We start from the raw sequence: 70,230 nt of genomic DNA, 5'->3' as shown, positions 1-70,230 counted from the left end.
ATAGGTGCACCTCTGGATAGTCCCACACCATGCTCTGTCCGTCAAAGACAAGACTTTATTGTCCATAAGGGCTGCCGTTCTGTGGACAGAGTTGTCATGTCTGAATGTGAAGGAACATGTGGAACCTTCTCGCTGTAAGTAAACTGATCAGACAATGAGATTTGAATTCTGCTGGCACTGAGCTTGTTTATACAAAAGGAACAATAAATACTACAGAATAGTAGAAGACCTGAACATATCAGCTCCCCAAATCATGGGCACAAAATCATGAAATCTGTGACTGAACTGTTGATTTGTCTTAATACAAAGCAGAAAAGTGTATTAAATTGCCTTGGGATTCAGACAGCTATGATAAGGTCTATTCATCCATTAAGAGCTGGCTTGTCTGTCACTTGTGTCAGACCACCTTGGCTAGAAAACATCATAAAAGAACATGGACTATTTCTTGTAATGGGAATGAGCTCAGAGAGCATCCAGACCTGATGAACATAAGCTGAAAAGCTGCTTCTCAATAATGAATACCTAAAATGAAATACACATACATCTTTTAAAGGAAGATTCAAATGTGCAATTTTTATACAGAAACAAATGCTTTAGGGGTGGTGTTAGTGGAGTAGTTTCACTGTATATTCTCTGAAATGAGAGCGTCTACAAGAAAGTGGCTATAAGAAAGTGGCTAGTAGGACACCTGGTACTGAGCTATTAAAACACTGTAAAAACCTAATTCTGACTCCCCAAAGAAACTGTCATTTGTTGCCTATCACTGAATATGCCACAGGGCACCTTATATGGGAGAAAACTGGTCTTTAGACTCAGTCTGAACCCCAATTAGCCAGTGGGTTTATTAGTATTTTGAAATACCTTATCATGTTAGAGTCTTGCTGCGGTTACCTCTGCACACAAACACAAGAAAAAGAAGGCTCTTGACACAGTTTATAGTCTGATATTGACAGATTTTGCAGGTTAGGAATGGTGCTTGGGAAGCTGATGAACACAAGGCTGCAAAAAATACTTTGCTGTGAGATAGGAACAGAAAGAACTGCTGCTTCCCCTTCCCGTTAACACTGTCTGGTTTGGGATATGCACTTTGATTCACGCCATGCAATTGTAGACCTTTTAGCCAACTGATTGATGTGATGGCATTGTAGCCACTTGTCTATGCAGTTTTCTTATTCAGGTCAGGGCTTTGTCTACCATTAATTGTTGTTCTGGTGTTTTTAACATCCATCTAAGGAAGCTGAGCTCCTAGAACTCACTGGGTTTTTTTACTAGGACTTTGATATTAATTGTTTTACCAGAAAAAAAATTCTCAGCAAATGCAATGAATTTTAAAAGCATATTGTTACAACCACTGCTCTGGCAGATGAACTTGGCACTTTCATTAGCCACATCTGTGGCTCTTCTACATATTATTCCAAACTTCTCACAGGAGTTTACCTAATTTCGCCCTTTCCTCTGTACACTGGCTTCTGGCACAGAGTAATGTTGCCATTTTCCGTTTTAACAGATACTCTGCTGAGGCCAATTCTATGGAGCACACCTGTTCCTGCTGCAGGGAATCGAGCACTACTGTGAGGGAAGTGGAACTGAAATGCCCCGCTGGGCATTCCATTTCACATAAGTATATATATGTGGAAAGCTGTAGCTGTCAAGACAGTGAATGCAGCAATTCACAATCCAAAGAGTTGCAGATCATAGAAGAAAATGACAAGGTGAGCACTCTGAACCGTATCAAGAGGGCCATCAGCTTAACATCAAAATGAAGGAGAAAAAACCTAGCAACATTCAACTAAAAAGGACTACGTACGATTCTCATGTTCCTTGACTACTTTTGAACTTTGCTTTTCCCAGTTACTGTATACCATTTATTCTCTAATTATTTTTAACAGTGCTGTATTTATTAGTGCACAAAATAAGAACACAAATTTGTGTTCTTCCAAGTGCACAGCCTTTTGGATCCTTTTATAATCAGCTTATTTTCTCTGACTAATTAAAAGCACAATTCAAAAAACATGAGTTTTGTACTTATTCATTCACATCCTGTCCTGATGAGTCTGTTTTAAAAGAGAACAGAAGTTCTTTCTCAAGTTATAGGAAGTCAACTGACATATTTCCTAAATTTTGGGGTTATCTTTTTCTGGCTCCTTAAAAACTGAAATATCAGAAGGTACTGTTGGAGGACCCAATATAAGGTGGGACAGAGGTAGATGCTCTCTGCCAAAACAAAGCCTAAGATTAGTAACTCATCATGAAGTGATTCAGATGACTTGGAGAAACTTCTAGTTCAGCACCAGATCTCATTTTGGCAGGACTGTGTGTGTTAAAACTGTCTCAATTCATCACAATTTATGTATTTTCACTAAGAAAGTATTCCCTCGGCTGTAAGAATATGAAGTTCGTTCACAGTGTTTGAGGGGTGTATAGTTAGTGCTATAGTAAGACGTCTCCAAATTCCAACATTTGCAGAAGAGATGCCCTTCTCTGAGGTAGTAAACCTAGGCCTTCTCTACAGGAAATGGAGAGAAACAGCCATTTTCAACGTTAATTTGTCTCGCAACAAAGGACATATCCAAAGGAGGTTAGCTGAATTGCATTCTGAAGTGCCTGTTTATCTGATCTTACTGTAACAGGAGCTGAAAGAGATTAGCTTAGAGATGGACATGTCTCTTGAAATCATCTGAAGGGTAATCCACACCTTCTGTTGTGTGAAGAATGCTTTTGGTATTATTTTGTCTCTTACTGAACACTAATTGTGCTTTACCCTTCTGAGAACTTAAAGTAACTGCTTGAGTCACAGCCAATCTGAATACAAGCATCTTTGCTGCCTAAAGAATTGGTGGCACCATTTTGCGCTACTATTAGCCCTGCCAAACATGTTGCAGCTTAGAATGCAGACACTGGTAAGAATGCACAGAAAATGAAACTCCAGAACTTTTGCATCTTTAGAGTACTATGATTACTGAGATAATTTCTGTGGAGGGGAAGAAGTAGCTGATCTAAGAAGAAGTAGTTTCATCAGTTTACAAAGCAAGCTCCAGAACTAATGAAGCTTGGTTTCTGCTTTAGTATGGGTTTCTAAGGATTTACCTCTCTAGGTTCATTGCGGGATGTGACCAAGAATTTTCTCCTGGGGCATTTACAAGGACACTCTCCTCTGTGGACTCTTTGTTGTCTAACAATTTCTGTTCTGATACTACAGCCAAATTTTTCTTGAGTCATTTGCAAACACCACTTTTCTCAAAATCTGTTGAGATTTAGCTGTCTTTGAAATATTCATTTTTGCAGTTAAATTTGTCTGAAGTCAGCAAATAGTCTCTGGAGACAACCAGATACAAGGTGTCATCAAATCTGCCTTGTTTCCTATGAAGAAGAGATAAAATATTCCAAGTCAGTAGTGGCATTTTGCTGCATGCTATATTTACACTGAAGACTAAAATCTCCCTTGCTTCATTTTTTTCATTTGTTCTGTAGTTTGCATCGGGTCTTTCTGTCCCTACTAGTGACCACCAAACTACTTCTAAAGAAGGAAGTTAAAAGATACTGTATAAATCAGCAAGGCTGCAGCTTTTGGCTTCACCACTGCAGGGCAGTCTACGGCTAAGAACGTAAAATAACTTTGGACACAAAAAAGCAAGCTTCCTCCAAAAGGGAGTCTGTACTTCATCAGGTAGAGGGTTTTACCTCTGAGTAGAATGAATGCTGGTATTTCCACACAGACACTTCTGTGCTCTTAGTAAGCACTGAAAAAAAAATTATTCTGATAGGAATTCACATGCCTTCACACGATGGTGTTCCTTACAGTGCTCTGGAATAGCAGCCCCTTCAGTTTTGGTGCTGGGTCAGTGATGCCCGTAAGCAGGCTCCCAAGCAGGCGCTGTCAGAGAATTCTTACTTAAAAGTGCTTGGCAGTTCCAGGTCAAACTGTACATGTCAAACCTCCACTTCTTTCTGCACTCTTAGTCACCTTAGAACTTTGCAGTTCAGTTCACACCTGTATTTCCATTGGAACTGGATGACAAAATTGAACAGATTAAACTTTTCCAGCAGAAAAATCCACAGAAAGTCTTTTGGAGAGAAAGGAAAGAAAGAAGCATTAACTGCATATGCCTACAAAGAGAGTAATAGTGGCAGCGAGCAGCACTTTTGCTCTTTCCACAATCCTTTTGGAAGTAAATAGAGACCTGCTCTACCTGATCCCATGGAGCATTTTGTTTCTTAAGCAAGAGCTGTTGGGTCTGCAGGTCACAAGCAGAGATTTGTCTGGAAAACCCAGAGGACAAATTGAAGATATCTCTCACAAGGCAATGTCAGCTCTTCAAGGGCTTAGAGGAGATGGTAGAACCTTCTGATCCCATTGTCTCCCAGGCAGGACCTACTGCAAGGGGCACTGACAGCTTCATAAAAAGCAGTGATACTGGAAGGGAATGGGCTTGACTTCCTCTATCCTCCAAGAATTACTCCATTCACCAGGAATTTCCTTGTCTTCTGGAGCCTAGCAAAAGAAGGAAGGAGTAGCAAGAGCCCCAGCAGAGTTTGGCTGGGTGGCAGAGTGGCTAAAACAGTCATGTCTCCACGTCCAAGTCTTGTGTTTAGCCTCCCACTTCCATCGGTGGTAAAAGGGTTTCTTTTTGGGTTGTTTTTATTTATTTCCAGTTACCTAGTATTTTTTTACTTTGCCTTGAAAAATGAGGAAGTCTTTCTGGGAGGCAAGTGGGTCTTCTAGCCACACAACCTTTGAAGGCACCAAAAGCCAGGGTCCTAGCTCTTGCTCTCTGAGAGATTTTTGATTTGGCCTTACTTTGTCACATTGTCCATAAACAAGAGATGAGTAGAGTTCCTCTAAGCATGGGGTTTGAAGATGTCCCTGAGGCCCTCAAAGAAGTGCTTGAACCTGCTTGGACATTCTGGTGAACAAAACAAAATAAAATCATGGCCTTACTGCTGCTTTCCCTAAGGGAAGGAAGGGCAGATAAGGGCAGGATGAAATTCCCAAGTACGGGCTGGAGCTGGGATTTACCTGTAGCATGATTATTGCTTTGAATGCCAGAGATTGTGGTTTTGAGTCCTTGCCTCAGCTGCAGGCTCCTCCAAGGCAGCTGGAAGCTCAAGGAAATCCTTCCAAGGCAGCTGCAGTCTTACAGGAAGCCCCTCACAGCATGGAGTAGCTGTAGGAGACCACTGTCAAATGCTGGAGCAAAAGGGAGGGTGCTGTTGCCACACGAGTTAAGAGCACTGCAGCTGAGGGCTTCCAGTGCAGCTCTTGACACACTTGGCCACTCTAATAAGCAAAAAGAAAAGGCATTGTGGGCCATTTGGGGGGATACACACAAGTATTCCCTTAGATGCCCCCTGAGCCTTCGTTAGGGTAAGTTACATGCTTCCCTGGAAGCAAGGCGATTGTGGTATGCACCTTCTCTGTGGAAGTATATGGGCTTTGTTCCCAGTTGTAGTCTTCTCCAAGGTACTTTGAAGCTCAGATTTTTTTTTTCCTAATTAGCTGGGGATGCACTGGAAACTCAATGTTGTTCATGTGACTCTACAGTACAGTGAGAACTTTCATCTGGAGTTAAGAAGATTTGCTGATAAAGTGAGCACAGTTGTTTTATGAACCGTTACTGGACGAGTGTTTTGAGAACACCAGGAAAATGCTTGTTAGCAATATGGAAAAATCACTGCTGCTGTCTGAGGTGAGGCAGGTGGGATTCAGAAGGTGGGAAAAAAGCCACGTGCAACTCAAGAAGAACCCTCCCCAAAATAATACAAGGTAGGGACTTCTGATCTATTAACTACCTTGTTTAGTGATGTAACTGTGTATTGTAACATTATCGTTTTGTGCTGTAGGAGAGCAAGGGTAATAAGATAAAATTTTCAGTATGTTTACTGTTGGACTGTACTTTGGGAAACCACACTTCACTGAACTAAGCACGTACAACTCTGCACATAAGCCCCAATGAAAGGACTTCAGCAAAGGCAAAGCCTTAAGTAAATAATCATGTAGTTACTGTGCTTGTTATACACTGTTTGAACTTGTGTAGCAAAGCAAACTCAGATACTGGGAAAAGAGGCAGAAATAGACTTACAAATGCTAAGATCATAGGAAAGAAAATTCTTGTGAACTTTAGGTCCCATAAAACTGAAATACATTTAAATAACTGTAACATTGATATACAAGTTCTGAAATATCATCTCCCAGCAGAAGCTTTGAGGGGTAGGGGTATTTTAAGGCAGAACAAGTTCTTCAAGTTAAGCAGCCCTCTTCCTAGGCCAAATTTCCTAAATTAACTCAGTCTTTTTAGTTTAGCACAAACAACTGTATTCTTAACTGGCAACCTCCCAGACTGACTTCCAACCAGCCTATGTAAGCCGTATTCTACCACTAATGTAGAAAATCCTGTAAGTTCCTTTTCATCATCGCCCTTCTAAAACCCAAAATGTTCAAACTGGACTACCTTTAATGGTCCAGTTTTTCAGCATCCATATGTCAAATTCTTGATTTTTTTTTTTTTTCACAAAGTTGTCTAGAACAGTGAAAAAAAATTGTAATTTTTTTTTCCTTATTCCAAGACTTTGAGAAAACTCACCATAGTAGAACTCATAATGTATTTTTGATACTGCTTCTGTGCAAGAACTTCCCTATCAGAATGTCTTTCTGTTGCAGAGTGGCTTAAAGATGGAAGACACTTTATGTCACCTTTTGCTATGCTTCTGGCTAGCCTCCTTTCCACGTTTGACAAAGAAATGCGTTCTCCCAACTGCCACTGAACTTCCTTAGTTCCAGGAAATCACAGATATTCCAGTGATAAGCAATTACTCTTACAAAGAGTAGCTTGTAAGAATCATTCTGGAAATTTGTTCAGGTTATATTATATGGTATATTTGACAGGTGAAAACCTTCTCATTTGCTTTGAAGGCTAAACAGAAGGACTAGTCATGAGAGCCTAATTCAGTTAGTCACAAAAACACTAATCTTCCCACATAGAAGTTACCATCTGACCATACCAAGGCCATTAATCTCAGTTTGACCTAATGATAAGAGAAACATCACGGATTTTCAAACCATGCAAATTTAGCATGTATGTGAGGAGCAAGGTGGAGAAGAAACCTCAGATACTAAGTGAGGCACATACATAGAATGACCCTATTTGGCAGAAATCAAGTAGAGAGAAAGTATGGCAGAGCTGGGGTTAAGAAGGAGCACCTTTGCTTCATGCATCTCTCTTTTAAGCAGTAACAGAAGGCACCTTCCCTTCTTAAAGACACAGGGAGCCTGAGCTAAACATAGCACACTAAGGGCAACTAGCTAGTGAGTAGCTAATTCTAATTTCCACAACGCGCTAAGTAGAGGCCTGGGGAAACTGTGGTCCCATTTGTCTTGTTTTTCCTCTCTCGGGATAGTCATTTGAATTTAAAATAAAATTGGTATTCGTCCACCACTTGTTTTAGTGGCCATAGTGTTCAAGGCAAGGCAAGGCGAGTTTTGAAACTTGGATGACAAAGAAAAGTTAGCTGCTTACTGCGAAATATCACAGTTCATGTTGGAAGGATCACAATCTCATGAGTCCAGTAGAAATGCTCTGACAGAATTTTAGATCAGGTCCTTAATAGGGACATAGTGTAAGTCCAATTTAGGAAAAAAAACAGGCCAAGGTTGCTTAGCTTCTCCCCTCAACCTGTTCTGCCCCATCTCTCTGCCTTTCTTTTGGCTTGCAGTAACTTTCAGTCATGGTGAACATGGTTAATGGGTATGTAATTTCAGGGTTATACAGACTTCAGTATTAAGTATGCAGTGGCCTTTTCTGAATTTTTTTGACATCCATGAAATAAATTGCTTTTAAAAAAAAGGGGTGGGATCTGCTCTAGCCTGAAACCTATAAAGCTCCAATTCTTAAAGCAGAATGTTCATATCCTTCCCCTGGGTTCCCTTTGTTCTGCTACTCCATGTTTTTCACCAAGAAGGTTGTTTAAAGAAAAATCTTTCAAGTAGAAAAAGCTCAAGGGCCCAACTTCCTGATGAGATGGCTTTCTATGCAGGGAGTCTTTCTTACGTGAGGAAGTGCCAGTAGGTCAATGAGACCTGTGTGCACAAACACTGATCAGCCGTGTCATTACTCCTTGTATGTTGGTTTTTGAAAGATCTACACCTCAAGAAAAACCTCAAAAGAGAGCAGCTGAACTGATTCCTTGCAGACAGGAGTAACTAACGCCCTTGATTAGTTCAGGAAAAGTCAAGGAACCCTATGGCAAAATGAGAAGTTAAGGAGCTTTGTGTTCATTCTAAGGCAAAATGTAAGAAAACGTCCAACCATCTCCTATCAGAATTAAAATACTGAAGGCATTCTTTATGTATGTTAATCGACAATTAATGGCAGAGATCCATTCCCTGATTTTCCTCTGCCTGTAATAGGTCACCTTATACTTACTGCCAGCTGTTTCAAACTGTGTGCTGGATGCAAACCTGATGAATCAAATCTTTGATGTGAATTTCGTAAAATCTATGGGATTATACCAAGGATAAAAATATAATCCCTGGTGTTCTTGAATTCTTTTGGCAATTTAGAATGTGTAAAATAGTTTTGTAACCATCAATTATGTAAAGTATTTTGCCAAATTCATTTCAGATGTTTTTATCATGTGGATTATTGGCACAAGAGGGCTTGACAGCAAACCCAAATTAATTGTTTTCCTGGCTAACATTACCTTGTTAATGAAGTACACAGCATTTTTCTAGAGTTATTATCGAGGCAGTGCTTTTAAAACAGCATTTGATAGTGGATTCACATTTTAGGAAGTGGTACCACCTCTGCCTGAAATGAACTGGAGTATTAGAGGATTTCTAGGCTGAACCCCACCAGTGCTTGGTCTGACCCAGGATGGTGTGTTACAGAAGTCTTGGTAGCCTTAACACTTTACAGTACATATGGGATCACCTTTTGACAGAAGGGTATGATGCAAATGCAACTGTCAGGCTTCAGTATGGTGACTGGCTATGAATGGCATTAATCCACCAGATTCCCCCAGTTTGAGTGCCTCTTCACCAAGTTTGTATTAAAAAATACGAGATGTGAGTCACTGGTGTATGACATTAGCTTCATGATGGTTTATCTCCAGTGAGTCAGAGGCATTAAAGAAGCTGAGTTAATATTTACCTATTGTATTTACTAAAATCACATACCCTTTAGTGGCAAATGATCCATGAAATGGACTGTAAAGGGGCCAAGAGGAATTGTTCTTTTTGCTAGTACAGTTGCAGCAGAGTGAAGGCCTCTTATGCTGCAGGGCCCAATAAAGGGAAGAGTTATTAATCCCAGTATGCCACTGCGGGGGGAATAGTTGTAACTTGCGTGCCTGCAATAGCAGTTTCAGTAGTAAGAGATAAACATATTCATAAGCTCCCTATCAGTCTGAATTTCCTTCTGAAAAGCTACCATGTATTTCTTCTGAAAGCCTCAGTATTGCCACACTTGAAAATAAAAACTTCATTGAATGCAAATATCCTTCCCCTCTCAGTAGGCCTGAAATCATTGCAGGGGATTGAAGCACCCTGTGATTTCTGAGGAGTGTAGCCATGACTCTCTGCGGAGAAGCCAGAAGCAGCATCTCTGGTTAGTCACTGACAGGAACTCTGCTCCCCAAGAAATGGCAAAGGAATGGCAAAAATGACAGCGCAGACAAGCAGAGGTAAGGAAATGGCTAGGTATGGAGCAAGAGAACTGGGTTTCCTGTTTCTCTGAGTAGCAAGAGATGTGCTCTTCTTTTCAGGGGAGGATCCCCGATGACTGCTATTACTAGATGGGGCTCTGAGCAACCTGATTGAGTTAAAGATGTCCCTGCTCACTGCAGGGGGGTTGGGCTAGATGACGTCTAAAGGTCCCTTCCAACCCAAAGTGTTCTGTGATTCTATGTTTCTACTTTCTCTGCTGAGTGGAGCATAAGTGGATTCAATGACTTACTTGTTTTATTCTATCTGTTCCTTGGACACAGTTTTAACATGTGCTGTTCATGTTCTTCTCAGGCCCTAAGTGCTAATTGGGGCTTGCAGGGGGAAATCATGCCTTAGGTCATCCCTCCTGCCCACCCTGGCATGCCCCTGAACCACCTCACATGTAGAAGACAAGGGGCTGGGAGTTGCAGTGGTCAGCCTCACCATGTCTTTGTCATATAAGGACTAGTCCAACCTGAAGGGTATCTTTGGCAGATAGGTCATATGTGGTTCCTGCTGCTTTTGTGCTGCCTGCTGGGGATAAAGGGATTTTTTCCTAGGGTCAGGAATCATACTCCTAGAGTCCTATTCTTCTTTCTGCTCTCATACCAATATGAATGGAATGGGTGCTTTGATTGCCCAGGAATGGGAAAGGAAGAGGACCATGATTAAAAAAAATGGACTCTATCTCAGCAGAGTTCTGCATTTGGATTTTGACACTAGCTTTGATTTGGGAAAATAGGTTTCAGCCTTCCATCTTTTTTCTCAACTAAGCTCTCTTTGTCAGTGTCTGTGGTCTACTGACCTATGTGCTTTTTCTCCTGGGCTTCACGGCCCTTCCCCACACACTGTTCTGTGGCCTGAATAAGAACTCAGTTTGAAAGTTGCCATGGGAATCTGCTGAATTTGAGTGTTACTATTGCAATGTATTCGATTTCAGATCATCGTCCTCTCTACAATGTCATATTCTCATGGTTCCATTTAGCTACTAGATACTCTGCTGGTTTACTTTGGAACTATTTGGATGGAGGTCAGCAGGGAAAATGTGTTGTGATTAAAAGGAAAAGCAGCAGAAGCCTATTACTTCCATCACTGGTGCCGTAAAGTCTGTTGGTTCTGTATTCCAGCCAAATGGCAGGGCTTCAAGAACAGACTTTACCTTCCAGTAGCGCCCTGCCTCAAGTGCGACTGACAATGGAATTAATGGGGCACGGACAGTGGGAAAGGGGTAACATGAACTCATGTTTCATGTACTGCACAATGCTCTCACCTGTTAATGCAGGATTTTCTTAAGAGCAACAGAAGCAGCAAATCTTCATCTGGTAGACATTTGCACCTGCAGTTCTGTAAGCCACTTACTAACTGACTCATAACTGTGTAGGGATAACAGCTGAAAGAAGCAGTGGTCCAGCTTTAGGACACTTAATTTTGTAAATGCCAGAAAGCTTGGTAAAGCAGTAAGCAAGATGTAATTGTCGAGGACCAGCTTACTGTCTGCCAAGCAGATAAAAAGGCATGTGTATTCCCCAGTGAGTGCATGGACAGATGCAACCTGAGGACTTGCAACAAGGGTGAATCCTAAGTCCACTTTGAACTGTATTTGTGCCCACTTACTACTGGCAATCATTCTGGCATTAGTGTATTCCCAAAGGGGCGTGGAGCAGTTGAAAGTGTGGGAATGTCTGATACCCATGTTTGACTTGCTGGGACTAGGTGAGAGGCTTCCTCTGTGTCAGAGGCAGTTCCCCTGTGGCAGGGATAAGGTGAAGAAATGCTAGGTCATCTTGTGCCAACAGAGCAAGTAAATCTGTAAAAGAGACCCTAAAATTACTGACATCAAACATCTGCGACAGGGTATCTAAGAACTGACCTACCATGGAATGTAGATCGGCTCACAGCTGAGCCTGCTGGATTCTTTATGGGTATGTGACAGGGTATTGAAGCACTCTGATAGCACCAGGGGACCCTTTTGCTGCAGCATAATTTAGGAGGTGAAGGAATGAATCGTGATCTATGTTTCTCCCTTATGCTGTTTGGAGAAACCACCACCTCTGTGTGCATAAATTAACTTCCCATCTCTAACTGGTGCAATTAAATCCTATTTGTGAAGTAGAGACAAGAAGTTTGCACTTTGTGGACTGATGTTATTCCTGCTCTGTTGAAGCAGTAAACCTTTGGCTTTTTTTGTAACATATTTTGGATACAATTCTTACAATTCTGCCCTCCTGCCAGAAATTTTGCTCTAAATAATCCATACGTTATGCCTGACCTTACAATATTTTTTTTTCTAACATTCAGAAGTTGCCATTAAACTAGCAGAGACAACAGACACTTTTTTTTCTGAGCTGGGGGATTGTACTGATGTGCAAGCCAGAGAAAAGCTCTGAAAGAGAGCAATGATTGCTTATTACTAATCAGAAGTCATGAAAAAGAAAAACTATTGTTGTCAAAGTAAAAGCAACAACGTAGGGGTGGGAGGGAGGGGGGCTGATGTTAAAGAAAGGAAGTAAGAGAAGGACAGCTCTGTCTCCACATAGAGCATGAGAGAACTGGATACCTGTCTTGTCTGAAAGACAGGAGATTGCTGGGTATTAAGCATGAACCACTGAAAGAAAACTGAATGAAGCTCCACCTTTCAGGGACCCTGCCATCAGTGTTTTGTTCTCACGCCAAATTCCTGGACTATAAAAATCTGTCTATAAGCCAAGAAAAAAACAGTTCCCTGGAAGGATTTTCAAGTTCTCGCTTCATGGCAAGATGGAAATAAAAAAAGGGAGGTCATTTTGGATCTTCTGCCTACTTTGGAGTTGTTGCAAGGGCAAAGAACCAGTTCAGATAGGTAAGAAAAAAAATCTAATTCTCAGATTATTTGCTCACATATTGCTCTCCATAGGTGACAAATAGAGTTGTCAAATGAAAATGTGTAACATATTAATGTAAGAGATGTAGGCATACCAGATACTGTTTAACATTGTACATTTTCATCCTTAATGTCAACCGTGTAATTATTTTACTTTTTTTCTTTCACTACTAGGTAGTTTGTCAACTGTTTTATGACCTAAGTGACAAATCTTAAAGAGGAGACTCTCTGGATGCAGTTTGCATCATAAAAAAAATGTTGACGCCCTTTTCAATAGATTTCACATATTTTCTTTATAGAAGTATGTTACCATAATGCCTGCTAGGCTTGATTGACCAGTATGAAAGACTGCATTAGGAGTAATCAAATTTTTTGTGGTCTGCTGCACTGTTACCTCCTGGTTTGGTTTTGAATGTCTTACACTTTTCCCAGTTGCTTAATACACAAACAATTGACGTGACAGTTATTGCTGTCTTAGTAATTCTAGCAACTCCACTTCCAAGAACAGCCAAACTTTCTCACTTCCCCTCATTATATTGTAGAAAAGTGCTAAATTACCCTACTCCACTTCAGTGCTGCAAACACCTATGGCAAATTACAGTCCCTTTAAAAAGCTGTTTCTGTAAGGACTTCTTGGCACTTGAGTTTATGTTGCACATTTCTGACATCAAGATCTGAATTTTTCAGTGTTCCCCTGCTAGTTCTTAGGTAGGAATATTTGATAATATTTTAGAGTTCACTGATTACATTAATAACCGTTTCTGATTTTATCTATGATGGATGCTGCTATGTTGATTTTCCTAAATGTGCTACATAAACAACATAAAGAAATTTGCCCATATTCATTTGTCATTCTTTCAGATAGGCCTAGAAAAACTGCTAAAAGCATTTTGTAGCAAGCATATCTTATTTAATTCAAGGTGGTTCGTATTGGCTTTGTGCAGCTCGGTGGTATGAAAAGTACTTTCTGAAGTGATGCCTTATATGCACTTGAAGTATGTATCAATACCTTTGACAGAGGTACAACTCAGAGGTCCAAGACATGAATTTTGGTTGAGTTGAAAAACAAGTAGCTCTGAGTTGACTGCTGAAGCTGGTGGGAGCCCCAACTGCTGAGACCAGCAGCTGCCATTTTGCGCAAGAGTCATGCCGCCTGCGGTATCTCCTGGAAGGGACTCAATTCAAGACTTTGGACCAAAGTCTTGCCTGTGTTAAGAAGCAGGATTTCAAAAGTAGAAATGAGATTTAGGCAGCCAGGATGGGCTTCCCCTCACTTCACTTTAGATATCTACAGTGTAAATGTATCTACAGTGTAAATGCTTAGGGGTGCCATCTATATTAGCACCCCTCAGCAACCTTTATAGACAATGGTAAGGAAGATGTAAGCTAGGGAAGCTGAACCTCTTCTGCTTCTCACCGTTAACTTCAAAGAAGCTCATCTGCTCACATTGGAGGTATCTCTGGCATGGACTTACAAAGTTCAGTGAGATGAGGCTCCTTCCCACAAGCTAGTATCTTTCTTCCAGGAGTTAACGTTTTTGCCTTTGAAAACCTCTCCTTTAATTTTTTTTCAACAAAAAAAGCGCACAGCACCTCATGTGGGGTGAATTTCTAAGCTCCCCTCCTATGACTCTTTCTTTAGTCCAGGTCTCTACTGTCAGTAGGAGCGAATGTGCCACCTGGGGCAATTTCCACTTTCATACATTTGACCATGTTAAGTTCACTTTTCCTGGAACCTGCACATATGTCTTCGCTTCGCACTGCAATGACAGCTACCAGGACTTTAACATCCAAATCAGGCGCAGTGACAAGAATAGCTTCCTGATCTACTTCACTGTCACCATTGATGGAGTGATCTTGGAGGTGAAGGAGACGGGCATCACAGTGAATGGGAACAAGTGAGTAAAGGCCATACTGTTGTTTTCTCATGCAGCAGTTTTATCACTGTGTATTAGCAACAGGCGGTCTGTCTAGAAATTGGTCCTACACTGCAGAGGTGCAAATGGCTGTGTATGATATGTTCATAGCACTTCAAACAGGGTATTGCGAAGAGTCCACCCCATAGTGATGGAGGAGGCAAAAAGCATGTAAACTGCATTGCCCAGGGATCAACTCCAACATGTTAAGCAAAAGGCGATGTGTATGTTACAAAAACAGAAGGTGTAGGTTTCCTTAATACTGCTTGATTCAGGAGGGAGGGTTGGAGGGAAGGAGATAAAATCATCATTTTATTTATAGAAAGTTTTGATTTTGTAGAAACTTTGTATTTTTTTCTCAAATCATTATTTCTGTGGTACTAACCCTACTGTTGTATGTTGCAGTTCAGGAACAGATGGTCCTTTTAGAAAAAGTTTTCAGTTTCCAGATAGATTAGTCTAGAAAATTGCACTGCTTTGCAGATCACAGCTTGCCTTGGGATCTTCTTACACAAAAGACAGAAGTTTCAGAAATCAAAATTCACACCTTTAATTCCAATCTGAAATGAACCAGAAAGCAAACTGCAAACAGAAGGTTAAAAATACTCCATAAGTAAAAAGTCATGTGCAACAGTAGCTGAAAGTTGGGCGCAATTTTAAGGGTAACGTTCATGAGAAGTGCAGTGATCTGCTCCCAGCATATAGGTATGAAGGGCCAAGGCAAGCTCTGACTCTCAGAAAAACCCTCACGATCTTGTTGGAGAGAAAACTGCAAACATATGGGCTGTCTTCTTTTGACAGCCTTCTAGAAACACCCAAATATAGAATAGCATCACTCAGTTGTAATTACAGCAGCAAAGCCCAGATGTGTCTTCTAAATCAAAGGGGCAAGAAATATCTTGCCTTTTAACAATTTTTTGATTTTATAAATTTTTTGGGCTCTGGGAAAATGAACGGAAATTGTCTTGGTGAGATGAAAAAATAATGTGGGTCTGAGTCACATCAGTATATGAGTAACAGAACAGATCTGTTTTCACACCTCTGTGAATCCCAAATTTCAAGGAAAACCTGGAGTGATGATGAGAACCTGCAGTATCCTCACATGGAGGGCCATTTTCCCAGTATTGTGATCTTGCTCCTTATAACCTTTTGGGTTAGTTCCTCAGGATATGTAAAAAAGCAGAGATGCATTGGTATCAGTCGGGTGGCTAATGCAGTATTGACATACTCATGACCAAAATACACCATGCTGTGGATTAAGGTTGGTAGAAGGTCACAGGGGACAAGGTTCTCATACTTAAATTGAATGCATTGTGTGGATGAAGGTTGACCTTGAAAAGAATGTCCCTGTGGCTTATTTAGCTCCTTTTGACTCTAGTTTTTCTTCCTATATCTCTGAGAGAATTTCATCAGTCTTTCTTTCAATGTAATCTTTTTTGTTCCCTCCGATTTCCAGGATCCCCATGCCCTTCAGCTTGAAGAGCATCCTGATTGAGGACACTTGTGCTTACTTCCAAGTCACTTCCAAGCTGGGCCTGACACTCAAGTGGAACTGGGCTGACACTCTCCTCGTACGAACAGCCAGTTAGCTGTTTTTCTCTTGGGGAACCTCATCAATGATGAAAAGCAGAGCTGGTTGCAGGCACCGTGTTGATATAAGAGATTGTGGGAGGGAGGTATCACTGGACCCGTAAGCTGATAGGGACATACCAAACTAGGTAATAGTTTTATGGGGCAGGGGCATGGAGTCACAGCCCCCAGGCATTCCCAACTAATTTTATGTGACAAAAGGTACCACTGTTAACCCTGGAGGTAGCACCTCTGCAGTTACCTGCTTTTGCCATGGGGCACTGGCAGCAGCACAGATAGTCCCTCCAGCTCTGAGTTGTTAGCTACCCTCTGTCTCAATGCAAATCTTGTGTGGGAAGCTAATCTGTGTGGCCACTTCAGACCTTGGCCTCTCTCATTCCAAAGCCTTGCTATGCAGGAGTTCTCCTCTCTACAATCACCCCAAAATATTCTCTTCTGCAACAGTGTATTTACACTTTTGGGTGTGAACAATTGTCCTCCACAATTGGGACTGAGATTAAATAGTTGTATGCCATGTTTTGCAATTCAGAGAGGCAGAGAGAGGGTAGAAGGTAAATAGAAATAAAAAAATCAGGAAGCAGTCAAGTGGTATTCAAATTCTGATTTAATGAAATATTTGCTTCCCCCCTTCCCCTGTAATTAGTACCTGAAGTATTACAGGCACCACCTGTAGGGCAAACACCATTTTAGTGTGACACACTTGTAGGAAAAGCACCACCTTCTTTTGGTGGACCTGAGTGACACCAGTACCCTCCAAACTTGTAGGAGTGATTAGGTGCAATAGTTTTATCTAGCAAGGCAATGATGTGCTAACCTGGCTCTTTATTGCCCCAGCGTATGGGCAGAACAAGTTACATTGGGCAGACCCACCCCTAGAAATGCTATGAAGTTTTCCATTTAGCCTGTGGACTAGAAAAAGCCTTAGATATGGCTAAAAGCTGACAGAAGCTGCTTCTTTGCAGCATCCCGCATCAGAGCACACTTATCTGACCTGCCTGGTGTGGAGCTGTCATACCTTGCAAAAGGTATCACACGTCTATATACCAGTGTGTCTCTTCTGGGAGACACTGGTCCAAGAATTAGTTCAATATTCAGCATGCTTCACTTAGCTCTTTAGTAGGTAGGAATGACAATTGCTAGAGGATTATCTTCCCATTTAAATTCAACTTGTCTGCAGGTAAGTTTTGTGGCAGGTTACTGTGCTTTTCTGTTGTGAACTACATGTACTGCTGATGTGGGAAAAAGCCTTTCAACACTGGGTTTCCTCTTCCCTTTTGTTTTATAGCTGGACCTGGAAGAAACATATAAAGAGAAAATATGTGGTCTGTGTGGGAACTATGATGGCAGTGAGAAGAATGATTTGATTTTGGATGGTATGCAATGAGCACAGCATATTCCACATAGAACAGAACTATTAATATGTGGCACAAAACTTGGTCTCTCTTTCCTCTAAGCAGGGTTTCAGGTTTCCTGACAGAAATTCTGAAATACATTAACATTTCCATATACAGGAGATGTATTTTAAGAGGTTCTGGGAATATTTGGGTTCTGCTCTCTGCAAACTTGCAAGACTGTCAAACCTCTTTGACCCAAATTGATTGCCTGGCTGTCATGCAGCAACATTGCCAGGTTTCCCACTGACAGTAGCAAAGTTTAAGGAACTCGTAGTCTCAAATGAGGCATGAGTGCATTTTCTGTCCTTCCATTTTCATAATTTTACAGTTGGGTATGAAGTGTGATTATTTTTGCCTCTATAATGAAATGAAAGCATCATCACTGAGCCAGAGAGATTTCGCTGAGCATCTTTGCAGAAACCGTGGTGCCATCCACTGACACATTCAGGTATTGCACTGAACTGGAAAGAGGCCAACACAGCGAAGAGCTGAGGCTACAATCCTGCAGCAAGTTGTATGAGCGGAAAGAAACTTGCATCCCAGGATATTAGCTGCAGGACTGAAGCCAAAGTTATAACATCATCCCCTTGTGTACTACCTGGGTTTCTTAAGTCACCAGAAAATTATTGTCATCTATCTCACCCATTCAGAAAGAATCCTGAGATTTTATTAAAAATACCACTAGTAATGATAGATTTGGTGATCATTTTCATATTTCATATTAAGCTTTTTTGGATGCATCCTAGTCATGTTTCTGCCCTTTAGTACACAAAAACACAAATAATAATACCATAGGTAAAAACTAAAGCTGGCTCAAATTTTTCTGAAGAAACAGTTTGCTACTGAGAAGCATTGTTCCAAGAAAAGCAGGCTCTTCTTTTGTGCATCTGGTTCCACAGATAACAGGTTCCCACACCTGGGGACCACGTGGCCTCCCATGTCCCTCTTTTCTGCTCTGAAAACATCCTTCTCCCTGGGCTGAACAGGCAGCAGTCAGTCTGCCTGTCCAGGCTAAGATCCACTGCACATGAAGGTCCAAAATTTCTTTTCACTTACAGACTCTTTTCTCTTGAGGAAAAAAATTTATCAGGAGGAAAAATCCCATTTCTGCATGGAGTACCTTTCCCTGAAACTTTATTCTTTATATTCTTTAATATCAATTGAGATGCTTAGCAAATCATATGGCTCCAAGAGATTAGACCTTTAGAAGAGCTTCTGTTTCCAGAAACGTTAGTGGTAAAGCACCTGGAAACAATGCTTTAGTGGAAGTCATTCTCTCAGGCCTGCACTTAGTTAAGGGACTGAGCCAGTATAGGAGAATAGACCTGGTCAGAAATCTATTAGAACTTTAAAAAAAAAAAGAAAAATCAGAGAATGGCAATTTATGCATACTCTCCATAAAGATATATAAATTTCAAACTTTGTCAGATTTCTCACATCCAGGAACAAATTTCTGGTAATGCTTTGGGAAAATGCACCCCTCTAGCTAGTGTAATGGTTACATACATACATTGTGTGCCTGTCTTCCTCCTGCTCTCTCTCCTCCCAGGTTCTCAAGCCTGTAAAAAGTAATAGATTTTCAGATTATTACAAACATAGGCACCTAAGGCTGTACTCAGTTTGTGATAGAAGACAAACTAAAATGTATGGCCATTACACATGCAAATACAGAACTCTCTAAGATCAAATACACCCATAACGAACAAAAGTCTTTGGAAGTGATGAGGTGCAATAGAAAGGTCAATGTGATTATAAATGCCCAGGCTGACAGCAGGCCTTGATACAAGTGTGCCAGATTACTTGCTCTAGCTTGACAGAAGTTGTAAAAGGCTGTCATCCTCTATAATATGGATGCTGTGGTTAAATTTGGGCATTTGGTGAAGAGCATACTGCCTTAGAGCCCAAAGATTAAGTGCATCTGTATAGCCCATTAACTGATCTAAAGAATTGCAGATAGTTACTCAGATGCATCTGGGGATTTTGCAGGGTATAAAATGCATCCGAGGCAGTTTGGGAACTTCCACAAAGTAGAGGATCCATCAGAGAAGTGTGCTGATGTGAGTCCAGATGACCACACTGGAAGACATCCTAGGAGGGAAGACAATAGATGCAATAAATATGTAAGTATGTGTGGCCAAGAAGTATAAACCCTCCTGAACTACAGTCCTGGAGACACTGTTGAAACAAGCATTAATTACAGAGCATGCACTGAATGAATTTTTCAGGAGTCTCCCCGTAAATCTGAGCAAAATGTTGATCTTACAGCCGAAAGAATATCTTATAATAGTGTTAAAGAAATAGATAGTGGGAAAATGCACAATTGAATGACAGCTTCCGGTCCAAGAAAAAGGACCTCATGGCAGACAGTTAGACTGCATAATCTCCCCAGATCCCTTCCAACCTGAGTTATCCTGTGACCCTGGAATTTTGTCATGTAAAATTGTGATGCACATCCATCAACCTGAAAGTTGGTAAAATGTCAAGTATTGCTTTTCCTTTTCTTCTTTTCTTTTTTTACAGAAAAAAAGATGTAAGAAACTTATGTCCCGTTTTGGAAACTGCCCCACAGTCGTTGCATTTGATGACTACGTAGAGACCTGCACTGAGGATATGTGCCACTGTGCAGTTAATTCTTCTCAGTCTGATTTGGTTTCCAGCTGCATATGCAGCACTTTAAACCAGTACTCTCGAGACTGTGTCCTCAGGAAGGGAGACCCTGGGGAATGGAGAACAAAAGAACTTTGCTGTAAGTAACTACAGCTCTGGAGATTTCGTTCAGGTTAGACGTATACGCATGTATTCTGATCCCAGCAGAGCAAAGCCAGGAACTCTGTTAACTGCTGTGAATCAATCTGTAGAAGTACTTTGACAGAAACATTGTTAATGGAAAAGCTTCTACAAATTTAACTTTCTTTTTCTCCTTAAATTAGAACTATATCTTAATATTGTCCCCATCCTGCTTATGATAAGTTTTCTCCAGTTCTTTTTTGAATTTTACCAGGCACAGTTTGTTTTAAATGTTGACATCTAGTCAGAAGTCATCACTGAGAAGTCTATTGTGTTTGTCCTTAGCTTATCCTGTGCTTTCATACTCAGTAGTCACAGCTACCGAGCAGAAAATCACTGTAAATCCAGGGGGAAGGCTACAGGTAGTTGTCCCAAGCTGCTAGTGTGGATTGGGGTAGAAAATTAATGCCAGAATGACTGATGCTTGAGGCAAAAATAAACTATTATGACTCCATAAATGATTCTGGTATCCTTTGCTTGTATCATGACTTTAGCCGACCTTGAGCTAGGAAAATAATGTGAAATAATTCGTATTTCCCAGCAGTACCATTTTCTCCAAAGATGAAGTAGAAGTGACCATAAAAGTTCCTTCAGAGGTTAAAAAACATGGCACATTCAGGTAGAAAATTTTGCAAACAAGATATGGGGGAAGGGAGGAAAACCAAGTTGGGTAGTGATGCAATGATTTGAGAGCTCTTATAAATACATCATTAACACACCCCATTTTCATTTGGTTTTGCAGATCAGGAATGTCCAAACAACATGGAGTACATGGAATGTGGAAACTCCTGTGCTGACACATGTGCCGACCCAGAAAGGAGCAAGATTTGTAAAGCCCCATGTACGGATGGCTGTTTCTGTCCTCCTGGTAAGGCAGTTCTTCCAATGGGTCACACATACCAAGGGACAAAGAGGGAGGTTGTTCCCTTTCAGTTAGCGGCAATTTTTTTTCTTTAACATTTTACACTAAAAGCAATGAATAAACTGTTTCTTCTAGGATAATTTAACAACTCTCTTCTTGGAAGAACCAGATCTCTAAAGATTCAAGATCCTGACACTGGAGGAGGGGAGGGAAAGATTTCTAAGGACTAGACAGAAAAAAATGGTACAGACGTGGAGAGAGGAGAGGTGTTCTCTAGACAGTAAGAATGCAGGTGAAGATGTCTGGTGAGGTGCTTCCCCATTACAAGGCCAGATCTTGCTGTAGGTTGTCACAAGTAATATAAATGCATTGCCAGGTATGTGCATGTGTAAGTTTACACATGAAGTAGAGGCTAAGATGAGGGTCTGATTTCTGGTAGATTCACTATTAAGAAAGGATGGAAACTGGCAATCCTTGCAATCTGTCACTTGATAATCCTGCTCACAGTAACAGATTCCAGTAACATGCTGAGATATTCTCTGGGTTTTGGATTGCTTTCATCTGAGCTCTAGTAAGGATTGTTTCCCATCAATTAACATCTGAAAGGACCTGGCATGGTGTTTTCCTTGAAACATATCCCATTCATTTACAGAAATGCTGAATACTCCAGAGTGTTTTCCTTACTCTAATCTTCCTTGATGGTGTTTCCCAGACTCACCAAAGGATTATTAACTAGCCAATGTGTCTGAACAGGAACTATCCTTGATGACCTCGGTGGCAAAAAATGCATCCCCAGAGACAGCTGCCCCTGTATGTTTCAAGGCAAAGTCTACTCATCTGGAGGGACTTACTCCACTCCCTGCCAAAACTGGTACTGTTGTGAACTTGATTGCACTAGCAAGGCAGAGGCATTTATTTCAAAGAGTTGATGAGTAGTATTCTGTTCTTTTCTCCTTTTCTTCTTTTTTTTTTTTTTTTCCTATTCGTAACATTTGTCTTAAATAATGGTGCAAAACCTGAGTCTGAATTTCAACAGTACAGGAAAACTTAGAGGTGGTCCTCAGCCTCACATAGTTACCACCCTCACTTGGGTGCCAGCAAAAACTGAGCTCAGGATTTCAGAATACAGAAAAATGAGACTTCACTGGTTAGTTCAGAGGCATTGGCCACTAAAGTGAGGCAAGGAGTCCTACCACGTTAATGAGTTACATTTCCAACCACCTCTAGAACTGCAAAAGGCTGTTTCAAGACTTGGATCTCAAAAGCTCTGGTCCTTGAAAATGATTTGATTTAGAAAAAAGCCTGCAGCTTGAACCCATCTCCACTCTGTGCTAGTGAAAGGTGATAAGATCTCAGGTATATTATTCTCAAAACAATTTTATTTCTTGCTCTGATGTCCATCTAGTGAGTGAACAGTTGTATGTGTTAACTGAGCTTCTGTGACACAGCATCGTTTCTTGACCGTAGGCCTAACCTTTACTATAGGGAGGAATGAAATATGCTGTGGTGCATGGTGGGGTAGGCCAGATGTTCCAGTATTTAAGGAAATAATACTCAAAACCTGCAGTTCCTTTTGAGGAACTGAACTTATTGGGATCTGGGTAGTTCCTGTCTAGCCAGACCCTCACTTACTCCCCACAAAGCCTGAGCTAATGTGGCCAGGCTGTTCCCCTCTTGTGTGCACAGCTCTCAGAATTGTAACTGCTCATTATCTCAGGTCCTCCACAATTAGTTGCTGAAACGTTGCACCAGCAACTTGCTGAACAGTTGCATCAGTAGCATAAAATGTTCCAAGGTCCTGCTTGAAGAGGTTCTTTCTTTCCGAGAAACATTTCTTGCTTGACCAGCTCAGTGTCTCTCTGAAGGAGCTAGTTCAAAGCCAGTGCAGTTAACTTTCTCATGAGAGGCATTCAACCTTCACACTTTAAGGGCCTAATATAAAGTCTTCCTCCCACACAGATTTAATAAACAGCCAAATAACAAGCTAAAAAGGGGGGTGTCATCTGTGCAGGTTCAGATATAGATGTTATCTCACTTTTGCTCCTTTAAAGCTGTTTGTTCTAACTGATCCTTTTTGGGTTTGTACAGTATTTGCAAAGGAGGCCACTGGAGCTGTATCTCTCTGCCCTGTTCTGGAAGTTGCAATATAGATGGAGGATTCCATTTAACAACGTTCGATAATAAGAGATTCAATTTTCATGGCAACTGCCATTACGTCTTAGCTAAGGTAGGAACAATCTCTCATTTCACTCCTAAATCTCTTGAGTACAAAGAGGCATTAAGCTGTGCTGGAGCTTTATATGACCTAATTTAACTAAATGGCACCAATCCCGCAAAGCACTTCAACACATGCTCAGTCTTAAACCCCATAAATTTTCCCATTTGCACTGCATTGCAAATCAATTGCTTGATGCTTAGCATCAAAGTTTTGCAGCTTCAACATAGTTTTACATTTTTTTTTTAGTGAATTAATTTTCTTATTGGATGTATTAGTGTAGATTTAAGCATTTCTCCTGAAGCTTTCTTCATGTATGACTCTCAAAAGGAAGTGGATGAGCAAAAAATCCTGCAAAAAGATTGAATTCCACATGACTGTCTGCAAATAAGTGATCCACACAGGTTGATAACAAGGAAACAGTACAGAGGAGAGGCAGTGAACGATACTTATTTTGGCAATGAAATAAAGCAGTTGGCAGTTAGAGATTAAATGCCCCAGTTCTTTTCATTACTCTATTTTGGTCTTTCAGAGACACCTTTTTTCTTTTCTTGCTCCCTTCCTGTAACATGCTAACAGTGCCTGCACATCCCTTTTCTCATGTCTTTTCAGAATACTGATGACACATTTGTGGTGATTGGAGAGATCATCCAGTGTGGGACATCAAAGACAATGACTTGCTTAAAAAATGTATTAGTCACACTGGGAAGAACTGTAAGTAACTTGCTTTAATTAGTGACACATAATATGTCACTTTTATTTAGGTTCAAAGGTGGGATTTCTCTAACACTGTGGACTCATTTTGGTCTGTTGCAGTCCTGAGATTGCAAGATGAATACCAGCAGTTGATGTAGTGCATGTGTTTATTGGTTTTGTTCTGCCAGCGTTACTTCATTTCTGGTTCTTTTGGATTCTGGTTTTCCATTTTCTTCAGAGGTAGATGGCTAAAAATTATCCTTGTCAGCTTTCCCTCTCTTTTTCATGACTTCAAACTTTTTCACTTGTTTCTTTTTGAAAGATTGAGATTTCTACAAGAAAAGATCCCCTTCTTTTTATAACAGTTCTGAGTCCTGAGGTTTTTCCTAATGCAATGAGTGGAGTAGCAGAATTTTCCACATGAAGGCCGGAGGCTTCTCCTACTGAAGATTATGCCATGGTTCAAAATGAATTGAGTAGAAGCTGAGTTAGGGCTGATATTTACGCACTCCTAAAGTTATACAGATTCATTCTGTCCACCTGGTATTTAACTGGTGCAGTCCTAACCTGGTTAGGAGATCCAACACCCTAACCTCCTCCTATAGACAATAAAGGAAGATGGGGATCTCCAAAGGACAAGTCAGCCTACCTAAGGTATGAGGTGTTCTTCTGGAGGGACCTGTCTCCCTCCATTGACTACTGAGGAAGTTTGAGTCAGATAGCTGTCATTTTGGGTATGTTGCATTTCCAGCGAGATGGATCCAAACTTACATGTAACGTCTCACATGCAGTTCTCAAAAAGATAACCAACCTCTTAGGTACGTGAGAGCACTCAGTCAAAGCTGTTGTTCATGGAGAGGGTTTTTAATTTTTTGTTATGGCTGCTGTATGGCATCCAGACACTGAGTTACATTGCCCCAGAGGTGATCATGTTTTGGAGACACTACTTAATGAAGCTTGTCAGGTTGTTGTTGTCTTTCTCGTGTCATATGCATTCACTCTGTGGGCTTTTTCTTTTTTCTTTTTCCCTGCAGACAATAAAAATATGTTCCTGTGGAAATATCTACATGAACAATTTCATTGTTAAGCTGCCAGTAAGCAAAGGTAAATGTCCTTCTTCGCATCTTCCCAGACTAGCGTACATCTGTTTACAGAGGGATTCCTGCTCCTTTCTCAGAAAAGAACATGATCCTGCTTATTGTTAGGTCATTTGACTTAGGTGGATACTAGGTCTGGGACATCCTGGGAATTCCTGTGTTACACTGGATGCACTGGTAAAGGGACATTCCTGTTTACTCAGCTTCATAAAGATTTGCAGGTGCATACATCTTTTTTTTTTTTTTTTTTTCCCCTCTTTAGATGGCATCACCATCTTCAGACCCTCTACATTTTTCATCAAAATCTTGAGCTCAACTGGAGTACGGATTCGAGTGCAAATGAAACCTGTAATGCAACTCTCCATAACAGTCGATCATTCGTATCAGAATCGCACATCTGGTAGGGCACGTCATGCTCTTTCAGTTTGCTCTTAAACTGAGTTATAGCTGCTTGTCTGTCACTTTAAGTGAACAAATGATTTGATTTTATATTGTCTTTGGTATGTTAGAACCCGTGGTTAAATCTATAGCCTTCCTGAAACAAAGTGTGGGCTAAGCCCTTCAATTTGCCGAAGAAAATTAGATCATCTCTGTGATGTTTAGTGTGTTCAGGTCTTTTACACTCTATCTGTAAAAGCAGGCCTTCATCAGAGACTTGTGAGATGCAGACTATGTTCTTGGTTTTGCCACCAATCTCCTGTTTACATCATCTTAAGCTTTTTGTGCTACTGTTTCCTACCTCTGTAATGGGATTACATCCTGTCTCTCTGACCCATTTTGTTTTGCTTTTGCAATTTCCTTTGCTTATAAGCCTTTGGGGAAGGTTCTTCTCTGTCTGCCAGTGTTTACTGAAGCACATTTAAGCAGCTTCCAATCTCTGTGCTATCACTAAGTGCTACTGTAATGCAGAAAAATAATAATTACACTCTAAAGACAGGGTCCTGTCTGATTTGTGGGAACATCAGGAAGTGTCTGAAAGAAAATGGGCTTCTCTCAGGCGAGATCCATTATAGAGCTAACAGCATTCATCTAGAATCCATTCCCTTTTCCACTCAGGTAGTGATTTCTTTTTTTTTTTTCTTTTTCTTTTTTTTTTTTCTGCCACCCACACAAGGTCTTTGTGGCAATTTCAATAACATCCAGACTGACGACTTCAGAACAGTCAGTGGAGCTGTGGAAGATTCAGCTTCTGCTTTTGGTAACTCATGGAAAACTAGAGCCAGCTGTTTTGATGTTGAGGACAGCTTTGAAGATCCTTGTTCAAACAGCGTGGATAAAGGTAGCAGGCTTTTCATACCTGGATTATCAGTGCTAAATAATTTTCACATGATGGATAACCAAAAAAGCTTCAGAAATTTCATAAACATCAAAAGCCACTGCCTTTGAGGCTATTGCTAAAGAGAACACATTGGGTTTTGTGGGGTTTTAAGGTGACAGCTTTGCTTTTAAAGCAAAAAACCTGCAGTGCTGGAGAAAGAGCAAATACCTTCTTCACTGATGACTTGAAAAGCACACACAGCATCAATGAGAGCAATTTAGGTTTAAGGCAGAGCATATTTCGTTGTCAGTATTTGGGCAATATCTTCATCCAGTCTAGGTTGTTAGAGCTGTGCTGAAGTCACAAGGAGTAAGTTATCAACAGTACTGACTTCAGCAAGCATTGTACTGTACTCAGCGTCCTGTCTGATTTCTCACTTTGTCTGGGTTTGGATATACATGGGATTCAGACTGTACTCTCCTAGGTACTGCCACATGCGATTAAGGCTGCAGCTCGTAGCCACACAGCTCACTGATTATTACGTGCTTGATGTTATTGCTTGACTATAAAGAATTGCCTGACTGTAAAGAATTAGGAAAGTTTGATGGAAAACTATGAAGATGGGGATTTTTTGCAGATCTGTAAATCTGTTGACAGTAATAGTGTTAGTACTTGGAAGGTGAAACCTTTCTTTTAGGGAGGTGGCTGGTCACCCATCCAACTACGCTTATCACCTTGATATCTGAACACTTCAGGACATTCTAGTTCTGTGTGATACCTGATAAGAATATTGATTCAGATAATAATGTGGTTTAAATGACTATGGACAGTGATATTTTTTCCCACTTCAGAAAAATTTGCCCAGCATTGGTGTGCTCTTCTGTCTAATACAAGTAGCGTGTTTGCTGCCTGCCATTCTGTTGTAGACCCTTCTGTGTACATCAAGGTAAGGCACTGGTCTAAATGGGTGGTTTTATCTAGTCCAAAGACTGATTTGCCCTAAAAAGTAATCTGGCCTAGGGGAGTGAAATAGGTTATAGTCATGCCTGTTTGCAAAGTTCACTGGTGCTAATGAGAGCTTATGCAAGGTACGATGGGCCTTTTTGGCTGCAGCCCTGAAAATATTAAGTGACTACCATCGCTGACAGTTCTGTTGCATGGTTCAGAAGCAAAGTAGGAAAAAATGGATTTACTGTTATTGGAAGCTGTTCACTCTTTGAAAAGTCAAATCTGTGTTTCTGTGTGGAATTGAACTGGGAGTTTTTTTCAGCCCCATGGGTTCCCTCTGACTTGGTTTAAAATTCACATCTAGGGGGAGAATATATACTGTATTTACGTTGTTTATATCCCGTTTATTACTGTGGAATCATGTTAGTCTCCTTGTATTTAGAATGCAAGAAGCTGCCTATAAGTACCCTTGATGTACAGCTCTATAATGCTGTTGAGGATGTTGGCTGAGCTACAGTGTTGCCGCATTTATGTGAATAGTAAAGAAGTTTCTGCAAAAACACAGAAAATTCATGTGGGGGGGTGTGAGTGATACAACCTACTGAGAAAATACCTGAGCCTGAAATTCTGCCTAAAATTTAATAAGCCTTCAGGTACCTTTAAAAACATCGCTTATGCTTTACCTGTCCCAAGTTTCCCTCAGAAAACGTGTCTGCTTGGAAATTCATGTTAACCATAAGTAAAATAGGAATTTGCAATTTTCAATTAAGGAAAAGTAATAGCCAGTTTCTTATGGATATGTCTGTTATCCCTGCTGATGTCATCAGATTTTAAACCATGATTCATGGAAGCATTTTCCATGACATCAGTAATGGCAGGAGAAGTGACCATCTAAGCAGTGTGACCCTACTGCTCTTCAGTGACTGGATGTATCTGGGTTCTTCCGTCCAGCTTCCCAATTAAAAGAACTTGAGCTTTAAATCCCCTTTATACTTACCTAACTAGTTCTTTAGATGTCATTAGATATGATTCCTTATTAAACCACCTTCTGTTATGCACCTGTCATTTAATTGGGTGTATCTTATCTATGCATTAGATAGGTACACAAGTGCCAGTCATCGCTGTGCAATATTTTCAGTTCTGTATATTTTTAGATGACATATTTTGGCATGTCCTTGATTGTACATCCTCATGAGAGGCTGGTATAGACATTTCTTAGTGCTTTAATGATCTATAGGTGCCCTTATCATTCATATTATTCATCTATTCATGAGTGTTAGACATAATGTCATTGCAGTTACATGATTGTAATTGACTTCCTATTTCTCAGGTTTGCATATCATTTCATTAGCATACATTTTCTCTTAGAGATATTACAAATTACGTTTCATTGGTTGAATACTTTTTGAATTGCTGTATGTTTCTTTGTTTCTTCTGTGAGCTGGGCATAATACCCATGTCCTTTTCTGTCCCCTAGAAATGTATGTATGACACCTGTAATGCTGAGAAGAGTGAAGTTGCGCTGTGCAGTGTGCTCTCTACTTACTCCAGAGACTGTGCTGCAGCAGGCGTGTCCCTGAAGGGCTGGAGGCAGGGCATCTGTGGTACGCATCCTAAAATACCTTGGGTAGGGATATGGGGGAACAGCTTCAAGAGAGCCCAGTCTCTGGTAGTCAGTATCTTTTGTGTTTAGTCATCAAGTTAGTGGGTTTTTGAAAAACAGAGTAAGCATGCATTCTAGAAGAAACTTCTGCCTGCCAAAATCAGTTCACGTCCACTTCATGCTCTTATGATGCATGTTCCCTGTGTAAAATATTAGGTGAACTCAGTACTCAAAGAAGCAAAAGAGTGTAAGGTGTATTAATCGAATCACAAGGAGTTACAATTAGGTTAGTTTTGAACACACGGGCCATGTATTTTGAACCATGTATGTTAATTCTGAGACCTTTTTTGCAGTGCATCTCAGCCCTGTTGTCTCAGACATTGCCCATACTAATGGTATCACTGTCATTAACTGCATTTTCCCATGTTACAGTAAAATAGTAATGCTTTTTAATAAATATAGATCGGTGATATCTGAGAATGTGAAAGTGTTTAAAGGCATTTTCAGCTCAGGACTATATAACAAATGAATAAAAGTTTCTTGGACGTACACTCTGTCATTAAATCCTGGGTTCAGAGTCCACATATGTATATATTTTTCTTGGGCACTGCCAGAATTTATTGTGAGATGGTGTCAGAGCTGAGAATAAAACTCACAAGTCCCAGCTTCTGAATTTTACTTCAACGTTTCCATTTTTCCATTGACAGATAGTTCAAGTGAGATTTGCCTATATCAATCTAAAAATAGATGTATAGGTTACTTGACTAATAACAGATCTGAATAGAAAACATACCGACAATTATTTTATGCAGCTTTGATGCAGCTATGATCTATTTAATTGCCAGACTTAGAGGCTAGCTGGGATATTCAGTAGAGCCAATGTAACCAGCATGGTGCTTTCTCGAAGGCATTTAAGATTGCAGTAAGAACAATTTAACTAACCTGTGCTGAAATCAAAGGGAACACCATGTAGTCCACAGCAAATTATCCTAGAATCGTGCAGATTTATGTACTAGGCGCAGTCCCTGTTTATTGAAAGCTTTGTTATCAACAGAATTACTGACATTCTTTATGTCAAAGCAAGACTGGTTTGCAGTGTAGGTCAGACTGAAATCTGTGGACTCATGGCACAGTAGGTAATATTGACTCAAACAGTGCAGTAACCTTGGGAAAAAATGCTAATGGCTTAATCAGCACAATCATTTTAGGCCTTATTTAAGAAGAAATAATCTTTCAGGAACATGCCTGTGATAAGATTGAAGGTTGTGCTGTTCATGAGTAAAAGAATAAATGGGCCAGAACAGTCACTCTCAGTTGACTGTCCCACTGCGGGGGTTGGAAAAGCTCTTCCAGCTCCTGCAGCTGTATCCAGCTGTGCCAGGCTGCAGGCAGGATCCAAGGCAGGTTATATCCTAAGGGGATGTCTACATAGCAGTCTGTAGAGTGTATGAAATACGCAAACCCTACTAGCTAACTGTTGGCAGTGCATGCATGTGACACGATCTTCAGCGGAAGCATGAACCATTACTTGAGTTACTGGTTTACCAGAAGACCACTGGGGTTAGTAGCCTCTACTAAGTCATGGCACTGTTTTTCTAGCGCTCCTTGTGCAAGCTAGCTTGAAGCTATCTTTGGTATGCTCATGTTCTCTGCACTCATGCCTCCAGTTGTGATGTATGTAATCTAAGATTACAAATCTGTGATCATGAGTATTATAATTAAATAACCTTTTTCTTACCAGGTCTCGCTTTAATAAAATCGATCTTTTTCCTCTATGAAAAATTAAAGGCAGAAAGTAAACACATTATTTTATTGCATTAATAGCTAACAATTGGGACATCCATTCAGGCAAATCTGATGTAAACTAATGTTCAACATCTTTATTAATATCTTTCTTATTTGGTCTATTTTGATTTACAAATGCCAGTTGCTGCATCTTCATAGTATGCCTATAAAGTAAGACAATATGGCCTGCCTGCTTTATCCACTGATTTATCATGTCTGGTCCAGCTAAGACCAGGAAAACAACTGGTTTTTGCTGGTGAAGGTGGTGGTTTTGAATGTGTACATAAACTTAGCACACTAACTAATCTAAGAAAGTGTACTGTGATCATGGACTGGAAAACCGTACAGAGCTTTGTTTAAGCATGGAACCTATTGCCAATATGGTGATAACATTGCTGCACAATTGCCCATGAACAACTCCCTTGTACCTTCTAGTACATCTGTGTGTACGTGAAAAACAGCTGGGGTTAACTCTGGAGATGTGAGTTAGAAAGAGGTCCAAGATGACTAGTTCCTCAGTTGTTGTTGAATTTCAGAGGAATCTGGATGCCAGAATTTCTTGAAAACCACAGCCTTAATGCAGGTGATATTTCCTGACAAAATTTGATGTCAGCCTTATAGATCACTACTGCAGATTTTATGGCAGAGTTTTGAAGGTGTTTTTTCTTGGTAGCCTGTGAAAATTAACCAGCTTTTCACTGTCTCACAGGGTCAGTTGCGCTCTTTAGATTTTCGTATTTAACTGTTTGGTCCACCTAGAGGTCTTAGAAACTATTGTTTCTTCTTTCCCCAGAGGATGACAAGAATTTTCCTCAAGATATCTATGAGAATTCAAGCACACTTTCTTTGATAGCATCAAATGTTTAGAAGAGTTCCTTGGCACTGCCCATTTAATGCTAAAATTTACCCCTTACAAAATATGCTCATTTCTTAAATTATTCCCAGCCAAAGAAATCATTAGTAAATGACAGAAGATTAATTTTTAACTGCAAGGACAGGTCAGAAGTTATTGGTTTCAGTTCTTGGCATAAGATAAAAATGTAAATTGTACAAAATACAGAGTTATACTCATTTCCTTATTCAGTCAAGATATAACCTGCTGAGTATTTCTGTATTCAGTGTCACGTAGTTAGGCTATCTGAGCAGACTTCCCCCAGACCACTGGGAGACAAGGTCTTCTTGTTTGAATAAAGCACGTTTATGGCTACCAACATGCAGAAAGCTTCATTAACAGCATGAGCGATGATTGCACAGAGAAGGCCATACATACCTTTTATTTCTCTTGCAAAGATCCCTCTGAGGAGTGTCCTGAGACTATGGTTTATAACTATAGCGTGAAGTACTGTAACCAGTCCTGCCGCTCGCTGGATGAACCTGATCCATTGTGTAAAGTTCAGATCGCTCCTATGGAGGGCTGTGGTTGCCCTGAAGGGACCTACCTCAATGACGAGGAGGAATGTGTAACTCCAGATGACTGTCCCTGCTACTACAAAGGCAAGATTGTTCAGCCTGGCAACTCCTTCCAAGAGGACAAACTGATGTGGTAAGCTGCTCTGATGATGCAAAGGCTGCATACTTGGGGGACAACAGGGCTCACTGGGGAAGTCCCTGCTCTAATCCCTGAATGGTGTCATTTTACCGTAAGGAATAATGACAAACTTCTCCTAGATTGCACCAAAGCAAATACTCCCCTGTCGAGCAGTGCAGCCACAGCAAAGGTTAAGATCCTATATTCCTGCTTCTTTTCCTCCAAAGAAGAACCTGAAAAAATCTTGAGTAGTATTCACAATCTCTCTCTATGCAAAGTTCATTTTTGTGTAAAAAATATCCGTATACTGTGGGAACAAGTTTTCTAGAAGACAGGCGCCTTGAAGGAGTTTCTGGCTTTGAAATGAAAAAGCAAAGTGAAAAACACCCTCCAACACACCATCCTGCAGACTATTTAGAAAATCAAAATGGTCCAGGAAAAAAATCCCCAAATTTCAGTTTTGAGAGAGAGAGAGATATATTCTTTTTTTTGAAAATACTAAAAAAACCATAATTAATTTGCATCTACAGTGAAAAACAATTGACATTTTCTCACTTTCAATCAGTTCAGGGCTGCAATGAAAACAAATACCGGGGGAAGGTTGTTTTATTGAAACAATTTGTTTTTATCTTTAGATGTCTACATATTCTCTCTCTCTTCCAGCTCCTGTATTTTTTTTCTGAGGATTCTAGACTATTTTGTACACACAGATTCATTTAGTAATTTAAGAGGTCTCTTATTTAAGAAAGTATTAATCTCATCTCATGGAGTGTAAAATAAATACTCAGGAAAAACTTGATTTAGGGAAAACACACAGTAAACCAGTGGCAGGTAAAGGAAGAGTATTTAAGAGCTGGGTGTCTTAATCTTCCTTCTGGGGATCGTAATTAATTTCTGTGAACCTGATAGCTGTACCAAATATTCATTTTTATAGGAATTTGTTATTTGTGTGACTAGTGAAGCTTTGCAGTGCCTTTCTCTCTAGTGAGAGAGAAATGTGAAAAGAGCTGATGTGTTTCATTTTATGGAATCTCTTTAGCAAATGCATTCAAGGAAGATTAGACTGCATTGGAGAAACTGTCCTGGTAAAAGGTGAGATTTTGTTAAATAATGGCATTACGGTGTCAGCTAGTATTTATAATGTTTTTCTGTGTTACCTCTCACTTCCTGTAACATTTTAGTATTCTGCACATTTTTGCCTTCTCCCTGAAATGTGCTGGTTATTGATAGCAGTTGTCTTTGTAAAAATGTCACCAGACTTGCTGAATTCTTTAAAAGATGAAGATACTTCCCAAAGCTTAGAAGTTATCTGCCTCCTTCTTGCCACGTTGTTGGTGGGCAGAAGCAAAAGCTAATAGAAACTGTAAATGAAAGACACACACTACCCTCTGAAATGTTCTGCTCTGTTTTACAACTGCTGATGGCATCCTTATTGCTTTCACTAAATTACCTCCCTAAAATGTTTTCTTCCTCCTATAGATTGCCCAGCTCCTATGTATTACTTCAATTGCAGCTCTGCGGGTCCCGGTGCGATTGGATCAGAGTGTCAGAAAAGTTGTAAGACGCAGGACATGCACTGTGTAAGGACTTAACCTCCTAGCAGGAGCATGGGACAACATGATTGTGCATGTGTGATTGTCCTTAACAAATGCTGATGGTAACATGTTACGCTGTTCACAGACCAACTACTTGACTGATAACACAGTGGCTGTAGCTACCCATGTAGCTGTGATACGTGTAGTTTGATTGTCACTGACTTACAGTTGCGGGGTTTTAAAAAAATCCGAAAGTTTGGCACCTCTGCTGGTTCCCTGTACTTCCTGTGCATTAACAAGTTACCTTGTGTTCTATCTTTATATACACAGTACGTCACAGAATGTGTTTCTGGCTGCATGTGCCCTGATGGGCTGGTATTGGATGGCAGTGGAGGATGTATTCCCAAAGATCAATGCCCATGTGTCCATGGAGGGCGCTTTTATAAACCTGGGGAAACCATCAAAGTGGACTGCAACACATGGTATGTTATTCCAGGGAGCCTTGTTTTGTAACAAAGGCTGTTCAAATTGTCAGTGCGTAGTGCACCCATGGAGCAGGATGTATTTTGAAGCCTTTCTTTTCACCATTAGAGCCATCAGGCTTCTATTAAAAATAAAAGGGGAAACATTTCCTCTCCACAGCATGCTGCATGAGCCTGCAGTTGGTGAGAACAAGTACCAAGATCTTCTGTGAAACGATTTCCATCCTTTTCTGCAGACTGCCTCCACACCAGGCTTAGAAGTACCAGCCTCATCCAGGTTGGTCTGTGGCTGGTCTTTCTACAAGGGAGAATTGATTCTGTGTCTGTTGGGCACAGAGGAACCCCGGAAAAGGATTGAATTTAGAGGAGGAAGAAATCACAATGATCTTCCAGTGACTTGCAGTGCTTCCGGGTGCATAGTTCTCAAATAAGAGAAATTAATGCTCTAGTTGCTCTGCAATTGCTGGTATAACTCTGCCGTAGACTTTACTGTTATTACTGACCATGGTGGGTAAAATGCTTTGAATCATTGGCCATTATTTCATGAGGATGAGACTGTATAGTTCTGCCAAGAGGATGCATAGAAAATAAGAGCCAGAAACACTTTGGTCTAATCACTGGTATAAGCAATCAAGTTTAACATGTGAAGCCAAACCCTGATAAGCAGCTGTTGATATCACAGAGGCCATTAAGAGGTTTTATTGCAGTGAGGGCTTTTTTTTCTTATTAGAACAGGACACACATGAGAAAAAAATGCAGTCTCTTTATCAAGGGTATAACAACTAACATTTTCTGACTGTGGTCCCCCTGAACTGGAGGTAAAGTTTGTCAAGGTGTGGTGGTTTGACCTTGGCTGGACACCAGGTGCCCACCAAGCGACTCTATCACTCCCTTCCTCAGCAGGATGGGGCAGGGGGAGAAAATAAGATAGAAAAAAATTGTGGGTCAAGATAAAGGCAGTTTACTAAAGCAAAAGCAAAGGCTGCATGGAAGCAAAGGAAAACAAAAGATTTATTCTCTACTTCCCATCAGCAGGCAATGTCCAGCTACTTTCTGGGAAGCAGAGCTTCAGTACATGCAGTGGTTGCTCTGGAAGGCAAACGTAATAACAAATGTCCCCTCCACGCCTTCCTTTCTCTTAGCTTTTATACATCATATGGTATGGAATATCCCTTTGGTCGGTTTGGGTCAGTTGTCCTGGCTATGTCGCCTCCCAAGATCTTGCCCACCCCCAGCCACCTGGTGAGGGAGGAATATTGGAGAGACAGCTTTGATGCTGTATGCTAGCGCTGCTCAGCAGTAGCCAAAACACTGGTGTGTTACCAACACCTTTCTAGCTAGCAATGCAAAGCACAGCGCTAGGAGGGCTGCTACAGAGAAAATTAACTCCATCTCAGCCAGACCCAAGGCAGGGACAATATTGGTTCACACCACTGTAGTCAGGAACAGAACAGATTCATATTCAGAAATGGTTGAAATATTCAGTTCTTTACCTTGAATTTACCTCCTAAATCCCCACTGTCTGCTGCCAGGACTTAATGATTGAAAAGATATTTGAAGGAAAAAATAGAATAAAAATAGACAAAGTTCAAATGTGTCTCAGTAATAAACATGAACTTTCTGATTAGTCAGCCATCTCATGGCATGGTCTCAGAACAGCTGAGAGGGTAAGAGGGTAAGCCTGGAAGAGTGAGAGATGGTTTCTTTCTTTGAAGTACTGCAAAAGACAAACCTTTGAATCACTTTGCCCCTGTTTGGGGTTAAGGAAAAACCACGCTTCATACGAAGATTGTGATTCTTTGCATTTTGCCTTCCAGCACCTGTAACAAAAGGCAGTGGAACTGCACAGACGATCCCTGCAAGGGAACCTGCACTGTGTATGGAAACGGGCATTACATGAGCTTTGATGGGGAGAAGTTTGATTTCCTGGGAGACTGTGACTATATCCTAGCTCAGGTATCGTTTGTTTTCACTTTCCTATCCATGTGCTTTTCACAGCTTACACTGTAGGTTCATTCTGAGTAATTAAAGGGCTATCCCATACAAAATAGTCAACACGGATGAGCAGAGCCCACTCCCCTCCTCTTGTACCTAGAGCAGATACAGTGACATTTTCCATATAAAACCAAAGCAATTAACCCTCAGAAGTGACACAAGAGGGCACTGTGTGATGCTAAGCAATTAACTCCTGGGCTGGACAGCCCTTTTCTGATATAATTCCAGCACCTGCAAGGGAAAGGAATTGGTGTGGTATTGAAAAGCTGCATGCTTTCCTCAGCTATCCAAGACTGACATTATTTTTGTTGCGACAGAAGCATGTAGAGGTTAACGTGTGAGCCTCATGTATAATAATTGCATGTAATGAGACATCACTCAGTGAAACATTTTGTCATCTCCAAATTACATCTGGTTTTGCTAATTTAAAAAAAAAATATTTTTACGTTTTTGGCTGTGCAGGACTGGTGCTATGAAAAGCTCATTTTTTTCCTCAGCTTTTGTCTTTGAAATTCGTGTTAAATATGTGCCTGCCACCAGGTCAGCTGCCACCAGATTATTCTAAAATGCCCAGAGTTTTGGTGAACAAAAAAGTGACAAAATAGCAGAAGTCAGATTGAAGTGTCATTCATTTAGAGCCCCTGAAAATGTTTAAGGCTAGTCTAGTTGCCTGAAGAGATCTAATAAAATGTTATCTTTTCCTAAGGATTTTTGCCCTAATAACATGGACGCTGGCACCTTCCGAATTGTAATTCAGAACAACGCCTGTGGGAAGTCACTCTCCATCTGCTCCCTAAAGATCACACTGATTTTTGAGGTTTGTCTAGAACTGGTTATAACTGAGGAGCTGTAGTTTTGATTTTGTAGCAGTGAGTGTAGTATCCCCTTATATTCCATCTCAGTTGCTGCTAGAGAGTACCTATAGAAGTCAAACAGCCAGAAAGCAGAGGCAAGGGAGCTGGAAAAGCTTTGGGTATTTGGTGTTAACAGGGCTGGACACTTCCGCAGGTGAGGGGATAGATGCAGCGAGCCAACAGCGCTCCGTGTTTGTGCATGTGCCTGTGTGCATTTGCATCTGTGACATTAGTGGTATAGGAGTGATGGTGAAGTTTTTAGAGGAGTGTGTTTCTGTACCATGGTTTGAGCACAGCACAGATGTAACTACCAAGGGAAGAGTTTCTTCCCTCCGGCTCAGGCTTAGCATTTCCCCAACGTGTAGAGAAATGAGATTTCTCCCATAGTGGGGGGGTTAGGGGATGGTGGAACAAAGCAGCATGGCAAGGGGTGTTCTGGCATGTCCAATTGCCCATGCACCCAGAGCTGCTGTGCCAGGAGAACAGATTTCATCTAGAATGAGGACAATTTCTGTGGCTGTGAGGTAAGACTTGTCACGCAAGGGCAGATGTTTCCCATTGAAGTCAATGGGTCTTGTCTGTGGCTCACAGGTCTGGCAATAGACCAAGATGTAGTGTAAAGACTACAGAAAAATAAGGTGAAGGACAAGAGGCAGAATACCAGTGCTGTTACACTAAGTTTTCTATTTGATTTCCTTCCATGCAATGTATCTGTTCCTTGTAGAGCAGTGAAATCAGGCTCTTGGAAGGAAGAATTCAGGAGATAGCCACTGATCCAGGAGCTGAGAAGAATTATAAAGTGGATCTCAGAGGAGGTTATATTGTGATTGAAACAAATCAAGGGATGAACTTCATGTGGGACCAGAAGACTACTGTTGTTGTTCACGTAGCACCATCTTTCCAGGTAGGTATGGGATGGACTAAGAGTTACAATTTCAAACCTCAAAGTTATGCATACAGAACTGGAGCCCCAGTTTGAAAAGCATGGCTTGGAAAAGCGCTCGGTTCAGTGGACAAGAAGAAGCAAACAGGCCATGACTTGTTCAGTCAATATGAAATGCTCCAGAATATTTGGAGCTAGACATAAAGCCAGACACTTTGCAGTATTGGAGGGCTAACAGAGAGATCTTGCTACTTGGAGTCCAGCTTTTTCTAAGCCATACTTTGATGGCTGTGTATAAATTGGCAGCTATTTTGCCTTGGCCTGTTCTATAGTTTATTTCTGTCAAACAGTGGGCTGCACTCAAAATAACCAAACCATTTACTGTGCCTACGCAAATTACCCAGGGAAAAGTCTGTGGCCTTTGTGGGGACTTTGATGGCCGCTCAAGGAATGACTTCACAACTAGAGGGCAGTCTGTAGAGATGAGCATCCAGGAGTTTGGAAACAGCTGGAAAATAACAAGCACCTGCTCAAATATAAATATGACGGACCTGTGTGCTGATCAGCCTTTCAAGTCTGTCCTGGGGCAGAAGCACTGCAGCATTATTAAGAGTCACATCTTTGAAGCCTGTCACAGTAAGGTAATCCTGTTCTCTCCTCTTCGGTAGTTTCAGACCAGATATTTGTCGCTATTATGCAGCACGTTTGCACCCAAATTTGTGCTATCAAGGGCTATTACAGAGCAACCTCGAGTATGAGGGCTACCTCCCTCAAAACGTCACTTTACAGCTATGCCAGTTGAATCCTGTTGCGCAGTATTGAGGAAACAGCAGTGCTTGTTTTGAGCAACTGAAAACAAAGAGGATAATAGTTGGCCACCAGAAGTAAAAAGTTAGGTATCAGTTTGTAAAATCTAGAGATAAGTTAGTTTAGGACTGTTTGTATAGGGATCCTTGGGAAAGTTTATTCAAATTACCTAAAGAGATAAATTATTTGGTTTATTTTAGACACAAACTGAATTCATTTAAACAGAAACAAAGCTACTAATTCTTAATGAGAATTAATAAGACATTTTAAAAACCAAACTTGGCTTAATTTCCTTGGTTAGTTCATGTTAGCACAGGTTAAAACATAAGAGATGTGAAGTTCAGTGGAAATAGGATTTCCTTTTATACTCACTTAATCACTATTTCTCAGTTAGAGAGTGCCCACACTATATAGTTGCTCTAGCCCAAAGCAAGCTAGTTCAGTCCTGCAGAAATTACACTGGAAAGAGATTTTGAGAGTAAATGCCAGTATTACACACATGAGAATGAGAAGATTTAGAATCCAGTTCTACCAGGCAGGTGGAAATAGAAAACTACCTATAGTAAAATATCATAGCTCCGTCATGACAATCCCAGTCTGTCACAGACTCAGCCTGGTTCTGCCAGAGAAACTGCCAGTGGATGGCAGAAATTCAGAGCCCTTTCTCTCATTAAAACACAGTGCAGCAGGTAAATCGGTGGTAACAGATCTGTTCACATTTTGATAGGTGAACCCAATACCATATTATGAATCTTGTATTTCTGACTTCTGTGGCTGTGACAGTGTGGGAGACTGTGAATGCTTTTGTACCTCGGTTGCTGCTTATTCAAGAAGCTGCAGCAGAGCTGGTGTCTGTATCGACTGGAGAACGCCTGCCATTTGCCGTAAGTATTGCACTGAAAATGCACACAGAAAAGCAGTGCTCCGTGTGTTCAGGCGCATGGGACGTAAAGCAGAATTCTGACATCCCTGTGCATGTGTGACTTAACAAGCTCTTGTTTACAATAGCTAGAAAATAACCCCTGCCTGGTGTCAGAGACTTGGAGGTTTTCTATTCTTCTGTTCCAGCTGTGTTTTGTGATTATTATAATCCACCTGACAAACATGAGTGGTTCTATAAACCCTGTGGAGCCCCTTGTCTAAAGACCTGCAGGAACCCACAAGGGAAATGTGGGAACTTACTGTACAGTTTAGAAGGTAATTCTTGCTTGACTTGGATGCAGTTTATGGGAGTGGAAGCTATTAGTCTGGTTTTAAATGTTTTAAGCATCAAGGTTGCTGAAAGGCTATCCCATTTGCCCCAGAAACTCCTTGACCATGCCTGCTTGTGCTATTTCCCTGTGTGATGGTGTCATTAATAGCATAATTTGTCTGTTACCTTTAAATCTGGAGAGAGATAAAAGGTCATTCAGTCTAATTTGCAAAGAACAATTATCTGTTGACAAACAGAGTTAATTAAAACTTTTGGGAGAGAAGGAAAAAAAGGACGTGGAAAAATAATCGGTAGTACAAAGAACATTCATACTGGGATCACATTCATTTTGGGATTACATCTGCATCTGATAAGAGATATTTACGTGGATCTATGTAAAGCAGACTAAGAATGCTTTGTTTACTTCGACTTTCCAGGCTGTTACCCAGAGTGTAGTCCTGACAAGCCATATTTTGATGAGGAGAGCAGGGAGTGCGTCTCCCTCCCCAACTGCACTTCATGGTAGGTCAGTTGATGGTGACAGAATTAGAATAGGACTGGAAAGGGCAAGCTAGGGAATGTTTGGTTTATGTTCATAGGCAGTGGCAATTATCCTTAAATCCTCCAGGAGTAGGCTTTTACGTAAAAGTAGATACTGTTACATACATTGTTATTCCATATACTGATTCAAAGTCAATAAAACAAGTCTTCTCCTTTTATCTTCAGTGACCCTGAAGAGAAACTATGTACTGAAGACTCCAAAGGTAACTTTTCACCACCCTCACCATTTATTGAGTGATGATAGCACTGAAACAACCCAACATGACATGTTACTGCAGGCATATTGATAATAAGACTCCAGCTAGCTGGTTCAATAGGTGGATGCACAGCAGTACAGATATACTTTGATAAGCAAAATGCAGCCTTTGACCTGAAGAACTGTCTAAAGGATGATCATAGGGAGGAAGGAGAGAGGTGTGAAATGTGGGATTCATCTCACCCAGGTGAATACCCCTTCTCCACGTTTACATTTCCTTGGTAGCCTGTGAAGACAGACAGAAAGTAGTCTGAAGCAGGTAATTCATGGTAGCCATTTTAATAAGCACTTTTAGAACAAGGCAAATCTTGTAGGGGTGCTATTTCCACTAATTTCATAATAAGCCTAGGCAACTAGCTTATGAGAGATACATTTGTGTGTCTAAAGGACACAAAGGTATGGTATCAGTTCATTCCCATATCTGGGAGAAACCACAACCCAAAATGCAGGGTGACCCAATAGACAACACATCTTCAGTTTTGTTGATTTTGTTACAGTAATAGATATAGTCCCTTGGGTTCCTGAATGTATGGTCTCCAAAAGCTGGAGAGCTTCTCATATATTTAGGTGATATTATTTGTCACTGCATTTCCTCATTAGTGGATGGAAATGGCTGTGCAACACCTTCTGAGCCAGTGTTTTATCACCCAGCAAGGCAATAATCCCTGTCATGTTCCCTGCCAAGAGGGAATGTGCCTGTGCTCCGTGCTGGGTGGAGGACAGTGCCAGTTCTGATGCTTTCACCAGCCAGTAATTCGTCTGTGCAAGATTACTCCAATAAACACCAGCAACAACAAAAATCCAACCCACTTTAAATCACAGAATGTGATTTAGTCCTTCCAGTTGATATCAGGATAGTTGAAGTCTCCCATGAGAACCAGGGCTTGTGATTGCGAGGCTACTTTTAGCTGTTTGTAGAAGGCCTTGAGTTCGACTCCCAGTGCAACTTCTCAAGTAGAAACTGAGAAAGTCGTTCAACCAGCTAATTCATGTTTGATCATATGAGCTACAGAAGGGTAAATCCAGAGTTTGGTTTTCTTTTAATTTGTATTTCTATTACAAGTGTCCCCTGTTACCACGGCGTGTGCTCTTTTGGTGCTTCAGATTGCCTTTGCTGCTACAATGGAAAGACCTACACCTTAAATGAAACGGTGTACAGCCAAGTACATGGGACCAAGTGCGGTAATGCTGTCTGTGGCCCTGACGGAGAGATCATTAGAACACTTATCCCTTGCAGAACACCATCCACACCAGCACAAGGTACTAGATTTATAAGAGATTTGGTGGTGATGGAGAGAATAAAGAGATTTGGACATTTTTCAGTACAACTTTTACGATAACCTTGGGCATACTACAGTTGACACTCTGGTGTTGTTAGTCTCAAAATTTCGTACTTCTAAACCTTGTTTTTCTCCTTCACATCACCTATATCACACTATGGTTCTTATTGTACTGTTTTCTGCATTGGAATAAGTCGGTCTCAAATGGGTCACTGGAGCAAGAAAATAAAGGTGCCTGGTGGTTTACTCCCTTCCCAAAAGAGAAGTTGGAGGGTGAAGGGGATGTGAATGAACAGAAAATAGGAAGTAAAAAGAAGTAAAGAAAAGGTGGAATTTTGCCACATGGTTATAGCAAAGAAAAATAAGTGGCTAAAAAATGTATATTATCTTGGTAGCAAATTATACAAAGGGGACAAGGAAAATTAAAAGTTAGCTTCTCTACTCAAGTGAGTGGAAGAGCTAAAGATTTGATGGTGAGCCTGCGTGTTTGGTATTTACTAAATGTGTTAACAAGTGGAATAAGAAGTATAATGGAGTAATAACTAGGAAAGGAAGGACTATTAAAAGCAGAGTGTAGGTGGCATAGGAAAACGTCTAAATGATCTGACTGTATTTAAACCAACAGATTCTTCACAACAAAGCATTAAAAGACAAAATGGAGTGCCACTGGAAATCACCTCTCCAAAGTCAGGTGAAGTCCTGCAGGATTAGAAAGTTCAAAGAAACCTTAAATTGGAATTAATAAGCAGCAGTAGAAGGGCAGTTTATTGTATTCTGTATAGAAAATTAACTACAAGGAGGAGGGGTGTGTGTGTATTATTCTAGTAGCATACAGAGAGGGTGGTTTTAGCGTGTACATGTACAGAATGTGGTGGGGGTATAAAAATGCTTTTTGCCCCTCTTTTTGTGATTGTAGAGAATGTAATAGATGCCATAGGGCTTGAAAGTAAGAGTAGCAGAGGATCTGAATATTAATTGATTTCATTTCCTGCAGAACCACATATGCAACCTGTAACATCTGTACCTCAGTCGTCAGTGGTAGCCACTCCCTGCTTCTGCAAAGACAATGGACAATTGATACAAATGGGTGAGAAACCAAGCAAATTTTTTTTTTTTCTGCACCACTGATGTGGGAAGATGTACTGTTAGATAAATGCTTCAGCACAAAAGCTCATTCAGCCTGCTGCAGGTAAACGTTACCACAAGCTGTTACATCTTTGAACTGTAACCAACACCTTCAGACGTAAAACTCTCCCATATCCTATAACTTTGTCCTGGTTTTGATGTCCCTGGTGTAAGGAAGCTTATACCAGATGCTAAGCTCAGTGGACTCAGGCACAAATCCTGAATCCCAAACTGCTGAACATGGAGAAACCAAGCAAATTTTTTTTTTTCTGCACCACTGATGTGGGAAGATGTACTGTTAGATAAAGGTGCTTCAGCAAAAGCTCATTCAGCCTGCTGCAGGTAAACGTTACCACAAGCTGTTACATCTTTGAACTGTAACCAACACCTTCAGACGTAAAACTCTCCCATATCCTATAACTTTGTCCTGGTTTTGATGTCCCTGGTGTAAGGAAGCTTATACCAGATGCTAAGCTCAGTGGACTCAGGCACAAATCCTGAATCCCAAACTGCTGAACATGGGCTTGTAATCTACAGTCATATTCCAAAAACAGAGGAGGGAAGCCTCTTCTTCATCTCTTAGTAGCTCCTGAACCACTTCTTTCCTGGTCTTTGTGAAGACCAGATGCACTCAGTGATATATTCAGTATTCTCTCCTCTTGTATTCATTTTCAGTTCCCACTAATGTACTTAAAAGCAGAATTTCAGATTAGCCACCCAAGGTCCTCCCTCAGCCTTTTCCATTTGGATAAATTGAGCTCCAGTTCAGTCACTGTGTTCAAGCAGTTGCAGACAGACAGTCACACCTGAACGTGGCCATCGGGTACAGGCAGACCCAGCTAGTTAAATGCAGGGCTGAGTATGTGGCTGATCTGTGATGCTACAGACCTTGAGAGTCACCAGTTTCATGCGCAGTCCAACACTAACGGTCGGATTTTGGCCTTGCAGGAGAAAATATTTCTCTGCCAGTGAATATATCAGGTCATTGTGCTTACTCCATTTGCAATGCATCGTGTCAGATTGAATTAATTTGGTCAGAATGTAAAATTGGTCATACTGAGGCCCTCAAGATCTGTGATCCAGGGTCCGAAGACTGTCCACCAACACCTGCTCCCAGCGCAACAAGCCAAGTTCCTGCTTCCACGGGGACTCCTGTGAGCGATTGTCTTGGGCTCGTTCCTCCCAGAAAGGTGAGAGACTTGAAAGAAGATGTGTTTCTTCTGCATTGCCTGCAGCCAAGATTTGGTGTTCTCTGGTGCTGGTGACCACCACTGCAGCTGAACTGTAGGTGTGGCTGAATTAGATGATTTAGAAGTATACCAGAAGCCCCCAAATAGTAGAGGGAATAAGTTGAAGATTATTCTGTTCACCTGAAACATCCAAATGATTGTATGTGGGCAGAGTTACCTAAGCTGAACAAAGGCTAGGAAGCTACATCTGGCAGCGTTCCATCATCAGAAGTGGTGAGGACCTTAATATTGAGTCCCATACAAAATATTGTAGAACAATAGTAGATATCAAGGCGCTGTTGATTGCTATATGTTTCATGCTGCCTGGTTTCCAGAGAAAGAGTGGATAGCAAATAACGCCATGCTAGACAACTGACTGTGTGGACCATAGTTGCTGTGTGTTATTTTAAAGATTTTTTTGTCACGTTACTTTTTTATGTGCCTCTCTTCTTTTTCAACCCGTCAATAGTTCAATGAAACATGGAACTTTGGAAACTGCCAGATTGCCACTTGCCTGGGAGAAGGAAACAATATTAAACTATCCAGCATGACTTGCCCTCCTCAGCAACTGAAACTCTGTGTCAATGGTTTCCCATTCACAAAACACCACGATGAAACTGGTTGCTGTGAAGTCTTTGAGTGTCAGTGTAAGTACCACAGCAGCAGAATTCCTGAAATTTGTGTTATGTTCAGGTGGGCCTCAAGAAAGATAAGTCTGTGTGGTCAACATCTGTATTATGTTCATATTAATTCAGTAGGATGTATGGAAAAGAAGTCCCATCTAAAACATTGGCTGTTAAGAGCAAGTAAGAGGGCTAATTTTTCTTTATCAAACTGGTTATTTCAGCTCTCACTGAAAGCGAGTAAAAGAGTTAAAACCAGCTTGTACTTACAGGAAGCTCAGAAGCCAAGCTTGAGGCCTGTCACTCTGTCTTCCAGGTATTTGCAGTGGATGGGGAAATGAGCATTATGTGACTTTTGATGGAACATATTATCATTTTAAAGAAAACTGCACCTATGTCCTTGTGAAGTCCATTTATCCTGACTCTCACAACTTCTGGATTCACATAGACAACTACTACTGTGGTGCCATTGATGGAGCAATTTGTTCAATGTCCCTTCTCATTTTTCACTCCAACTCTGTTGTTATTCTGACACAAGCAATGGAACATGGAAAAGAAACAAACTTGGTAAAGTAGTGTGATAAAATGAATTCTCAATATTAATTTGATGTAGCTATATTACTGTACTGCCAAATGTCCTGTCATGACAAAGGATGAAGCTTGTAAAATATGGAATGAGTGGGAAGGCAATTACATCGCTTTTTCTCTCTCTTTTTCCCCGTGTCAACAAAAATCTGTATATTCTAAAAATCTGGGAAATGATGACATATTTGAAAGTTGTGGTTTTCTTCCTGACTTGAGTATTCAAATATAAATTGCAACCTGTTTAAAAAGAATCATAGAGAACTCTTGAATGACTGCCTTTGACAGACTTCACTTCATGCACCTGAGGTCTGAATTTGTGCTGCTCTACTTTCCCGTTGCACAAACTGTATACCTTGCTCAACAGAAGGATGTCCATAGAGACTTTTGTTTCTCTTCTTTTTAGGTTTTGTTTAATGATAAGAAAGTTGTTCCAGACATTTCTAAGAATGGTATCAGGATAACCAGTTCTGGCCTTTACGTCATAGTTGAAATACCTGAATTAGAAGTTTATGTCTCCTACAGTCGACTTGCTTTTTACATAAAACTCCCTCTCGGAAAGTTTTATAACAATACCATAGGACTGTGTGGTGAGTGTCCTCATCAGCTGACAGTAATGAATGCAATAAATTTTCCTCCTTTTTCTCATCCCCTTGTAAACATCTCTAAATGCTTACAACTCCACTGATACTCTGTTTTTCACAAAATTTTAAAGAATTGTCTCTATTTGGTGGAAGGACACTGTCAGGAGACAGACTTTTAAGTCACTTCCTTTCATTCTGTTCACAGTCTGTTGGTGAATGGGCTCTTTCTAAGCCCTTCCTCTTGATCATATCTACTCAATATGGGAATGTACTAAATCTGGAGAGTCCTGTGCTAGACAGAGCCATGTCAGTTGCTCTAGCCACCAGGAGAAAGGCATCAACCAACACATCAAATCTGGTTTTCAGGAGTAACTGGCAAACTATTTCTTCTAGCCTTCTCTTCCTACAAACTGTTCTTGTGAAGTCATCCAGGACCCCATGTGTCATTACCTTCCCACAGGGAGGAGAACTTCCCTCCAGGTTTTCTCTACAAGCAGCTTCATCATCATCAACTGTCCTTGAACTGTCACTTTGCTTTTATATTGCTACTAGGTACCTGCACCAACCAGAAGTCTGATGATGCTATGAAGAGGAATGGGGAGGTAATTGAGTCCTTCAAAGAGATGGCATTAGATTGGAAAGTCCGAGATCCTACCAACAGATACTGTAATCCAGGTGTCTCAGAACCAGCTGAGATTGAATATCATCAGCACTGTGAGCCTTCCAATCTATGTAAAATCATCTGGTAAGACAATTCCCAAAAGTGCTAGAAAAATAACTCCCCAAGATAATTTTGTGCTTCACTACATGACTTGCATGAACTGCTTACAGGATGCGATGAAAATACGAAGTCTAGCATACCGTGAAAAACTGAGCAGTCAGCTGATATGTGAATGTTCCTGAGTTTGGCAGATATTTTTCAGCTGCATCATCAAAATCAGTCCTCTCTTCATAGTGTCTGCTGCTTGGCACTCCCTCTGCCTGTCAGTTCTGGAGCAGCCAACTAGGAAACAGCTATAATTCAGTATCTGAAAGCTGTGGATGAAAAGGAACTCAGTCAGAATATAGGAAGCAAATGTGTGTGTCTGTTTTTAAAATAATTTTGTGGTTTAAAAAAGGATTGTCAAACGTACCGACATAAAAATGTCAGCATATAGAGTTATAGCTGTGAGCTGTGCAGGAGACATTTCTTTGCAGGTATCAGTCCAACATAAAATTGCTTCTTTTCAAAGCATTGTAAGGAATGGGAGGTAAAGCTCATTCTAATTAAGCTGTGTGATTTTATTGCCTATCAGAGTAATTTGTAGTTGTATTTTTACCTTGAGGCTTCCTCTGGGTGGGGATGGGTTTGGTTCTGAGTTGAATTCTTCCTTGGGAGCGGCCCAAGGAAGTGAAATGCCATGTCTGTCTCCTTGCTTTGGGAAGGAACCTGACTGAGTGCCACAGCATGGTCCCCCCACAGCCCTACTACGAGGCGTGTGTGGCCAGCGGGTGCTCAGAATGGCACCCCAGCACCGAGTGCCAGAGCATGCAGACGTACGCAGCCTTGTGTGGGCTCCACGGGGTCTGTGTGGACTGGAGGAGGCAGGCAAACGGGCATTGCGGTAAGCCTGGCAAAGATCCGCTGGTGGTGAAGTGATTTCTGTTTGTTCTTTCCTCACCTACACGCCTGTTTGTGTTCTTCTGCATCATCAGGCTTCAATCTTTCCTGAGCTGCTCTGGACCTGAGAAAAATCAGGAACAAATCAGAAAGATTATTCCAGTCCAGAACTGGTGCAAAACAAGTGGGAAACAGGCCCGTAGCCTCTCCTGAGCAGCTCAGCTGAGGAGCCCTGTGTGTCACTAGAGCTTCATCACTAGGTGGCAACACACAGCTTCTCTCTGCATGCTTTGCCCTGCTCAGGGGGACCCAGTGATTCAGGGGTGAGCACTCCTTGTACTGTCGCAAGCACCTTGCTGAATCCATTGATCCCCTCTTGCTGAAGCTGCAGGGACCCCCTCGCTGGGCAGGAGACTGGGCTGTGTGGACCCGCGGGGTGAGCTGCGTTGGCACATGCGGTTTGTCTGTTGTGCATCGGAAGGGTACACGTGGGCCTGGGCTTTCTAACCCGTGTGTTGTAATGCTCCACAGAGGCCAGCTGTGCTCAGGATCAGGTATACAAGCCATGTGGGGAAGCAAAAAGAAGCACGTGCTTCAGCAGGTGGGTCATTTCCTAAGGCACTTTTCAAGTCTGTATATAAATTCACATTCCCCTGGGATTTAGGTGTCTAAGTGCCCTGCGGTATATTTCTGCTTCTCATTCATACCTGTTTATACTCTAATTGTGCAGAGAAGTCGCTGTGGACACCCTCCCCTCCCAAAATAACACATCAGTGTTTATTGAGGGATGCTACTGTCCTGATGGAAAAACTCTTCTGAATGATCATGACGGTGTTTGTGTTTCTGTCTGTGGTAAGAAATTATGTAAATGGTGGGATGGGAAGGGGGAATAAGAACCTGACTGGAAGTGCACATTAAGGGGGATGTTCTGGGTACAGAGGAAATGGGGGAGACCTTGATACTGACCCTTTCTAATTTGGCTGGAAATGTTTCAGATTGTCAGCTTCTGCCCGCTCTTATGCAGAAAGTGCAACTTTCAAAAGAACAAAGAGGTGGATCTTTAAGATATTTTGGGTACACAACCTATGACTTTGCACTCTGGATCTCTCTTTGTGGCTGTTTCTCAGATTTCAAGACCTTCCTTCTATTCCTGCACTCCTGCTTCTGTTGTTTTCCCTGGTTCAGCTGTCACTAAAGGAGTCTGTAATTCATTTTATAGGTTGCACTGCACAAGATGGGTCAGTGAAACAGGTAAGAAGAAGGAAAATACTGACTTTATACTATAGCTGGGTGCTGTGACCTGCTGTAGAAATGACTGTATGAGTTTCTTCTTTTAATTCTAAGCTTAAATGCCAGTGAACTGCAATGACAGTGGGGAACAAAACAGTAGATTTTAACTACAGAACTTTATTAATCACTTGAGGTACGGAAGCAGAAACAGCAGTTTCTGGGAATCCCTGTTTCCTGGTAGAACTACCAGGCTTCCCTTCTGGAAACACATAAACCTGCAAAGGAAGGTGGCAGATAATAGCCTGTTTTCTTACTGTTCCCTTCTCCTCCCTCTGGGATTTGAACTCTGATTTTCCTACATAATATATTAGGGTAACCGAGCCCTATACTGTCTTACCACAGGCATTCATTAATACAAAGCTGCTAGTTTTTGCTCTCTGAACTACTGTCCCTATTGTTTTCACAGCCTAGAGAGGCTTGGGAGCACGACTGTCAGTACTGTGCTTGTGATGAAGTGACCTTGAATATCTCTTGCTTCCCCCGCCCTTGTGCTGAATCTCCACCTATCAACTGCACTAAAGAGGGCTTTGTACGCAAAATAAAACCACGTCTGGATGACCCATGCTGCACAGAGACAGTCTGTGGTGAGTGGATAATTCAGATGTCATAATGCGGATTCATTTGCCTTTAGCAGCAATTCTCAAGGGAGATCGGGTACCCCACAGGTGCCAGATTCACATAAACACACTGGAGTGGTCATTTCTTCTATCTACATACCAGGAGCTCTTGCTATCAGAAGAGACCTCCTCTGGTCCAGCTTGTAATCTAAACTAGTGCCGTGACCCACCAGATAACTCACATTGGAAAATCCCCCATGGACCACTGGGACCACCAGGTGCTTCACTGGATCCTCTGGCTCTTCTGCCTTCTGAGATGACAGGGTGATCCTTGCACAGAAATCCATCCAGTAAGGGAGGATGCGTTCATCTTCCAGGCTCCCCCAAGGCCTCCTGTGGAGGTTCTTGGTGTATGTTTGCCCTCACCTTTGCATTTGCATAGTCCCAGTCCCAAATGCCCACCACCGCACAGGACCTCCTCATCAGACTGCTCATGATCTTGGCCATTCCCAGCACCTACAGGAAGATGCAGGACAGGAGATCCTGGAAATGGTGGTGGGATGTTTTTCTGTTCCTCATCCCTTCATGCTGCCAGGCAGTGATCCATTAGTCTCCTTGGATGCCTTGAGGGAGCAGCAGGCACTGTCAGGGTGCTTTGCCTTGCATGTCCCAACCTAATTTACATCTTTGGTTCTCATCCACTGCCTCTTCAGTTTTTTTCACTCTCTGACTCATTTAGCTTTAACCCAACTTGTTTATCTGACAATTCTCTGAGATGAGGGTGTTTAGTTTCTTTAGAGATGACATCCAGTGGGGGAAGAGAAGCAGGAACAAGGGCCAGAAGTATATGTCCAGGGAAGAGATTTACAGTAGAGCAAGTTTAGAGATACTTCATCTGAATATGTCCCAAACTCCAAAAATGTGTGGTTCGAGAATCATCTATTTCTACCCCATTTCTTGGATGTTCCAGCTTTGGTCTGCAATTAACACTGCTGGACGGGATGTTTTGGCTTACTTTTTCTCTGTTGCCTATTGCAGAATGCGATATAAAAACGTGCATTATCAACAAAACAGCGTGTGACTTAGGCTTCCAACCAGTGGTCGCTATATCCGAGGACGGTTGTTGTCCTATCTTCTCCTGTAGTAAGTACCATGTTTCCCTAAGGTGTCTTATTATTCCTTGAACTATTTAATCTTTTCTAAATGAGTCAAAATCATAAGCAGTAGCCTCTTCCCTTCCCTCCCAGCCTTTACAACTGGTGCTTTTTTTTTCCAGAGGTGGAGTATCTGGTGCAGGTTCTCTGTAGCTAGTATTCAGTGAGTTAAGTTATTGGTCAGATACTGAATGTCGGTTGCATTGAACCCATCCTGAAGCTCTGCTGCCAAATTATATTTCCAGATTCATATATCTGACCTGGCTTCCCATTAGCTCGGTTACCAGCAAGGTGGTTAACACCTAACAAAGAAAAGCTCAACTGATTTCAAGTATGGGTAAAAAAACATGAGGTAAATAGATTTTTCCATATGGAAAGTACCAGCATATAGAATTGTCTGCCACTTCACACATAACATCTGAGCAGGTGTTAGATGTGGGTTTCCAAATAACAATTAGCACCATGTACTAGTTACTTTTTTTGCCCTTTTGTGCAGGCTGTTAAGGTTAGTGAATAAGTTCAGTTCTACTCTTTGTCTCCTCTAAATCACTCACAATTCAGAGACGAGTACAGTAACTTTCTGTAATTCCTAGAACATTCTTTTAATTTTATTTTTTCTTACAGTACCAAAAGGTGTATGTGTTTCTGAAGGAGTTGAATTTAAGGTAGGTCTTCTTCCAGACACTTTTTTCCACAGGTTAACGCTGTCTGAGTCAGAATTTTCTGAAGTTGTTACTGTCAACACTCCCATAAAAAGCAGGATTAGAAAGGCCCACAGTTTTTCCCTGCCAGTAGTCTTATGTGACTGAATAGGTAACGCTAGAGACCAGTAGCTTGCTCACTAAATGAGATCTTATGTATGTTTTAGAGTCAAGAAGTCAGAATTGTGATTGAATGCAAATTTTAAATCTCATTGGATGTCATAAGATGGATTACTAAGTCAAACTGAGTGAAAGTTGATGCATGGAATTTATGAGATAATGTAATAATTCATTTAACGTGATTGATGCACTTGGGAGTGTCAGCCTTGTGTTCATTTTGTGATACTTGAAAATGTGAGATTTTACAGATCTGGAGGTATTAATTTCAGGAAGTTCTTCCAAAAATAAATCCCAAGCATAAGCATTCATTTTTGATAGTCCAGGGTATGTATATTTGTTCTAGAACCCTCTGAATTCTTGCCATGGCCTGTGTCTCCTCTGTATTTCCAGCCTGGGGCAATGGTGCCTAGAAGTTCTTGCGAGGACTGCGTGTGCACAGATGAGCAGGATGCCATGACGCGGACCAACCTCATCCAGTGTGTTCCAGTGAAATGCCAAACCACCTGCCAGCAGGTCAGCCCTGCATGCTCAGCCTCCCCAGCCATGAACAAAGGCTGTTGACGGGATGTACTGTAAAACCAGGGTAGTATAACTGCTTCCTCACAGAAAGATAGCAGGACATAATCTTCTATTAGATTTTTTTTGTAAAGTGCTTTTGAAAGTGCTGGTTATTTTTGCTCTAGCAAATTTAAGAGCCAAAACTGCACAGTGGTTTATATGTTTCCAGACACTTCTCAGTACTTGTGAGCTGAGTGAGCACACAAACTGTTCAGTCTGAACGTAAGTGAAGAGTATTTTCTTCTCCCTTCTTGCCCAGATAAGGCCAGACCCACCACCAATCCTAAAAATGGATAAAACCATTATCCTTTATCCTGTAGCCAGCCACACCCACACCCACCTAGAGACCGATGGATACCTAAAACACAGGGGAGGAAATAACCGATGCATGATCTTCACATGTCTGACAGCAGCAATTCTTGTGGATGGTCATATCAGCCCAAACACTGGTGGTAGATTGCGCAAGTAATCATACACTGAATTCATTTCTTTGGCCTGACTTGTGTATTAGCCCGAAGAAGAATAGCCAATGACAGGGTCTTCATGGTAACCGAAGTGCCCAGAAGTCACTATTCAACAAGGGAAAGAAAAGCTTTGATTGTCAGGCTTCAAGTGCTTCCAACAGGTTTCTAAAGACAACAGAAATGAAACCAGAAGTTTGGCTCATTTCCGGTGTGGCTTTGATCCAAAGGTGCTTCATGAACAAGAAGACATCGGGTAACACAGCTAAATGGAAACTTTATGCCCACAGGGTTTCCGCTATGTGGAAAAGGAGGGTCAGTGCTGCAGCCAGTGCCAACAAGTGGCATGTGTAGCGAATTTTCCATTTGGCAATGTGACCATCGAGGTAAGCACTCCCTCGCTCTGCCTAGAAGGCTGAATTATCAAAAAGACCTCAGCATCTTTTCAACCAGTGTCATCCATTTTGAGGCTGGGAAGACCTCTAGGAGATTTAAAAATGTCTGTATTTCTGAAGTAAATGTAGATGTTTATACAGCCGCTCTCTGCTGTGCGCATCTCACAGGCACCACTGTGTTGAAAATTATGCATCTTTGGTAGAAATGGAAATCGTATTACTGCCCCTCCTCCTCACACGCAACAGAGAGGAAGAATTTGGAGGAGATGGCAACATAGCATAGTACTGCTCTTGCAGAGATACGTGAGCTGGCTTCACATCATACTGCTCCGATCTGGAAACAGTGTCATTCTCTTGCCCTGGAGATACAGGGCTAAGTAGTGTGAGTGAGCTAATACAGCTGTACTAGCACTAGTTCTGAATTTGCTGAGGCAGAAATCAGAAGTGGCGTAGCTGCTGTAGTGTGGTGTGACTTGGTAACACACCCAGGTAATACATCATGTCTTGTGAGTGTGGCGTGTAGACATGGGCTGAGCCTCAGGCTAGATCTTTGGTTTTATTACAGCCTGCTACTCCTGTGAATGGTTAATGATGCTGTCTCAACCAGTGACTACTGTCTTACATGTTATTGCTTCTCTGTTAGCTCTTGTGTTCCGCCTCTTTTCTGTTTCATCATTTTATTCCTTGGCAATTTATCTTGCAAGCTAGCTTCTCCTGTGCCAATATACAATTCTGATGTTTCCATGAGGAGGCTTTGCATTTATCCATTAACCTCTATTATGAAGACTTTTGCTTTTCTTCCGCCTATTAAAAAAGAGAACTGCATTTATCCATTAACCTCTATTATGAAGACTTTTCTCCTCTTTCACACTTTCTGCTTTTCTTCCACCTATTAAAAAAGAGAACTATTGAAATCCTTTAAAATACTTTTCTTTTGTATATATTTTATTCCACATACATCAACACGCCTACCTTCTGTCATTTCTGTTCATCCCTCTATGCTCATTCTGCCACCAGCTTCTGATTCTTTCCACCTAGGTGGCCACAGAAGGGATTTTGCATAGGCTGGTAGTGGGTGAGCTTGGCACATAATTTACAGATCTTAGTTCCAGACATCTCAGCACTTTCAGAGTGATATGAACAACCCAGTCCCTCTGCTAGTTCACTGACTGTATTACTGTTACATTATTCTATACTATATTGAGTTGGGGTTTTTTTCCTGTTTTTATTCAGGTTGGAAAGAGTTATAAAGCTCCATATGATAACTGTACTCAGTACACGTGCACTGAATCAGCAGGCCAGTTTTCCTTGACTAGTACAGTAAAGGTCTGCCTACCATTTGAAGAATCAAACTGTGTCCCAGTAAGTATTTTAGAGCCAGAAAAAAAGCCTTCTGGAATGAGCCCTACTGCTGATCTGGGAGTTTTCTTTACTGTTTTGAATGAGCCACTTCAGTATTTCTTGATCTTTCTGAACTGATCATCCTTGTTTGAAGGAAATGTGGCTTTTCAGCTGTGAATGAAGTGTCCCATGGAAGTAAAACAAAACTATTTGCAAACAACCCACACATTTTACTGGTTGTGGGATAAGCACTAGAACTTGAAAGATAAGAGTATTGGCACAATAGCAAGATGGGACTTTTCATCTCTTGAGAAACACCAGTGTTAAGAATGCAATTGAGCAAATGGTAACCCTACCATGGACCCCTGGGGGAACCGGTGAACATGGTGTCTTCTGATACGTGGTGCATCACTGAGCAAAGAATTGGTACGTGAATGAGCAAGGGGTAGCGTTCATGCCCTGGCTTTCAGCAGTTAGTGGTTTCCAGTAACTTTCAGAAGCATTATGGGGCTTCGCAGCAGATCTGAAAACCAAAACAGAAACAAAGAGAGACATTGACTTGAGTTAGCTTTGGGGTACGTTCTGCATAGGTCAGGCTGTTCAATTCCAGGAGCAGCTGTCATTCTCTGGGGCTGGGGTTTTTGTGCTGACTTCAATAGGACCTACATAGTCAGGCATGTGTCATGGTGTCTTATGTTTTAAGAAAATTCACTCCTTCGGGCTGGGGTTTTTGTGCTGACTTCAATAGGACCCACATAAAGTCAGGCATGTGTCATGGTACGTCTTACGTTTTAAGAAAATTCACTCCTTTCCTTGCTGTTTTTCTTTTAAGCAGTTTTATATATAATTGGTACACAAATAGATCTGACGAAGAATATGTGTTGGTTAGAGATCATAGAATGGTTTGGGTTGGAAGGGACCCCTAGAGGTCACCCAGTCCAACCCCCCTGCAATAAGCAGGGACATCTTCAACAAGATCAGGTTGCTCAGAGCCCCATCCAACCCGGCCTTGAATGTTCCCAGGGATGGGGCCTCCACCCCCTCTCTGGGCAACCCCTGCCAGTGTTTCACTGCCCTCATTGTAAAGAATTTCTTCCTTAGATCCAGTCTAAACCTACCCTGATTTAGTTTAAAACCATTTCCCCTTGTCCTGGCACAGCTGTCTCTACTAAAAAGATTTTCCCCATCTTTTCTATAGGCTCCCTTCAAGTACAGAACTCTCATTGCTGCTACTAGCTACTTAGCAATATCTGTATCTGAACTGTTCTGGTTATGTTTGCTTTCAATACAGGGGACAGTTGATGTGACTTCAGATGGCTGTTGTAAGACATGTGAGTGTGTTAAATCATTGATTGCCTATTCCAATACTGTTCGGTTCTCCCTTGCTTGTAGTGCTGTTTCTGCAGGCACTGGGAGTCTGCAGTTTCTACAGACTGCAAGACTGGTCTTAACAGCAGCAGAGCTGGTTTGTACCTCACAGCTGAGGTTAAAAATCCACTCACAGCTGAGGCTAAAAATCTGCCTCATTCTTCCAATGGGGACACTAAAATGCTTTGATCTCCTTTTCTGTGTTTTAAATAACTGAAATACTGTTAGTTTGAACTATGATTCTGATAAGAAAATTTGTAGAAAATAATCTCTGTATTCTTCCATCTGGAAATTGCATGGAAAAAAGGATTTTTTCTCTGTAGCATCCACCCAGAAATCATAGGTTGCTATAGAGTCCCAAATGTAATTTATAGCAATTTTTAAAAAGCCCAAACCCTTCATGTCTCCTTTAGGTCTTTGTTCAAGAGTATATTTACATAAACTCATACATAAGTCTTCATTTAAGCTGTCCACAAATAGAATAGTGCCTTGGTCAACAGGAAATTGCTTTGCTGAATTAGTGCCTCTTTGCACTCTCATTTGTTTTTTGGCTATGCATTTGAACTGTAAAAAGCCTCAGCAGGATGATCTGCCCTTCGTTTCCTAGCAGATACCTTTCAAAACATTTACTCCTCAGTCTGAAGAAGTCTCACAGAAGTGTTCTCCTATACAGGCATCGACCTACCGCATAAATGCAAGCGCAATATGAAAGAGCAGTACATCAGCCACAACAACTGTAAGTCAGCTTCTCCGGTCCCCGTGCCCTTTTGTGAAGGGACCTGCAGTACCTATTCCGTGTAAGTAGGAAACCTTTCTCTTTCCTTCCCCTTCTCTGGTCTTCCTGGGTGCTTGTTGCCAGGGGGTTGCAGCTGCTTGTCCCCCTTGCTGCTGCTTAAAAGGACCTGGTTGGGAAACTGGGTGTGCAGAACAGCAGCCACTAGCAGTGTGACTAAATGTCTTTAGTGTGATAGGAGTGCCTTATCTTAGTTAGGGAAATCAGTCCCTTTGAAAAGACATCAGCTACATTTATTAACTACTTGTTCTTAAACATGTCCTTTTGTGGGTTTTGAGCAGCTCTTTGGTCTCTGCATGAATTGTTCATTTCTGTCTTGCCAGAATGGGCCTAATGCAAAATCCACTGAAGTTACTGGGATTTTCCCCATTGCTGTTAGAGGATCTGGCCCTGCATGGCTAGTAGCGTCCTGAGGAAAGACTGTTACAAATAAGCAGAAAAATAGATAGGAAATTTTGTTCCTCTGCTCCTTAGAAGTGCCTCTATTTGGAGCAGCAAATACAGATCAGTTTGGGAAGGCAACAGGCAGCAGACTGATGAGCAAATCTCATTTCTATAGGTATTCCTTTCTCATTTCTATAGGTATTCCTTTCTCATTTCTATAGGTATTCCTTTGAGGCCAGCGAAATGGAACACAAATGCATTTGCTGCCATGAAAAAAGGAGTCATGAAGTGCAGGTGGAACTGGTTTGCGCCGAGCATAAGACAGTCCAATTCACATATGTGCATGTAGATGAATGTGGATGTGTGGAAACAAAATGCCCAAAGAGGAGAACGTGAGCATAAACCAAAGGAAACATTTCAGCTCCCATTTAATGCTTCCCTAGCAAGTGAGTAGTTTAGAAAACAGCTGTGAGTAATCTTCAAATGACCACACTTCTCTCTTGTGCTCTTTCCTTCTGGTATTATATGCAGTTATGGAAATTAGCTAAAGATTTTACTCTAAATGTTTGTAGAATAAACTGCATTTCGAAGTGGACTTGTTCTCCTGTTTTGGCGATGCTGCTAATGGGGCAAGGTGGCTAATGTCTTCAATCCCATAGTGGTGTATAAACCAAGGTTATTACAAGACATTCTAGAGACAGCTGATGCCTTTCAAAAGTCCTGCCTGAAGAAAGTGCACATTGTAAAACCACGACCATAGACATCAATTCCTTTCCCACAGCTGCAGTTCAGCTGGAGAGGCAGGACTCAGCTCAGGGGCACATTTATGTTCTTCTCCCCAGTGGTCCTGAGGCTACTTTGGCTGTGACTCTGGGTCGCTGGAGGAAAGCAAGGTGCTTTTTTCCTTCTGCACAGTGAGCACTACATCAGGAGTGTAAAAATGTGTTTTACAGACATACTACAAAATATTTGCATCCTTATTGTGATTCCTTATCTCACTGGTGATTTCTATTATTTGCCAACATCAAACTCTGAGCTGTCTGTCAGGTGAGAGACTGATGCTCAGTCTCACTCCTGGCTACCCGACTGTGATTTGTGTTATACACAACTGACTCCCGGCTAGCATGTCCAATGGCACTGGTGGCAGAATCTTACGTGGACAGGGAACAAAATGGTCCAACGATACCCTCAGAGTACACAAGGAAGGCAGATGCTTCTGCTCCTTGAGCAATTTGGTCTTTTGTGACCTGACAGAGAACTGAGGACTGTGACTTCCTTAGAGAGCAGTGTCCTGCAGCTGGCGGGGAAGGGGGGGGCTTTTGGAATTGTTTTGAAGGGAATGCTTTTGAACTGACCAAGTAGGTATGAAGTGCATTAGCCTTTATCTTTCCATTTTAAAATGCTGCAGCTATTGAGCACCAAGTAATCTTAAATTTAATTCTTTTTCATCATAAATCGGTCCGGTTAGTATCAGGTTACTTTCATGTGTACTGTTTCATTATGGTGTTACTGATCTTAAAATCATGGGAATCCATGACTTTGAATAGGCATAGGAGTTGAACAGTACATATTTTTTTTCACTCTCACCTGAGAGTCCCATGCTTATTGGGTCATCACTGTGATGCGATAGGACAGTCTGCGTTATGCCTCTGCAGGATTCAACTCAGATTGTTTTAACTAACCTGTTCTCCAGCCCCTTTCTGGAATGATTTATCTCCGCCTAAGACTGGTGGAAGAGCCCTTGGGAAGTTGTCAGTTTCTCAGCTCTGGGTATTCTGGGTAGCCAGCTTAGACAGCTGAAGTCAGAGGAGGTGAATTTCATCCTTTATTTTTATGCTGTTTCCTTATAAACAATGAAAGAGATGCTAGGTGTACCTAACAATCACAGTGGGAATAGGCACACTGCAGGTATCTTTGGGAAACACAGACAACAAAGTCCAACAAGATGTGTGTGCTGAAGTAATGAGTTATAGAATCATAGAACATGTCGAGTGGGAAGGGACCCATAAGGATTATCGAATTGAACCTAACACTCCATTCCCAGCCTCTGCACTCGTCAGTAGACCAGTTTGCTTGATCATGAAAGATAGGAATCTCCAAATAATTCAGTTAACTGTCAGTGCAATTCAGCTCCCTTGGAAGGCATGTGTTGCAATTGCTTGACAGTGAGGCTCATGTATAAATTTCACATTAGCCCAGAAAACATTCTTGCTGATACAAATCAAGTGCACGCATGCTTTTACAATGCAAAGAACAGCAGCAAAAAAGGACATTCCTTTCTTTCCTCTTTGCCTTTCCCTGAGGGTGAAGAAATCATTCTTGAGTGCTTTTGTCATCAGAAGAGTAAACAGACTCTGTAAGTAGTCAGATACACAATCATGTAAACCCTGCAAATCAATCACTCTCAGCAGTATGACTTAGCAAGAACACAATTAGAAACCTTTCCCATCTCTACATTATCTTCAGGTGGGAGAAGGGCATAAAATACAATCTAATCTTACCAGGTGTACTTAGATTTTGGTTCTGTGTGTTTCAGTGATGATGAGACTTTATACAGAAACCGAGAATGGCATTGATTTAAAGGTATACTTTCCTGTTCATTTTTGGCATGCATTTTGCTTTTCAGGCAAGTGAAATGTTGGAACCAAAGGCATATTCCCATCTCCAGAGTGCTTTTGAACAGAGGATCATTTGAAACTTCACATGCTCCTTCTCCATTCCCAGTTATACCTGGCACTTCATTTACTCACTCGGTCTAGCATCTAACTGCCCTGTGCAATTATACAGCTCTGATGGCTGGATGTTAAGGTTAACTCATTGGTCCTCTGTTCGCAGGTGCAGAGTCCTGAGATGCAGCCAGCAAGGCAAAGCCTCTGTAATGAGGACTTTCAGCTTCCTCAGCTCAGAGGCAGTCAATGAGTCAAACATCTCACCCCACGCACCCACCCAGAAATGCACAGAAACAAAAATCAGCCTGACTGCTGCTTGATCTTGGGAAAGCGTTACATTGGAAGCAAATAGATATAACGACCCACTTGCAAGCTGGCCCTTCTTGCTGAGTGGCTCTGCCTCTGCATGCAGCAGCATTGCTGCTTGCACAGAGCAAGCTGGACTGCAGCTGAAGTCTGTGTGTCCTTCTTTAGGCTGTTATCACAAGCCCCCTGCCAGAACTGGCAAAGTTGAACATAGGCGGTTCTTCTAAGAAAAGCTTCCCTGTGAACGCTTTACTTGACCATGATCCTGCTGCTGCTGTTGTGTGGCTGCTTCTCACGTGTGCGCGGTCAAGCCCTCATCTGTAGCCCTAGGCCATCTCTTCCAGTTAGTGACTGGTCTCTGCAAGTTAAACATTTCCCTGGCGTAACTCAAGAAAAATCAGTGGCATTGTTCCAAGTACTGTTTCTTCCTTTTGCGTGAATTCTTTACACCAGCATCCACTTCAATGGGGTAACCCCAGGAGAAGCAGCATTCAGCTGAGCCAGTTGGGCCAGGGCTCAGCTGGTTTCAGCCTGTAGCCATTCTTTTCTTATCATGCGAGGATGGTAATCCCACTCACTGAACAGTTCTGAGGCAACACACCAGGAAATACTGTCCCATATTGCTAAAATAAATATTTGCTGGAGATACTGCTTCTTGTCAGGTGAACAAGTCCTAGGCACTGGTGTACGCTGAGCCTGGGTGGCCATTCTGAGATGAACTCTGACTTGCCTATTGGTTTGTCGCTTGGAAAGGTCAGTTCCCAATACTACTTTGACGTAGTTTAGCTAAATTTTTGTTTGGCTTTTGTTACCAGTTATTGGTGTTTGCAAGGAGGAAAGGAAAATTGAAGGTGTGCTCTGGTTTTTTATTTGGGGAGAGGCGCTGTTCTTTTACAAACTTTTCCACTGAGTGGATTCCCTGACTGTGGAATTGGACCTCTAGTGTTCTCTACGGTGTGCTGTATCGATATCAATCTATTCTGGTATCTAGAATCTTGAGCTGAAAACAAAGACTGTGAACTGTAAATGCCCTCTAATGCAGAAGGGATTGTTTAAAAGAATGCTGCACCTATTTTGTTTCAGTGTACCAGCTTAACAATTAGAATGAGAAAGTTGCAATGTAAACATGAAAAAATTTGCCTAAATATCACTCAGGGAAGTTATCTGATTAGTAATAGACCAGAAAAGAAAATAATCTGGCAAATTCGATGGATCATCTTACATGTAAGGGGGACGCCAAGCATTGGGTGGTCTGAGAGCTGTGTCTGACTCTTCTACAGATTCATGTGCTCAAATACATGTTCTTGGCCTTTTTTATATTTCCTTTCTGATCTAAGATAAGGATGAAGGAAGGCCTTTGTTTCTTTTATGTGATAGTAACATTTAAGTTCATAAAGCCTTTTTGCAGTAGTATATAATATGCTATTTGCAAACCTTGAAGAGGCCACACTCACTTTTGTCAGGCATCCCAAACATCCTTGAGGAGAAAGAACTGTGACAATTTTCAAAAGACACCAAAAAAAAGGTATCAGTTGTGAAAATCTATCTGGTTTTTACACTTCAAAGGATCTGATTATTCAGTATCTTTAGGGCAACAATGGAGTCTCAGTTTACCTTGTACAAGGCCAATTCTCACATCCATTTAATTCTTTGACAACAGCAATCCCTCTCTCAGGAAAGCAGCCCCATTTGCCATGTGCCCAAGCAATTGGCTTCGTGTCAAAAGCAGACCAGGGTTTGATCATGAAGCTACAGAGAGGTTGTAATTTCTTATGCACTTTATTTTTCTCTAGGTGTGAAGACCCAGTTTTCATCAGTAGTCTCTAAGGCAGTTTAATTGATACTCACTGGCTTTAATTTAATGGGTTTTTTTAATTCAAAGGGAATCTGTCCAGTGGCTTCCTGTAACTGTAGGTTGATGCCTCTGTTTATAGATATCCCTGTTCCACTCGAGCTTGCTTTCTGTGAAGGCCTGCTTTTAAAATATCCTCCTTGTTGGAAAGAAAATCATTGAACTACTGATCCTCCAGAGGATCCAGTCCAGTGAGTTGTCCCATTGATACGAGTGAAGAAATCAAAGAGGACTGCGTGGGTAGGCTCTGGTTTATCCCATCTACCTAAAAAACCTGATGTATAAATTAGGACTTGAGGTGCTGTAATCTTTCTGTGTAGTTACTGAAAATTGCTATGCATCTTATGTGGGAGCTCAACTGTCTTCTGGAAGTGCCCCCACCTCTCCCTCTTTTGACTTCATAGGCAGTCTAAGGTAAGTACAGCCCTATCTCATCTAAATCCTTTAAAGCAACATAAGAAGTTAATCCCAAATGCCAATTTTATATATTAGTAATGGGAAATGCCAGACGTTTGCTGCAAATTCTGCCAACCCCCTGTCCTGCCTTGAACAACTCAACCATCCTCAGGACTTTCAGTGGAAGACCCTGTCACCCTGATTTCTAATAAGAATGATTCTGAGAACAGTTTCATTATTTTTGATAGCCCTTTGGCAAGGGCTTCATCTCACTTTTAACATTTGTACCGGTCTTGTGAATTTTCCCTTTACTCCCTTTTGTTCTTTTAAATGTAGGCCTTACTAACTGATCTCAGTCTCAACCCTGACACAGAGTGAGTCACATTTAACCTACACCGATGTCCCTTAGGACTCCAGCAAATCAAAGGGAGTTTAAAATTGGGCTAGCTTAGCAGGCAGGGAGTTTGCTGCCATTTCTGTGTGTTTTATATGTAGGTTAGATTCAGCTTGAATTTCTGAAGACCACTGAAGAAGTGCATAAACCCTTTTGTGTTTCAGCTCCAAAATGTTTTTTTCCATGTCTGCACCTCTCCCTACACTGCTGTTCAAAGATAGTCATGAGGCAAGTCTGTTGCCACTCCTTTACAGCATCTTCCCTTCACTTCTTTACATACCCAGATATTTTTTTATATTGACTGATCCAGTTCTCATAATGCCATAAAAACCTGGCTTAAACCCAGAGTTTAATCTGACCCTCAGTGAGTATTGTTCTATAAACAAAAGGCTACCAAAGTGCAGTGTAGCCATACCAGCTGCTACTTTATTGCCTGGAATTGGCTTTTCCCCCAGGGCTATTTCTCTCAAGGACCACAGCAGATACCTTTACATCCCCAAGTGCCCCAACTAACTTCTAGCTAGCCCACTTATTCTTTCTGCTTGCTCTTGATGATGTTCTCGGACTTTTTCAGATGCAGTCATTTCAGGTTAGGCATGGAAAAGATTTCCTGGGTATGTGATATATGCTATAAATCCATCTTTCTTTACTGTTACCCCAGCAAAATTTTCAGGAAATGCTACAGTTTGTCACACCCTTCCTAAATAACTAGTTTGGGAAATCCTTCAAAGAATATTTACAGCCTGCAATGTTTGCTCTGTAATACCTGACTGGAGGCTGTTTACTGAGAACCAGAGTAGCCCCTGTGGCATCAGTGTGGATTGTTGTTCTCCATCACCAAATAAATTGGACTGGATAGCTTCCTAAAGACATCTGTGCCTTTCCAGCAGCAAGTAGTCGATTGGGTGACATTTCGGTATTCTAGGTTATGCTGCTCAGACTAGATTATAATAATGACCCTTATAGCTTTCACAAAAGGAAAAGCAGTTTCAGGCACATTCTCACCCTACATCCACACTTTCAAAACTGGATAATTAGGTATTTGACTACTGGTCATGCAAAGATTTCTGGCAGAAACAGAAGTTATGCCTATTAATTCACCTTTCCCTCAAGGTCAATGACTTGAAAAACATCTGGGGGGAAAAAAAAAAAAAAGTTCAAAAAACCCACAAAGTTTTCCCAGTGGTCTCATATTTTTCTTTCAGAGCAATGCTTGAGAGTGTGCTCAGCTTCTCTGACATGTTTTTACTAATAACTGATGAATTAAGCTGCTTGGTTTTGATGTTGATTTTTCACTGCAGAGTAAGACTCAGTGAAAGGAGTTTCTTTGCATCCTGGACATGAGTGTTACCACTATGTCTTGTATCTACCTGACCGATATTTGTCCTGGGATATCATGGCACTTCTGACAACAAAACTGCCTGTTCTATAAAAATCCTGACGAAATGACTCATTATTTTATGTGATGAACAGTTCTACATCACTGTGTAATATCACCCATGCTTGTAGATACTGGGGGATTCCATAATATTGTTACATTTCAGTGGTACTGAATCACTTTGAATTCTCTGGTTTCTAATAGCTTTGGGCCTGATTCTCTTCTAGTTTCTAGTTTATAAATCTGGGATAATGCAGGATTCTTTTTTTCTTTTTTATCACAGCTTTTTGTTACAATGTTAAAACTTACCTACATTTTTAGTTTTTATTTCCCTCATAAGGTGGACTGCCTTGCCTAAGAAAGATTCTCTTTAACAAAACAATAAATAACAAAGTTTTTCATTATCTTCAGCAAAGACGAATACTTTGTACATAGAGCTTGTAAAACACTGCAGGCTCCAACTACTTGAACAAAATAGGCTGTTAATAATGCATGCAAGGGATTATTGGTAATTAAGAACTGTTTCTCCTTGTTCCCGCAGTCAAAACAACAGAGCAAACATTGAAATAGGTCATCGTTGTTGCTAATGGATTCTGACTGGACAAGCAGGTCCTGCTTCGTCTGCACAGCTTTCTCTGAAGGAAATACAAATTAGTTATGTGTTCAGTCTGCACTGCAGCTGGGGACGTGAGATGGGTCAGTACTGTCATTTAGAGTGAAATATACGCTTACACCAGCAGAATCTGGAAGTGAGAAAAGCCCTTGCTCTCTGTGAAAAACCCAACCTGTCATTCGATACGAGCTGACATTGAAAGCAGTGTTACGATGTGACAGAAACGTGGTGTTACAGGAGCCCTAGCCAGCCAGTTCAGTGAAGTGGAAATGTTTTTTAAAGTAAAAAGGGTTCTCCCATGCCAAAAAAATACCAGATACTTCCAGTCCCTACAGCTGGATTTTACTAGCATACAAAATCATGATCTGCAACAGCGTGACTCTGCAGAAGAACTGCAGAGCTGTTGGACGAATCTGATTTTAAAAGGTTTGATTAAATATGTCCCCTGTCAGCTGTGTTCATGAAGAGTGGGTCCCGTCCCCCAGTCCACCCCCTTGCCAGCACCACTGGGGTTGCTGGGGCTTTCCAGGGTCCCTGGGAAACCTCCTTCTCTCCCTTGCCTCTGAAGTTTGGCTTCGGGTCTGCCCTTGGCTGCAGAAAGCCCTCGCTCCTTCGCTCCCTGTCTGCACCCCTGTTGCAGGCTCACCCCATGTTTCACACCCTATTTAGATTCATCTGCCCTCCCAGATCTTCTCCCAGCTAATCCTCTGCAGTTACTCTCAGGAAAGGAGCCATCTCCCCTTCCTCGAGAGGGTCTACTTTGGGCTGCAACAAGTTATGGGCAAGCCCGAGCATCAGTGTAGACTGGGTGATGACAGATTTGAGAGCAGCGCTGCAGAGAAGAACTTGAGGACTGGTGGACGTAAAACTGGACATGAACTGGCAATGTGCACTTGCGGCCCAGAAAGCCGATCACACCCTGGGCTGCATCAAAAGAATCAAGGCCAGCAGGTAGAGGGAGATGATTCATAAGAAAGATATAGAAAGACTCTTTACCAGGGCCTGTAGTGGCATGACAAGTGACAATGGTTTTAAACTGCAAGAGGGTAGGCTTAAATTAGATATAAGGAAGAATTTTTATATATATATATATATATATAAAAAACAGTGGGGGGACACCAGAACAGATTTCCCAGAGAAGTTGTGGATGCCCCATCATTGGCAGTGTTCAAAGTCAACTTGGACGGGGCTTTGAGCAACCTGATCTAGTGAGAGGTGCCCCTGCCCATGGCAGGGGTGTTGGACTAGGTGACCTTTGAAGGGCCCTTCCAACCCAAACCACTCTATGAATCTATTATTTTAAGCGTTGGCCTTCTCTACAGATACACTCTTTAACAGAATGTGCAACAAACAGCACTTATTTTCACTAAACTGAAAATCAGTAATGGCTACTTTGGGGACTTTTATTCTTGATAAACACAAAGACCAGTGAAAAGCATGGCAGTGCTCTGCATCCCGCTTAGGCAGAGGAAACCACTCCAGTACCTACTACCACCACCAAAAATGCCTCCTTGCATGTTCTCTGGGCCTCCGTCTCTAACCTGCAAAGGCATACCAGCTGATTTTCTAGTTGTTTGACTTGAAGCTGGTATCAGCCTTTTTGCAGGCTTTTGTCCCACAAAATTATTAGCAAGGTAACCACAAGTTGCAGTCATTTCTGCCTTTTAACAAAATTCATGCATAACTGCATCACTGGAACAGCAACCTCTTGCAAATCTGTCTCTCCCCTTCAGTGACTTTGTTACTCGTGGGCTCACTACGAATACTCAGCATGGCATCTTACTTATTTTACATAAAACCTGGTTTTCTTTGAGAAAAGCTTTGCAATACTGTGTCAGAAACTAACCTTGGTCTCTGAACCTTTTGCAGTATTCTTAAATGTGACAAATTGCCAAGGTTAAAAAAGCCCAGAAGTGAATTTTTTTAAAACTGTTTGACTTACTTAGATTAGATTACTATACTGCTATATTCATAATATTATTTGTGCTCTGGCTTTTAAATTATACCAGGGGTATTGTGGGCATACCAGAAATGGAACTTTATAAGGTGCTAGTTCATTCACTTTGGCAGGCCTTGATCTTTCCTTCACAATATCTAGCAAGCACAATTAATACAATGAAGCTATTAACAGAACAAATTAAAAGCCAGAAGTCTATGTTACACCTAAAAGTACCGAGATGCTTTCTCCTGTTTTGGGAGAGGATTAGACTAAACTGCATCCACAAAGGTGAAATTTTAAGATAAAAAAGCTGCAGTTTGACCATGTGTAAATCCTAGGTAAACACTTCCTTGATTTACTGGAATTTTTTTTTTTTTTTTATTTAAGGGAAACCTGGAGAAAAATTATTTTTAAGCCACTTCCAGAGATAAATTACTTGATGGCCTTCTGTTTTATTAAATATCAGAATTTTTAGCATGACGAAAATTTTACTTATAATCCTTATGGCTATAATTAACTATTCTTAAATATTTTTTTAATTTTTAAGATATAATTTATTATTTCCTACTGTGTATTTTGATAGCCTTTTTTTTTTTTTCTTCTGCTTGCACCAGGGTCTAGTGCAGTCATATTACTAATGGCATGTTCTCAATACATTTATATCTCAGTTATGGAACATCTTATTATGGATGAGTTTACAGTAGTTTTAGCCCAGGATATGCATGTATAGAGAAAATATTAAGTACTGCTGATTGCACCACCCTTTAAGTCCACTTGAAACAATCCTTTGTTGCTATTGCAGGTGTTACTGGTTTTACTTAGGCCAATATAAGCCACAATAAAATTCACTGAAGTCAACAGAACTTGAGTGAGACGATAAAGACGTGGTGTGAAGAGAGTTATTCTTTTGTTTACAGTAAAGCATTAGATTTGTTACTACTACAGCCATTTTATTGTATACCAATCCTGCTTTTTTATATATCCTTTATCGTAGTTCTCCTAATTCTTGCTTACAACCATAGTTCTTCTTCTGTGTGTAAATATGTTTGTTGAGAACCAAAAAAATGATCGGATGCTGACAGAGCTTTTTCAGGTGAAGGATGAAGAGCCACTTTGCATATTTTGGTGCACACACCATCTGCACCCAGAAAGTCAATAGAAGAAGGGTGGAATAATCAGCACATTTTACAGAGGTATTTGCTTTTTCTTCCTTAATCTGAAATCAGATATAGTTTGTAAGCCATCAAAAGTGCAAGGCCCTGTAATAATTTTTCTTAGGGAATGGCAAAGGCAAAAAACCTAATGGGTTTAAGGTAGAGATCAATGCACTTATGAAAGATTACCTGATATGATTCCTTCTAGATTCAAGAAGGGATGCTGATGACCTGAGAACTCTCTTCCACTTTGAGGTTCTTAACAAATTTCATGGGTAGACCAGGGACGTGAGTTTTAGTGGCACAAGTCAGGAGCGCCATGTTGATGCTTTTAGTGCACATTAAAGTCCATATTGCCTGTTTGAACTTGTTCCTGACCGTTGGCGTATTTCTGTACAGGGAGCCAAGTTAAACTTCATCCTTTTGCTTTCAGTACATGATTTGATATAAATCATGGCTGCAATGACATGTCCAGACCTTTGCGAGACTAAGCATTTAACATAGCTTACATCCTGAGCTAGCGTTCCTTACCCAGCTTCCACACTGGCTTTATCATTTCTATTATAATTGTGGTAATGTCACTGAATGTCACCGAATGTCACCTTATCTTATCTGTGACCCTTTCTTCACCATGAATGTGCCGATCTCAAAGCCTGAAGTTAAATCAAGTGACCTGGCTTTTGTTTTTTGCTGCGTCTGACAGGAGATGTGGAGGCTTGTAAGACTCTCTCTGTTTCATGAGTCATGCATTGTTTGAAATTCATTGTCACAAATTCAGACCCTCTTGGGTGTTCATACTGCAAGAAAGATGACTGTATCTCCTAGCTCAGCCATATTTTCTTTTCAGGATAGCGTATCTTGTGTGACCAAGTGCTACTCTAGTGGTATTCTGCCATGCTTTGGGAGGTCCCAAAGGAAAACATCAGTGAAGCAAACTGCTGTGTGTCACTAGTGGTGTTCTTGCACTGGACAATGTTTGCTTTTCAAACCCAGTGTTCAATAGAGGTAATAAATCATTCAATTGCTTTCCACATGTCTGCTGTAGCACAGCTAACCTCCTGTTTAACTGGCCAGGCAGATTTCAGCAAACACTGTGCACAGGAGAGGTGAAAAGGGGCCCAAACATAATGGTAGGAGAAAATTTGTTTCTCTGTTGGCAAAAGCAACTATTTCTCCCTAAATCAAATGCCAGCACAATGGAATCAGCCCAAAATAGAGTATATTGTGTTGCTCATAGGTTTTAGCATGGGAGTCTGTGCCCTCATTGTTCTTTCCAATATACCAGTAAGCCGTAGTGTTCACTGTGCAATTTCCATGGGTTCAGCATTTGTGCTTAGTTAATTACAAGGAAGCAGCTACAATTTAAAGTCATTGCATTTCTGAAAACAGGACGAAGTGCTACCAGACAAACTTTTATGTTCTGTAACTGAGCAAGCCCTCTTGAACAGCTTTAAGGCACTACGGACTTAATTCTTCCTATCCATGTCCAGCCCCGAGTGTTTTTCACCATGTCCCAGTAAGCTCTATGTCAAAGGGGAACAAATTTAAGAGCTTGTAAATTTGCAGTGTCAGCATGACAGGAGCTACCTGGGGAACAGCAGATGATCTGCGTGGGGTCTGGAGAAGTCCTGTGGCCTGTTGCTCAAAACACATGCAATGGAAGATGACAAGGGCCAACACTGCAAAAAGGTATTGATGCAAAAGGCTTTTAATGTGTTCATTGGAGATGCTAATACAGCAGCAATGAGGCAAACCCAGGTCTGCTAGGCAAGGATCTCTGTTTTCCCGTAAAAATGACCCAAACTTAAAGAAGCAACATAGTTGCAAAGGCGGCAGACCCATCTCCTCCCTTTTAAACTGTACCTCAGATTCACAATCTGGAAATGCTCCTATGCAACGAACTTCCTAAGAAATGGGCTAAAACTAGCTGTATTCATGTTTTCTCCCAGTGTTGTTACTAAAGATTCCTTATTTTTTTTAGAAGAATTCAGTTTCTTTTGATGACTTACCAAGGGTGAGTCTCTGCAGAGCCAAACGTTAAGATAGTCGCTGGAGGGTTCGCCCCTAAGCTTGTCAGATGTATTGCACATCACCCAATGTACTGGATGGTTCAAGTATAGAATAAAGCCACTGCCAGTGACACCTTGGCTTTGGAAAAGGTGCTGCCTAGTGAGGTTCCTTGATTTTTTTTTTCTTTCCTTCATATTCAGCCCGTCCTTTTCAATGGTTGTTTATAATTTTGCAGCCATTTTATGTCTTGATTCTCAGTTTATTTTTCAACTGAGTTTATCAGCAAATCCTGGCCTGTTAAAAAAGAGACATTTCTGATGGAAACTAGTATGGGAGCATTTCTCTCATTTTACCTCTGACTTAAGTGAAATGTAAATTCTGGAAAATAAACTAAGTAGTGAAGCCACACCTCCTGTTCTGCTTTCTCCACTTATACTGGTTGATTAATGAACTTACTGAAAGCTTATCTCCTTACGGAAAAGAATTTGGATTAAGGGTGTGTGTATAACTTAAACTGTGCTGCTTGTCATTGATTTGCTTCCTGGGTGATTGCTCTTATCTGGGAATTAA

General features: G+C 41.2%; 2 protein-coding genes across 2 annotated transcripts in view; both read left to right on the top strand.

Annotated features, from left to right (window-relative positions):
• The window catches only part of MUC2 (mucin 2, oligomeric mucus/gel-forming), a 54,829-nt gene extending 53,066 nt beyond the window's left edge, over positions 1–1,763 (top strand). Inside the window, exons 54-55 of the mRNA XM_009637313.1 lie at positions 5–134; positions 1,508–1,763. Of these exons, the coding sequence (XP_009635608.1) occupies positions 5–134; positions 1,508–1,763 (386 nt within the window). The remainder of the gene's footprint in view (positions 1–4; positions 135–1,507) is intronic.
• Positions 1,764–12,457: 10,694 nt separating this feature from the next.
• Positions 12,458–57,345, top strand: LOC104124916 (mucin-5B). The gene is made up of 47 exons (XM_009637299.2): positions 12,458–12,539; positions 14,203–14,458; positions 15,933–16,047; positions 17,352–17,439; positions 19,447–19,580; positions 19,981–20,206; positions 20,990–21,115; positions 21,863–21,980; positions 23,198–23,336; positions 23,937–24,038; positions 25,055–25,124; positions 25,380–25,517; positions 26,232–26,396; positions 27,227–27,321; positions 28,801–28,927; positions 32,002–32,254; positions 33,279–33,331; positions 33,719–33,819; positions 34,105–34,256; positions 36,074–36,212; positions 36,958–37,068; positions 37,830–38,009; positions 38,393–38,629; positions 39,523–39,679; positions 39,864–39,992; positions 40,425–40,509; positions 40,714–40,751; positions 41,909–42,064; positions 43,079–43,171; positions 44,158–44,399; positions 44,908–45,085; positions 45,378–45,628; positions 46,050–46,233; positions 46,780–46,972; positions 47,653–47,831; positions 48,359–48,428; positions 48,558–48,679; positions 49,047–49,078; positions 49,524–49,701; positions 50,713–50,817; positions 51,453–51,493; positions 52,040–52,162; positions 52,959–53,054; positions 54,297–54,425; positions 55,696–55,735; positions 56,446–56,569; positions 57,171–57,345. The coding sequence occupies exons 1-47, from the start codon at positions 12,458–12,460 to the stop codon at positions 57,343–57,345; spliced, it is 6,327 nt and encodes a 2,108-aa protein (XP_009635594.1).
• Positions 57,346–70,230: the final 12,885 nt, after the last annotated feature.

Source organism: Egretta garzetta, unplaced genomic scaffold (genome assembly GCF_000687185.1).
Source record: "Egretta garzetta isolate BGI_Z169 unplaced genomic scaffold, ASM68718v1 scaffold44, whole genome shotgun sequence".
Classification (NCBI taxonomy): Eukaryota; Metazoa; Chordata; class Aves; order Pelecaniformes; family Ardeidae; genus Egretta; species Egretta garzetta.
Note: the sequence above shows the minus strand (reverse complement) of the source record. Positions and strands in the feature narration are given on the sequence as shown.

Bases quoted from the DNA above. Each gene is read 5' to 3' on its own strand.
- LOC104124916 (XM_009637299.2), top strand. From the start codon at position 12,458: ATGGAAATAAAAAAAGGGAGGTCATTTTGGATCTTCTGCCTACTTTGG. The intron at 21,981-23,197 runs GTACTGTTGTGA...GGGTTTGTACAG, and splicing joins TCCACTCCCTGCCAAAACTG to TATTTGCAAAGGAGGCCACT. The intron at 48,680-49,046 runs GTAAGAAATTAT...TTCATTTTATAG, and splicing joins TGTTTGTGTTTCTGTCTGTG to GTTGCACTGCACAAGATGGG.